The sequence below is a fragment of the Equus caballus genome, chromosome 5 (assembly GCF_041296265.1).
Source record: "Equus caballus isolate H_3958 breed thoroughbred chromosome 5, TB-T2T, whole genome shotgun sequence".
Classification (NCBI taxonomy): Eukaryota; Metazoa; Chordata; class Mammalia; order Perissodactyla; family Equidae; genus Equus; species Equus caballus.
Window position 1 is genome coordinate 93,639,762 of NC_091688.1, and position 72,089 is coordinate 93,711,850.

Sequence of the window (72,089 nt, forward strand, 5' to 3'; positions counted from 1 at the left end):
AATTGAGAAATGGACAGAGGAGAGGCCAGCCGAGTGGTGTAGTGGTTAAGTTTGTGCACTCTACTTTGGCGGCCCAGAGTTCTCAGGTTTGGCTCCTGGGAGTGGGCCTAGCACCGCTTGTCAAGCCACACTGTGGCAAGCATCCCACACATAAAATAGAGGAAGATTCGTACAGATGTTAGCTCAGCAACAATCTTCCTCAAGCAAAAAGAGGAAGATTGGAACAGATGTTTGCTCAGGGCCAATCTTCCTCACCAAAAAAAGAAAAAAAAAAGGACAGAGGATCTGAGTAGATTTTTTTTCAAAAAAAGACATACATATGGTCAACAGGTACATGAAAAAGTGCTCAACAGGTACATGAAAAACTGCTCAACATCACTAATCATCAGGGAACTGCACATCAAAACCACAATAAGATATCATTGCACACATATTAGAATAGCTATTATCAAAAAGATGAGATAAGTGCTGACAAGAATGTGGAGAAAAGGTGACTCTTGTACAATGTCAGTAAGAATGTAAATTGGTGCATCCACTATGGAAAACAGTATGGAGGTTTCTCAAAGAATTAAAAATAGTACTACCATAAGATCCAGCAATTCCATTTCTGGGTATTTATCTGAAGAAAACAAAAGCACTGACTCAAAAAGATATGTGCACCTCCATGTTCACTGCAGCATCATTTACAATAGCCAACCATAGGGCAACAAATGTTCATTGATGGATAAAAGGACAAAGAAGATGTGGTGTATATATTTATATACAATAGAATATTATTCAGCCATACAAAGAAGGAAATCCTGCCATTTGTGACAACATGGATGGAGCTTGAAAGCATTATGTGAAGTGAAATGTCAGACAGAGAAAGACAAATACCCTATGATCTCATTTATATGTGGGATCTAAAGAAAAAAAAACAGAACAGATTGGTGGTTGCTAGAGGTAAGGAATCGGTTCTGGGGGCAAAATGGTACAAACTTCTAGCTACAAAATAAATAAGTCGTGGGGATGTAATGTATAGTATGGTGACTGTAGTTAACAATACTGTGTTGTATATTTGAAAGTTGCTAAGACAGAAGATCTTAAAAGTTCTAATCACAAGAACAAAAATTTCTAACTGTATATGGTGATGGATGTTAACTAGACATTGTGGTGATCATTTTGTGATATATACAGATATCAAATCATTATATTGTATACGTGAAACTAATATAATGTTATATGTCAATTATACCTCAATTTTTTTAAAAAAGATAAAAGTTGAAGAATATTGCCATATCAGTATTAAGGTGAAGGACATTGGAGACTAGAGTTATGGGTTAAATTGTGTCCCCCCAAAATATGTTGAAATCCTAACATCCAGCACCTATGAATGTGACCTTATTTTGAAGTAGAGGCTTTGCAGGTGATCAAATTAAGATGAAGTCACTAGGGTAAGGCCTAATCCAAAATGACTGTATCCTTATAAAAAGGAGAAACGTGGACACAGAGGTAATGCACATAGGGAATGCCATCTGACTCTAACAATAATGCTACCACAAAGCTAGGAACTACAAGAAACTAGTAGGAGAAAGATCTGGAACTGATCCTTCCCCAGCAGCTTGATGGGGAGCATAACCCTGCTGACACCTTCATTTTGGATTTCCAGCCTCCTCAACTGTGAGACAAAACATTTTTGCTATTTAAGGCACCTCGTTTATTGTGCTTTGTCATGGCAGCCTGAGAAAACTCATCCAGCTAGAAAAAGGAGGTATCCTACTGGACAAAGAAGAGAATTTGCTAGATGTGGAAGCAGTTCAGACGAGGAAGGTCACCCCGGTCTTCCGCAGGCAGATATTTCCTGGTATCCGTATCCTTCTACCACATGAAGTGAGTCCAAAGTTTCGGCACTGTCTTTTGGTGTTCAATGTGTCTTTCTCATGTTATTCATTGACTTATGGGAATAAAGCTTTGTTAAATGACTACTAGGCCTTGGTTCTGAAGCAGGACGTTGATTTGATAGCTCTCCTAAATCTCCTTCTCAGGACTGCTGCATTTAATATTGCCTCCTGCTTTTATGCCTTATCCCTTTTCCTATCCCCTTTTCTCAACCTAAGCACCGGGGTGTCCTTGTTAACCTACATTAACTTAAGTCGGTAATGTCAATATCCTTCCTTTTGTTTTGGGTTCGTTTTCTCCCCACCAAATGCCTTGTCTAGCAGATGTACTTCTGTCGGTGACTTGAAAGCAGCTGAAAGAAGCTTAGTAGGTGGAACTGGAAAGTGAGGCTGCCCTGGAAGCAAATATCTTTCTACATCCTTATGGTTTAATTATTATTGTTGTTTCATTGAAGTGTGACTTATATACAAAAGATGCACATATCTTAGGTGCACAGCATAATTTTTACACGTATACTCACATATATACTCCTATGTAACCACACTCAGATCCAGGTGAAGAATCCTTCTAGAAACCCAGAGCTTCCTCGTGCCCCTTCCCATTCAGGGCTTCCTTCAAGAAGAATCACTATTCTTACTTCTGACACCACAGATTTATTTTGCCTTTTGTTGAATTTTTATGTTAATTGGAATTATACAAATTCTATTCTCTTGTGTCTGACTTTATTTCTTCAGAATTATTGTATAAGATTCATCAGTGTTGTATTATTAACTTGTCTTTTCTAATTGCTGCAAAATACCCATTTCAACTCTTTATGGAAATGGGTTATTTCAAGTTATTTTTGCAATTATCAATAAAGCTACTGTGAACATTCCTGTATGTGTCTTTTGTTAAACATTTCTGTTGGACATATACCCAGAAGCAGAATTTTTTGGACATAAGGTATACATATATCTAACTTATTTATTGTCAGATGTTTTTCCAAGTTAGTTGACCAATTTATTCTTCCACCAGCAGTGTTGGCGAATTCCAGTTGTGTCATGAACAAACACTGCAGGTATCATTAGCCTTTTAAATTTTACCCACTCTGGTGGTTGTGTGGTAGTTTCTCATTCGGATTGTAATTTGTACTTATCAGATGATATGTCCATATGATTTAGATTTATCTCTTATAAGTAGCAAATACCTGAATTATTTTATTCTAATATGACAAAATGTTTACTACTGAGTTTGATCCATTTACATTTATTGTGATTATTGAATTATTTGGATATCTCTACCAGTTTACTTACGCATTCTAGGCAAGTTACAACCAAAAGAAAGTTAGGGTAGCAATATTAGAATTTGTGTGGTGAACTTTACCCAAAGAGAAGTCTGGCCTTTGTCCCAGCTCCTGGGAAGCAGCCTCCTTGGAATTTCCCAAGTAACTGGAGTGTATTTAACATTCATGACGAGTCCATTAGACCATATCATGATTTATCATACCATACTATAGTTTATGCTAATGAGGTGCCTCAGGATGCTGCTGGCTGTGCCAGAACAGCTCAACCACATGACTAAAGGATTGGGGCTTTGAGTTACACGATATCAGCCTGAACCTGGGGAGGAGAGGAGTGGCTGGAGATTGCATCATGTGGGCAATGATTCAATTGTTCCTACAAGGTTAAGCACCAATGAAAACACTGGACACTGAGTCTCAGTGAGCTTCCCTGGTTGGCAGTACTCTGAGTATTGTCATACTTTGATGCTGAGAGAATGACGGAAGCTTTGAGTTTGGAACCTTTCTAGATTTCATCCTATGCATCTCTTCTAATTTGCATCCTCTTGCTATAATAAAACTATAATTGTAAGTATAGCACTTTGAATGAGTCCTGTGAGTCTATGAAATTATAGAACCTGAGAGTAATGTGGAAACACTTGAAATTATAGCCAGCTGGTTGGAAGTGAAGGTGGCCCTCAGGATCCCGAATTTGTAGCTAGTGTCTGAAGTGAAGTCTTGTGGAAGGCTGCACCCTTAACCTGGGAAGTTTGGCCTGCTTTGGGTAGTATTAAATTATAGAGAGTTTAAGATGAAAAGCATTATTAAGAATGAAGAAGGTCTCAAAATGATTATAAAATAATACATTTCTCAGGAAAATATAAATAGTCTTACAAAATAGCCTTAAAATATAGGAAGCAAAAACTGCTAGAACAAGATAGAATTTTTTAATTCATCATCATTGTGAGAGATATTAACGTACTTGTACTAATTAATGGGTCAGGCAGAGGAAAAAATTGGTAACGATTTAGAAAATACGTAATTAGCAATTTTGATTTATCTATCTACTTAGTACCCAATAACTAGAAAATGCACATTTTCAAACGTACATGAAACACTAAAAACTGACCATGTTCTAGATGATTTCAAAGAAAATGTATTATATATAACTCATGAAAAACTGGAGCTATGCTCTTTATTCTGTAGAATGTACACTTTATCTCTGTTCCTTTTTCAAGTAAGAGGCATCTGGTACACTAAATGAAATTTCTCCAGGCAATGGCACCCCCTTCTAATACACGTAATTGCGGGATCAGTGGAGAGCCAGGGAGCTGTTAGAGTCTGGCTCCTGTGGCCTGTCAACTGCACATTGGGGCCTCATTGTCAGTGTGTGTGTATGTGTGCACATGACTGACGCCCAAACTGACCTTACTCTCAACTTCAACTCTTTCACTGTCTATCTCTTGAACTTCTTGGGAGGCTGCTGGCAGAGCTGTCTCAGTAATTAATCTTATGGAAATTCTCATCAATGATGCTGAACAGAATAATGAACCTCAATATGCACAAATGTGTAATATTAATGTATAGCTTGAGGGTATTGTTCTTTAATTGTCTTTCTTTAACAGAGGTATAATTTGTTTCAAAACTGCTTCAGTTGATCTTACAGTGATTCAAAAATTTTAATTGCAAGATGAAATTTGTTTGAAGACTGAAAAATGAGAAATGATTCTGGGACCATGACAGAAATCTTGAAAGCTTCCCTTATTTAAAAAAATGTCTTCTGACTAGTGTTTTTCTTTTTCTATCTATACAACGATATACAGTACTTTGTACCAATGCTTCTCTAGCTTTAATGTGCATGCATATAACTAATGATCTTCTCAAAATGCAGATTCTGTTGAAGTGGACCTGGGGAGAAGCCTAGGTTTCTGCATTTCTGACAAGTTCCCAGATGATACGGGTATTGCTGGTCTGCACACCACACCTTGTGCATCAAAGCTCTGTTTTATACTGAACTGTCCTATCCTACTCAACTTATCCAATGATTAGATTTGTTCAGATATTTAACCCTGAATCATTTAAAAATACTTTAGCAAATAAAAAATGTTTCTGAGAAAATCTTAAACAAAAGAGTACCTAAACACGATGGTTCAATAAATAATGCATATAGAACATCAATATTTGCTGTTAGGTCTGTTGTGTGTTTGAGAAGACTATCCTTTCCACAAAGCTGTTCACATACTTCTGTAGGAGAAAGCAGGGCTATTTGTTTTAACTTGATTTTGCAGTACTCACCAGTAGATGGCAGTACATATTCAATCTTATGGAAAGAGAGTTTGCGTAATAAAAACAGAGAAGCCCCTAACGTACAGGTAGTCTTTTTGTAAGTGCTCCTCAAACCCCAAGACAGAGCCCAGAACTACTATTTGCAAAATTACATTTATTTGATATTGTTTCTAAATATTTGCCTTTATTCAACTTGAATGTTAATAAATATTTTCTTATCAGGGAATCAGAAAACCACACCCTATGAGATTAGATGAAAAAAAATGAAGTTAGGAGTCTAGTAGATAGAGATTTAGTTCACATTTGTGTATTGAGTGTGTAAGGGGGAGTAATTCTCTTTTAAAGTAAGTATAAAATAAAGAACAAATCTGAAAGTAAGTAATAAAAGGCTTTCTGGAAAGGATTATTGCAAGAGTGAAAGGGGAGGAGGACTATTGCAAAGAACCATGAGATCTGTAAGCATTTAAAGATCAGACAAAAAGAGTTTTTCCTTTATAGGGAGGCATAATCAAGACTGGAAGGAACAGAATTTGCGAAAGTGGTATGAAAGGGTGGGATTAGAGAGTAGATCAGAGTGTGCTACCCTGAGGCTGCCTGTTCTCAGGGGTGAAGGTTAAGAGGAGTTCTGCGCTGGCTCAGGTTGAGGGTGGGTCAAAGTTCAGGAACCTTGGGGAAGGAGAGAGGCTAAACCAAACTTTGATTAATAGGCATTCTGTTCTGATTGACCAGTGGGGACAAGCAGTTCAGCTAATCATTAATAAGGCAAAAAGTGGGAATTCAGTTGGTTTTTGTCTGGCCTTGTGATAACAAGGTAAACAAGGGGAGCATCCGTCAGTCTTAGCTAACTCAGTGAAGAAGACTGCTTCTTTGCAGTAAGCCGCTGCCTGGAACACAAAAAAATGTTTTTTCTTTGTTTTTAAACATTGCTGTTTTCCAGGATCACTGGATTCTGGTAAAGTTCAACATTGTCATAGAACAAAGTCTTGATAAGAGATTGAGAAAAACCAGAAAGAGGATTTATTTCAGAAGAAATTTATTCTATAAGCATATATTGGGAATTTGAGCAATGGGTATATGTGGGCTTTTGTCCCTGAAGAGCCACATGTTATAATTAAAAATGCTCCCCAAGGACCTTGCTGCATATCCAGTGCTGGGCATTCCATAATTATCCAGGTAATTTGAAAAGTGGTTTGATGTTTTCCTAAATAACCTACTATAGTAAGTCAAAGTAGGTGCTTACTAAATGCTTGTTGAATAACTGAATGGATTCTGCATTAGACATATCATTACATATTTACATATTTGGTCTGGACAAAATAAGACCTGACCTAAGAGGTAATTTTCCCAAAATGTTTCGTTGTTGCTAATGGACAAAATCTTCTCAGGTGTTTTCTATAAAATCTAAGTGTTCTTTTTCAGAGAGCAAATACACTTTTCTTTTTTTTTTTTGTTAAAGTTTACACACTCTAATTATTCTGTCTTTTAGAGGTCCTATGATGACTCACAGCCTTTCCCCTTAAAAAAACCCAAGGTTTACGGACATAAATTGAAAGAATGAAGGAATATTTCAAGCCCTGTCCCTAAAATCATGATATCAGAAACAACCTTCCCTCTATCTACTTACGAAGGGGCTGTGATTTCCAGTGGAGAAGGAAGATCTGGGAATCATCATTTGTGTCTAGACACTTAATAAGAGGTTTTTCATATAATACCATCAACAACTTTGCAGGGTTGCCAGGTTGTGGTAAAGTTCTATAACAAAATTATTATAGATTTAAGTTATTTGCCCAAGTACATATAACTGCATAAAACACAAGGGTGGCAGAGAGGCTTTTGAGTAAATTTATTTAGTCAAAATTGTTATTGAATAGTTGCTCTGTTCTAAGAAGAAGGCCATGTGTTGAGAATTACAAGGCTGAATAAAAAGTGATCCCTGCCGTCAAATATGTACCATCTAAAGGGACCAAAGTGACGTAGGTCCTATGACAGCATTCTCTTTGAGTGCAGGGGGAATGACTGAGAGGAGTGGTTAGTTCTTTAAAGGAGGGAGGTGTCTGTGAAGAAAGACAGTGTAGCAGAGAGGGCTAGATGTTCTCCGGAAATTTGATTTCCTACTTTCACAGTAGGAAGTGGGTGCTGGGAGAGGAGTCTCCAGCCAGGGACTGCGTTTTCCAGTCCCCCCTGCATCCAGATGAAACCGTGTGTTCTCACCATTTGAGAACTTTGCCCAACAGAAGGGGGCAGAAGTGATGTGGGCCCCCTCTGGACTCGGCTTCTCCACTATTCTTCCTGCTTCTTCTGATTAAAAGCAGAGCACTCTGAGGCTCCAGAGGATGATGGAGTCACTAGATGGAAGAAACCTGGGTCCCTGAATCACAGTGTGGAAAAACGCCTCCTGCCAGATAGAAATATTGTTATGTGGGTGAAAAATGAAATATTATTTTAAGCCATTGAAATTTTGGGGTGTACTTGCGACAGGAATTACTATCACCTTAACAACTATAGTAGTTACTTCTAAGTTGAGTTATGACAACATGATTTACATGGCTCAAATAATTTTAAATTGCAAGGAACCTTATACATCTCTTCCAGTTTTCATTTTACATAGCAAGATATATGTCTGTAGAGGCCCAGGGACACATAGCTAATTAGTGATGAATTTAGGTCTAGAATCTTGGGCTTTCCTACCACAGTGTTCCCCTTTTTTTTGTATGCCATGATATTCTTGTATAACTCTTCTGAAAATCACCCAATTTAACTTTTTTAAACTGACTTTACGCCTATTTCTCTATATTGAATGATCTGAGAACTAGTCATGGTTTTTCCTATAATCACCTTCTCTGTGATTGAAGACAGCTATTTTTCTTCCAAATATCTTGGTTTTATGCCAAGATGCATAATTCCTTGAACAGTTTCACATTTATTTTTTCTTGTCTGAATCATCTTAAAATATATCCTACATCTATTATGTCTTTTCGGAAATGAGGAGATCCCAGAACTGCTTGGTAGAAAGAATCTTAGGCTAGAAATAAGAATCACACTGAACTTAAACATCTGTGCTATACTTATTATATGTAAGTCTCTGTAATAGCCCTGACCAACTTGCATTTTTATGAAAAATGGTTGCTAACCAAATATCTCCAGTTCTTTCCCCTTTAGGGAACATGGTAGAATTGTACTTCATGATTGCCTTATTGGTGGGTGGGGACTATGTGACTAGTTTTATCCAATGAGCTGTGAGTGGAAGCAACATGTGGTACTTCCAGGACATAGCTATCACTGTTCTAGAACACTCTTTTTCTTCTGGCACAAAGATAAGCAACGTTCAAGACTATGGCTGCTTTCATCAGCTTTTGTCTTTGAATGAAGGTGTCAATTCCCCCTCCTAACTCATGGTGGACTTGTAGCAGGAGCAACAAATAAACCTTTCTTGTTTCAGGCCTTTGGAATTTTGAGGTTATTACTGCAGCATAACCTAGCCTATCCTGACTGAAATACAGTCATGCACAGTGTAATGTTTTGGTTGATGGACCACAAATACAATGGTGGTCCCATAAGATTAGTACCATGTAGCCTGGGTGTGTAGTAGGCTATACCATCTAGGTTTGTCTAATACACTCTGTGATGTTCACACAATGACAAAATCACCTAATGATGCCTTTCTTAGAATGTGACCTCATCGTCAAGCGCTGCATGCCTGTAATGACACTTCTGACATTATCAATGTGACCTTGAAAAATTCATTCAAGCTACAATTTGGAAATTAACTGTTGCTTGGAGACTAAACTATATAATGATTATAGAAAATATTTGACTACAGTCAGAAAGTCTAAATTTTACTCTGCTTTACTCTGCTATCTACCCTGACACTAACTTGTACAACTTTGGGAATTTATTCTGCCTCTCAGTTATTCACAAAACATTCATTAAGCACCTACTGTGACTAAGTACTAGAAGACAAAGATGAATAAAACATAGTTCTTGTCCTCACAGGAGCTCACAGGCTACACGGGACGGACAGATGTAAATAAATATAGAAATGTGTTAAGAGCTACAGTGGAGGTAAGTGCAGTTCATTATGAAAAGCCCAGGGGAGACTATTGGCTAACTCTACAGGGGAGCAAGGAAGGGCATCACAGAGAAGCCATTGCAATTTGAATCTTTGCATTAGACAAGACGAAGTGGCATTTTTATCAGGAGAAATAATAATATATGAAAATATTTTAAATAAAAAGGCAATCCGTTTTCTTTCTTCTCTCTCTAACCCCTGGGTTTTTTTTTTCTGTACAGGAGCATGCAATGGATGATTTCAATGCTTGTCAAAGTATCTTAATGTCCCACTTTTAAAAAATCCAATAATACTTTGGGCATCATCTGGGGCTTAGAAAAAGAACGTAAAAAGAAGGTAAATTTGCTCTTTATTAAAATATTCAGCTCGACATACACTGTGACCAGGGAAAACAGTGCAGACTTTTTGCATATAGAACACCTCTAGTGTTCTTATAAAGGGCTTCTGTGTGTGTGTCTGTGTGTGTTTCTATAGTTACCCATCCCAAAACTACAGGAACAATTAGGAGGCATATTGGTACCTCACACCATGATGGAGATGTTAAAGAAGAATATGGATGATGTGGCAAAGCAATCCTTGGAGTTTTCTAATGCACTCCCTGGACTCTACTGCTGAAGCCTCACGGTTCTAAAGCTAGAGCAACTTCAATGGTTAGGGATGGACCAGAGTCTCCTGTGGAGGAGGGGAGGATGGGGCAAATAGTCACCCTTAAATGCATTGAAAAATGGAGCTCCTTCAGAGGGAGGGAGGAGAAAAGTCTTGCAGGATGGGAAAGCAAGGCTAGGAAGAAAAGCATTGAAGATTCTTTTTCCTTGAATACAAGGAACAATCACATAGCATCTAGATTTGTTTTACCTTCATTTCAATTCTTCCAGCTGTCAACACTGCAATAAAGTCTGTTACATACATAGGACCTTTTGTAGAGATTCTTGTGGAGAATTAGGGATGGTCCATAAAGGAAGGAGTTGCTGTCCCCTATCATTTTCCTCTGTAGCTAGCACCGCAGTGGCCAAACTACATATAGGAACAGAGCATCCCGGAGTATCAGGTGTACTCAGGCATGAAGCGAATGATGACCAGAATTGGATTTGAGAGCAGCAGGGAAAATCATATCTCATGCGGCAGCAACAGCCAAGGGGATGGCTCAGGCTCAGACATGTGACATACTCACTTTCCCCGAAATGTACTAGAGAAAGGGACACTGACATTCTATGTTTACAATATGGAAGTGCCTGTCATATCTGGCTAAAAGTTAATATTTCTGTGTGACCATAGCACAGGATCTGTGATATTGTAGACCAAAAACACATACACAAATAGGAAAGGGGGCTAAACGTAAGTAAGGATCACGCTGAGAGAAGCTCGTGGGTTTGTGTTTAATCCCACAGGCTAGTGGAAAGCTACTGAAAATTTTAAGCCAGGGAAATCATAATGAGATTTGTGTTTTGTAAAACAATCTCCAGTAAATGTGTTGAAGATGGATCAAAATAGGGAGTAAGTGGGAACCTAATGCAGACACAAACAGAATTTTGCTATTGTATTGGCAGCATCTGGTGCAGTGTCTGTCTGGCACAAGTTGCGCAGAAATATCTGCAGTAATGAAAGAACAGAGGCCACGATGAGGATCTGAAATACCTCCATGGCTGGAAGTTAGTAACGTGTTTAGAATGAAAAAATAAATAGCACCTGGATCGCTGATTAGATATGGGATGAAAAGAAGAATAGGAATTTTAAGATGACCCAGATTTCTAACTTGGATGAATTCTGATGCATTTAACTGAAAAAGGGAAATCATAGGGAAAATAATTTCAACTATTTGGAACTTAGCTTTCTTACTTTTTAAATAAGGAAGACAAACTAGGAAGTCTCTAAGTTATCAAGTAGCTCCAGTCGTCTATGATTTGATTATTCTAAAACATTTAGTAGAAGAAAAACTACTGTGAAAGAAGACGTTATTGGTAGAAATGTCGGCTTCCATCAATGCAGTATTTTTACAAGGGCCCAGTTAGTGCTGGGTAAAGAACAATGATTATTTCCAGGCCCTTGCTTCACCTTCCCTTTTTTAACACAGTCTAGTGTCTTGCTCATGGTTTGTTTTCAGACAACATTATACATCTTATGTTTCTGCTTAACTTAGGGACTACTATGATCTCAGTCCATTTTGTCTTCTTTTGTTTTATCTCATAATGTTTTTTTTTTTTCCCTGCAGGGAAAGATTCACTCTGAGTTAACATATGTGGCCAATTTTCCTCTTTTGTTTCTTCCCCCTCCCCAAAACCCCAGTGCACAGTTGTATATCCCAGTTGTAAGTCATTCTATTTCTTCTATGGGGGCCGCCACCACTGTATGGCTACTGACCAATGAATGGTATAACTCTGTGACAGAGAAATGGACCCAGGCCGCTGAAACCTTGAAAGTGCTGAACTTTAACCATAGGCCATCAGGGCTGGCCCTCATAAGGTCCTTTCTCATACTCATCTTTTTAATAAACCATTAAGTGCACACCTCTGTTTTGATCCTTATTTTATTTTCATGTACTTTTTGTTAACTTTGAATTCTTTACCTATTCTTTTTTTTCATAAATCAAAACCAAAATTCTTTATTTAATTTTCAAGGATTTCCATAATTTTTCAGGACATAAACATTTCAATCTCATAATTTCATCTCAATCTCTCTTTCAATTTCGTCACTTATATATATTATTTTTTATTGAAGTAACATTGGTTTATAACGTTATATAATTTTCAGGCATACATCATTATATTTTGATTTCTGTGTAGACTACATCATGTTCACCACTGAAAGATTTATTACCATTTGTTGTCACCATACAAATGTACCCTATCACCCTTTTACCCTTCTCCCTGCCCCCTTCCCCTCTGGTAACCACCAATCTAATCTCTGTTTCTATGTGTTTGTTGTTATTTTTAACTTCTGCTTATGAGTGAAGTATTTAACTTTTTCCATCTGACTTATTTTGCTTAGCATAAGACCTCCAAGGTCCATCCATATTGTCACAGATGGCAAGATGTCATCTGTTTTTATGGCTGAGTAGCATTCCATTGTGTGTGTGTGTGTGAGTGTGTGTATACGTATATATATATATATATATATATTTCATCTTCTTTATCCATTCATCCATTGATGGGCACTTAGGTTGTAGTCAAGTCTTGGCTAGTATGAATAATGCCACAATGAACATAAGGGTGCAAACATCTTTTCAACTTAATGTTTTCGTTTTATTTGGATGAATTCCCAGAAGTGGAATAGCTGGATTATATGGTAGTTCTGTTCTTAGTTTTTTGAGGAATCTCCATATTGTTTTCCATAGCGGCTGCACCAGTTTGCAATCCCACCAGCAGTGTATGAGAGTTCCCTTTTCTCCACATTCTTCCAAGACTTGTTATTTCCTGTCTTGTCAATTATAGCCATTATGATGGGTGTGAGGTGATATCTCATTAAGTTTTGATTTACATTTCTCTACTAATTAGCGATATTGAACATTTGTTTCATGTGCCTGTTGGCCATCTCTATATCTTCTTTGGAAAAATGTCTGTTTAGATCCTTTGCCCATTTTTTAATTGGATTGTTTTGTTGTGGTTGAGTTGTATGAGTTTTTTATATATTTTGGATATTAACCCCTTGTCAGATATAGGATTTGCAAATATCTTCTCCCAGTTGTTAGATTGTCTTTTCATTTTTTGATAGTTTCCTTTGCTATGCAGAAGCTTTATAGTTTGATGTAGTCCATTTATTTACTTTTTCTTTTGTTCCCCTTGCTTGAGGAAGACATGGTATTCAAAAAGATCCTGCTAAGACCGATGTCAAACAGCATACTGCCTATGTTTTCTTCTAGGAGTTTTATGGTTTCAGGCATTACATTCGAGTCTTTAATCCATTTTGAGTTAATTTTTGTGTATGGTGTAAGATAATGGTCTGCTTTCATTCTTTTTCATCTGGCTGTCCAGTTTTCCCAGCACCAATTATTGAAAAAACTTTCTTTTCTCCGTTGTATGTTCTTGGCTCCTTTGTTGAAAATTAGCTGTCCATAGATGTGTGTGTTTATTTCTGGGTACTTGATTCTGTTCTGTTGATCTGTGTGTCTGTTTTTATGCCAGTACCGTGCTGTTTTGATTACTATAGCTTTGCAGTATATTTTGAAATCAAGGAGTGTGATACCTCCAGCTTAGTTCTTTTTCTGCAGGATTCCTTTGGCTATTCAGGGTCTTTTGTTGTTCCATATAAATTTTAGGATTCTTTGTTTTATTTCCATGTAAAGTGTTGTTAGAATTTTGATAGAGACTGCATTGAATCTATAGATTACATTGGGAATTAGCTACATGTTAACTATATTAATTATTCCAATCCATGACAATGGAATATCTTTCCATTTACTTGTGTATTCTTCAATTTCTTTCAACAATGTCTTATAGTTTTCATTGTATAGGTCTTTTGCCACTTTGGTTAAATTTATTCCTAGGTATTTTATTCTTTTTGTTGTGATTTTAAATGGGATTGTATTCTTAATTTCTCTTTCTTCTATTTCATTGTTAGCATTTAGAAAAACAGCCTATTTTTGTATGTTGATTTTGTACCCTGCAAGTTTACTGTATTTGTGTATTATTTCTAATAGTTTTTGGTGGATTCTTTGGGGTTTTCTATATATAAAATTATGCCATCTGCAAATACTGATGGTTTACTTCTTCCTTTCCAATTTGAATCCTTTTTATTTCTTTTTCTCGCCTGCTTGCTCTGGCTAGGACTTCTAATACTATATTAAATAAGAGTGGTGAAAGTGGGCATCCTTGTCTGGTTCTTGTTCTTAAAGGAATAACTTTCAGTTTTTCATTATTGAGTATGATGTTAGCTGCAGGTTGGTCATATATGGTCTTTGTTATGTTGAGCTACTTTCTTTGTACACCCATTTTATTGAGAGTTTTAATCATAAATGGATGTTATATCTTGTCAAATGCTCTTTCTACATCTATTAAGATGATCATGTGATTTTTATTCTTCATTTTGCTAATGTGATGTATCACACTGATTGATTTGCAGATGTTGAACCATCCCTGCATCCCTGAATAAATCCCACTTGATCATGGTGTATGATCTTTTTAATGTATTATTTTATTTGAAGTGCTAGTATTTTGCTGAGGATTTTTGCAATATCTTCATCACTGATATTGGTCGGTAATTTTCTTTTTCATGTATTGTCCTTGTCTGGTTTTGGTATCGAGGTAATGCAGGCCTCTCAGAACGAGTTAGGAAGTGTCCCTACCTCTTTAATTTTTTGGAAGAGTTTGAGAATGATAGGCATTAAGTCTTCTTTGAATATTTGGCAGAATTCACTAGGGAAGCCATCTGGTCCTGAACTTTTGTTTGTTTGGTTTTTGGTGAGGAAGATTGTCCCAGAGCTAACATCTGTTGCCAATCTTCTTCTTGTTGCTTGATGAAGATTGTTGCTGAGCTAACATCTGTGCCAATCTTCCTGTTTTGTATGTGGGTCACCACCACAACATGGCTTGATGTGCAATTTATAGATCTGTTCCTGGGATCTGAACTCAAGAATCCTGGGATGCAGCAGAGCATGAGAATTTAACCACTACACCCCCAGGCTGGCCCCAGCTGGACATTTTTTTGGGGGTAGGTTTCCCCTTACTGGTGATCAGTGTATTCAGATTCTTTGTTTCTTCTTGGTTCAGTTTTGGAAGGTTGTATGATTCTAAGATTTTATCCATTTCTTTTAGATTATCCAATTTGTTGGCTTATAGCTTTTCTTTACCTTTTCTTAAGATGTTAGCAATTCTACTTGGCTTGATATCATCTGAAAATGCAAGTGGTTTTACTCTTAAATATATCTTTGAAACCACTTATAAAGATAAGTGCTTATCTCTTCCATAATAACATTAAACAGACAGAAAGTAAGATAATAATAATTTAAAAATTCCATTCACAATAACAAATGTAAAACATAAGAATAACTTTGATAAGATGTGTGTGATATTTTACTGAGGGGCATGAAAGAATGCTTGAATAAATGAAGCAATATACTATATTTCTAGATGATGTCTGAATATTGTTAAAATGTCAACGTGTCTAAATTATATTGTAGGTTTAATGTAATTAAAGTCAAGTTCCAATTAGAATTTTTTTCTTTGACAAAATTATTTTAAAATTTTTGCTGAACAATGCTCAACAATAAAGAACAAAAGAAAAAAGTAGAACTTATATTACAATGATTAAAAAGTATGTAACTAGACAAGAATGTAAGGTATCTTAGTTGGAGTCTCTAGAGACAGAGCGTGTGGTAAGTATTCACGTACAAGTAATTTATAAAGGGGATACTCTCAAGAGAAGCCTGAAAGAGAGGAAGGAAGCCAGATAGGGGAGGGAAAGAAATTAAGGAAGGAAGTAGTTTATATTATATATTTTCAGTGGGACAATATCACCCTAAAGGGAGTGAAGATTGGTTTTTGGGGTGGGGGTGAAAGATATTACATTGGTTTGTAGGTCTCCAAAGGACCATGGTACATAAACAGATAGATGATGGATTATCTATGGTATCAAAATTTCACGGGGGTGGGAGGAAAAAAAATTGTCTATAAAAGCTCTTTAAGGGGATGATAAAGTCAAAAAGAATAGCTGACAAACACTGTTTTAGATGAAGTTTACTCTCAAACCGATCCTGAGAAGAGCTCTGAAGTGTAAATTTCACCAAAGTTTATTCTGTCTTAAGGCAAGGGAGCCTCAGCGCATCAGTCATTGGATATGGGTCACCCTTGGAGGGAAGGGGCATAATTCTCAGCACCAAAGAGCCATCCAATGAAGGAGGTGGGCTGTGTGATGCTTTAGCAGTAGCATCCATAGCAGCTGGGGATGGGCATACTCAACAGTGCCCACTACAGAAGGAAGAGATTAAGTAATCATTATTTTCACATAATATAATACTTTGCATAGAAAGCCATAAAATTCAAAAAAAAAAAAAACCTACTAGAACTAAGAGGATAGTCCTCAAGGATGATAGATATAAAATTAAAATATAGTAATAAGTGGTCCTCTATAGAGCCGGAAACACCTAGAAAAACTAATAGAAGGTAAGATTCTATTTTCAACAAGCAGCAATAATTCTGAAGTATCTAAAAATGTATCTAGCAAATTATGCACAAAATTTGGGAGAAAATTTTAAACTCTATTAGAGGACATAAAAGAAGACCTAGATAAAAGATATACATCAGTGGTGTTGTCACCAAATAAATTATTATCCCCAAATAAATCAATGCATTTAGTGTGATTCTAATCAAAATCTTGGCAGAGTGTTTGGGAAAATAACTTAAAATTGATTTTTTAAGTTTATATATATGAATACTTGTACATGTACTCAAAGAGTTTCCAAATGTCAATTGTAGCACTATGCAGAAGAATAAAAAGCTAAAACACCTGAGTGTCCGTCAGTGGGGACTTAGAAATAAGTGAGGACACAGCCACATAATGGAATAGATTATACAGCTATGAAGAATAATTAGGTAGATCTATATTACTGCTATAATGAGATGTCTAATATATATTTAGTGGAAAAAAGCCAAATGTAGATTGCAGTTGTGTGTGGAAGTGGTTTTAGAATTGAGTAATCGATAGAGAGAGGCTCAAAGAATTTTGAGGAGCAAGACAGAAAAGGCTTAGATTGCCTTGAACAGACTGTTAGTAGAAATATGGATGTTAAAGACTACTAGTCAGAGCCCAGAAGGAAGCGAGGAGCACAGGGAGAAAATCTATAACATCTTAGAGAATGCCTAAATCGTCATACACAACCTATTGGTAGAAATTTGGATGTTAAAAGTTCTGCTGTTGAGGGCTCAGAAGGACGTGAAGAACATGTGAAGCATAGGCTTTTTGTCTTTTCTTCTTTTCTCTCTTCACTCAGTTTTGAGGCCCTGGCTAGAAGCTGGTAAGTTCCTCTTCTATAGAGCTGATTAAGCCCACACCCCAACCACTTCCCTTATCAGGCACTCATATATGGGTCACTATACACCAGCCCTGATCACCCCAGGGCCAGGTACCAGACAAATTGGGCCAGCCCACATGCCCCAGAGGCTGAGAAATTATTCAAATTAGCCAATCCACAGGAAATTTGCAAAATCTAGCAAGTCTCATCCCACTTATTATACTTAAACATCCACCTACAGCTTCAGCTTGCTGTCACCCTTTCCTTGGTTGCAACTTTCTGTGTGGCTGCCTTCTCTCATTTACAGCTGTGAGTAGCAAAGTGTTAATCTATCCAAGTGTCGGTATATTGTGTCTTGCCATCAGAATAACCTTTAAATCTTATAAAACAACGTATTATTGGAAACTGGAGGAAAGGGGGTCCTTTTCATATATGGCAGAAAGCTTACCTGAATTGTGTCCTGTACTGGTAAGTGATGAACTTGGATATTTAGCTGAGATTTCCAAGCAAAATGTTGAAGGTGAGGCTTGGTTTCCTCTTGTTGCTTCTAGTAAAATGTGAGAGTGAGAGAGAAATTGAGGGAACAACTGTTAAGCAAAAGTGAATCAGAATTTGATGGTTTTGAAAATTTTCAGCCTATCCAGACTGTGAAAAATGCTAAAATTAGGAGATTCATTGTCAAGAAAGTGTGTTCTGAAGAAAAACCAAAGATCTGGCTGGACAATCTTTTGCTAGTACCTTGAAAAGAACAAAAAGTCACAGTATTCAGTCATACATAGGGCTCTTTGAGGAGAGTAGATGTCTGACTCATGGATTCCCTCTGCCATCTCAGGAGAAACCAAAAATAAAGATGGAATGGTCTAGAAAAAACTTGTCAAGAAGCTTCTTGTTTAATGGAATTAATCCCTATGACATACACAGAAGACCCACAAGGTTTCTGAGGATATTATACCAGCAGAAATACTACCCAGCTTTACCCTAAAGGGACAGAGAGGAGATGAAATCTAAGAGAGTTGGACTCTCCAAAACATATAAGCAAGAAAGAGGCTGATAAAACTGCTCAGCTGCAAACACATGCTACCCTTCATGAAAAAGGAAAGATGACTCAGAGTGGAGCTGCTGGCTCAGAGGGATGAGCCTCAGGTCAGAGAAGATTATTCCTAGACTTTAAAGTGTAAGAAATTGACCTTGCTGAATTTTAAAATTACTAGAGAGCAGTGATTCCTTTTTCTTTTTTTTAATTTTTCATTTTCCCTCATTTGGAATGGGGGTTGTATATAACTTTTATGCTATGCCTATCCTACCATTATATTTTGGAAGCAGAAGACCTGTTTTTTAGGAATTTGTATGAGATGAACTTGTATATTTAGCTGGGTACCTTTCCAAGAAAAGTGTTGAAGGTGTGCCCTGGTTTCTTCTTGCTGCTTAAAGTAAAACACAGGAGGAGAAGGAGATATGATGATAGAAAAGAGACTTCAAGATGCTACACTTTGATGATGGAGGAAGTGGCCACAAGCCAAGGAATAAGAAAAGCATCTAGAAGCTGAAAAGTGCAAGGAAATAGATTTTCTCCTCAGAACCTCCAGAAGGAACCAGTCCTGCCAACATCTTGACTTTAGCCCAATCAGATTGAGTTTGGACTTCTGACTTCCAGGACTGAAAGAGAATAATTTGTATTCTTTAAGCCAGTAAGTTTGTGGTAATTTGTTATAGTAGCAATAGGAAATATACAGATGCATATATACGGAATAACACTATTTATGTGAAAGTAAATTTCAATGAAGTTAATATATCCCAGGCACTATACTAAGTATTTTGTATGAATGTTCTTACTTGATCTAACAAGAACCTTATTTAGTTTTTCTTTCTTTCTTTCCCTTTCTTTGTTTATTTCTTTCTACATATTTCATAAATAAGAAATCTAAACCTTAAGTTAAATAGCTGGCCAAAGGTCAAATAGCCAGGATGAGACTCAGAGCAAATCCTTCTCGGAAGACTGTACTTTTAGCCATAAGGTAAATATGTGATCTGGATAATTTTTTAAAATATAGAAGAAAATAGAAGCCTGGAAATAAGTATAACAAGATGTTAAGCAGTGTTATTTTGAGAGTTGCAATAGATGGATTTTTTTTTTTTTTTTTTGCTTTTTATCTTTCCGTATTTCCTTCTGTATCAGGCAAATCTACTTTCATTATGTGAAAATAAAATGAACATTAATACAAAATTTTGATTCTGTGTAGGATTAGATTTTATAGATGTTAATAATTTTCAGTTGTTCCTTACATGGTAGCTTTATAGTAGTTCTTGAAAGTCATTTTTAATGCAAATAAAGGATATGGCTAGTGATTTTTTTCAGAATGACAAAGGATTTGAAGCTGATATCTAAGATTCTTTGAATCAGATTGTGAAGGATGATACACCTAGCAGGATATGGCAACACCTGGGTCCACAAAGTGATTTTGGTGGAGAAAAAATATCATTTCTTCTTAACTCTGAGAATCAGATCATTTTGTTTCAAAATGAGTTAATAGAGTATGGTAGGCAGAATTCTGTGATGGCCCCTGAGATTACCACCAACTGGTATGAATTCCCTATGTAGTTGTCTTCATTTAAGTTTGGGTGGGACCTGAGAATATGATGGAACAGTTATTCTCTTGGGTAAGTTGTGTTACATAAGACTCTGCTTGCTTTGAAGAAGTAAGGAACAGTGTTGTGGCATCTTGACTAGGACCTGACAGAGGCTTCTGATAGCTGAGAGTGACCCACAGCCAACACTTTCAAGAAATGGAAGTCTCAGTTATAAAACTGCAGGAAACTGAATTCTTCTAACAACCTGGAAGAGGATCACAAACTAAAGATGAGAACACAGCCCCAGCTGGCACCTTTGTTATAGCCTGGTGAGACCTGGAACAGGGGACCCAGTCCAGCCATACTCTGACCTCTGACACATGGAAACTGGGATAATAAATTTGTGTTGTTTTAAACCACTAAATTTGTGGCTATTTGTTATGCAGCAAGAGAAAACTAATACATGAGGTAAACTTAGGTATGATATCTTCCTTTAAAAAAGAGGACTATTCCCTGGAGTGGCTTGGCTGGGGTCACAGGTCCTATCTACCCTCTGCCATTTCAGGTAGCGGAGGCTGGTAAAGAACTTATACCCAGGGGATAGCCCTCTCTGTAAATCTTTTCCTTTCCAGAATCTCCCCTACAAATGCTGGAGGGAGTAATAGGAAACCACGATTGAGTGTCAACTAGGTTTCAAGAACTATGGATATATATTTTCTACATTTTCCTCATTTTATTCTTGAAAATCCAAGGAGATGTAGGTACTAGCATTCCCATGTCTCAGATGAGGAAACAGACTCAAAAATATTTAGTAACTTTTGCAAAAGGCAATGTAGGTAACAAAAGGCCCCCCTCCCAGGGCCCTGCTGACTTTGTCTCCTCTCTGATGATTACTGTTACTTCCGCTTTCCAGAGGCATCCTCCTTTAATTCCTCAGCCATCACTAGAACAAATAACAAATATCTATCAGTGGCTGGTAAACTGGCAACCCAGTTTGTCCATAATTATTTTATATTTTCTGAAAATAGAGTGAAAAATAGTACCTTTATTACTATATAGGAATAAATTTTATAATTATGTAGTTTAATACCTGAGAGAAATTTTTTGCAAGGTGGGAATTATAGAATTAGTCATGCTGTTGGTTGGTTCAAAAGTGCTTCCAAGTGTCAAGGTGAAACCTAGTATGAAACTATTCAGCACCATACAAGGTAAGTTCCCAGACAACATCTGCATTCCCAGCTGCCTTGGGATATTGTACTCTTCACTTTGTCTTAGATTGTACTCTGTGCTCTTATGTGTTTTCTGAGGATTAATTTTTTAAAAATATAAATAACGCCTAAAATCATCAGTAACATTTCAGGGAGGCTCAGAGCTGCAGAAGCAATTGGAGTCAAGATGAAAGTCATCAGCCAGAATGAAAAGGGCTGAGAGATCGTAGACACTGACTGCATTCTCTCCTCAGCGGGTGCTTCATTAGAACAATACCTACACTGTTGCCAAGATTAATGAAATTGCTAAATCTGGAACTTGACGAAGACTTTGAATACTGTTTATTGAAGAAGATGCAGAAAAATATAGCTATTGGATATAGACAAATGCTATCTATTGCTTGATTGGGCATTGTCAGTAACTTTTTATTTTATGAATGCATAATTTCAGATGCTCACTTTTTTCTATAAATTGTTTAGTTTCTTTTCATATTGGTGTTGTACGTAAAATGGACTTGCCTCAATTATTTTTTTAATTTACTAGAACACGGTTTTGTTTTTTCTTTACTGTGATTCATTTTGTTTTGTGCTAGAATTATCCATCACTTTTCAGGAATTTGTATAAATAACGAAACTCAGTTTTTACCCTCAGACTCTCTTATAAAGAGACTTGGTGTTACATAAGCCAGCTTCACCCAGCTGAGATCCTCACCCTCGTTATTACCAACGCTCACCATTCTTTTCAAACTCCAACCAGGCCTGCCATCTCTTCCCAGTCTCAGACTCCTACAGAACTTTGGGGGACACGGGAGGAGGATAATGGACTAGAGACCAGAGCACGTTAGACCTACCAAGTGGGAAGGAACCGAAACAATAAGCTACATGGGCAGTGGCAGTGTTCAGAATTGAACACATACGTGACTAAGGAGAGACAATATGGCAATAAAAAGTCCTGGATTGGCAATCAAGGGACCTGGGTTTTAATCTTGATTTGGCAACACCATTAGCAAGCTAAACTTCAAAGAAACCATAAAATGCAGTGGCTTAAACAAGATAGAATCACTTTCCTTTTTTACTTAATAGGTCATAGAAGAATTGTTCAGGGATGACAAGACGGCTTTGCCATTTTCAAGATATGACTTCTTAGATTGCTCTCATTATTGCCATTTTCAAGTTAGCAGAAAAGTAGAAGGAAAAAGAACAGGGCAAGAGACTTTGTGTTTAAAATAATGCGAAGTCATTCACATTATTTCCATTTCCATCCCATTGGCTAAAACTTATATAATACACTTCCCCCATGTTATATACCTCCAGAGGGTATCATTTGCATTGTATTGTGTGTGTGTGATGCCTCCTGGCATTGTGCAAAATAGTGGCCCTGGCGTGGTTGCTTCTACTGCAAAAGAAATGTAGTAGACAGAATTTTCCTACCCATGACCTTTGCCCTCTAATGTTACTTCAATGAACACGTTGCATTATATGCCAAAAAGAATGTAATTAAGATAGGTAGATTATCTAGTTGAGCCTAATATAACCACAGGAGCCCTTAAGAGCAGAGACCTTTTTCTGGTGGTAGCAGAAGGTGAAGTCAGAGACTCAAAGCATGAGAACAATTCGGCATGCCATTGTTGACTTGAAGATGAGAGGCTATGTATTAAGAAAACAGAGACTTCAATTTTAAAAATGGCAAGGAAATGAGTTCTGTCAACAATCTGAGACCAGAAGCAGATTCTTCCTCAGAGTTTCCAGGTAAAAGCCTAGCCCAGCCACCATCTTGATTTTGGCCTTGTGTGGCCCTGAGTCGATAATTCAGCTGAATCCACTGGGATTTCTTGTCTACAGAATTGTGAGACAATAAACGAATATCATTTAAGCTGACAAATTTTGATAATTTGTTATGACAGTAATAGAAAACTAATTCAGGAAGTTTTGGAATATAGTCCCTAGCTCTGAAGCCAAATGCCGAGCTAAAATTCACTGCTAAAAGGAAGGAGGAGACGATGTGTATGGGGGTGATCAGTGGACTCTACAATAGCCACTCTTTGCAAGGTTGTGGCCTCAGGTTACTCATCGGTGGATGTTTGACCTCACCACAGGCTCTCCATAGTTCTTTTGCTGTGACATGATATGCTGGTTACACTAAGGCTATCGTGGGGATGTAATGTAGTAAGGTCCATCTTCATGTGCAGACTTCCCTGCGCAGACTACCTTGAGAAGGCATCTCACCTTCTGTTTGTCCATCAAGAAGCCCGCTCTCTCTGGTCAGCTTGATTGTCCTCCTTTTGCTTCAACAATCTACAACCTGCTTCAGTGAAAAGGAAAAAAAATTAAACAAAGATAAAAATAATAACATTAATATCGACAATAATAATTCAAACAATAGAATGACTTTTCTGAGCTGAGTTGGCTAAATTTTTATAGACTTAAGGGTGTTCTATTTCCAAAGATGAAAGTACAATTCGGGGTGATATTTTAAATATAGAGGTGATTCCAATAAGCTTAGCCTTCCTTGCTGATCACTCGCTCTTGTGTCAAGATCACAGTAGTGGAAGGGGGAGGCAAAGCCAGAGGGGGAAGCAGGAGAGGAAGGGGAAAGAGAAGAAGCTGCTTTAGGCTTTCAGCCAATTGTTCTTTCACAAATAGAAGGGAAAATTGAACATGTTTTGCATGCATAGAAGAGAAGAATAGAATTACATTTACCAAGAGGAAAAATGAAATTTGGATTAATCTCATTCCTTCTTTCTACTCCTCCCCTCAAGCCTAGACTACCATGTTCACCACTATCAAAGCACATACACACACACACACACACACAAGGCGATTAAATGAAGAGTGACAAAGTATAGTAAATTTCTCATTAGATCTGATCCTGATTAATATTTGACTCCAAGGCATATGAGTCATTGCTTATTTTCAGACCCAGTAAGTATGCTCTCTAAAGCTGCAAGAGGAAGTATAATGGATTTCAGCATATGGTAACAAATGATTAAGCAATTGCGTCTGAGGTTATGACCTTCCCCACCACTAGCTTTGATTCAGCACTTGTTCCACTCAAGATCTTGTAAGATCTTAATTTCCTCCAATAAAGGTTTACTTAAGAAATAAAACTCATTAAACTCTGAAAGGACTCATAAAAATTCAAGTCTACCTTCCCTCTGAAATGCTAACTAAATTTCAAGTAAGGCAATAAAGTAAAATAAAGCTTTTTTATTTTCAAATATCTTGTTAGTTGACAGGTTTTATGTTTAGTTTGTTTGTTTGATTTTTCTCCCCAAGAATCAGATGAGTCAGAATATTCTTTAAGAAAACATAGTCCTCTATAGTTTTAAGCTGAACTCATCATTTAAGAATTGTGGAGAGTCTCAGGCTTAGGGAAGTTTAACTTTTTATTATTTTTACTATCTTTCCTTAAGAAAAACCACGTGAGACTTGGTTATAAGGTAGTAGAACTTAGACAAGATTTTTAAAAAGTCACTCTCCATATTTTCCTTAGAGTTGGGACTGGATATCTGTGTAAAAACCACCTAGGAGGCCTGCTGTGGGTTGAGTGGTGCCCCCCAAAAGACGCTGAAGTCCTGACTCCCAGTACGTGTGAATGTGACCCTATTGGGAAGAAAGATCTTTGCAGATGATCAAATTAAGATGAGATTAGGATGGGTCCTATCCAAGATGGCTGTGTCCTTATAAAAAGGGGAAATTTGGACCCAGAGACAGACACGCTTACAGAGTAGAGAAGGTGAAGACAGGGAGAATGCCATCTATAAACTGAGGAGTACCTGAGGCTACCAGAAGCTAGGAGAGAGGCATGGAACAGATTTACCCTCACAGCTCTCAGAAGAAACCAAGCCTGCTGACACCTTGATTTTGGACTTCTAACCTCCAGAACTGTGAGACAATAGATGTCCCTTTTTAAGCCACCCAGTTTGTGGAACTTTGTTATGGAAGCCCTGGGAGACCACAATAAACCCAAGCTTAACTGTTTTCTGGGAGGAAATCTATGCTAAATAATAAGGAATCCAACTTACCTCTATGGATACTTTTCTCTGTTCAAAACAAGTAGACATAATAAATGGAAAGAATATATTCTTGACATAGAAATGCTTAAAATAAAATATCTATTGTCCCTAAGTTAATTCAAAAATATACCATACGTTTTATTTTTCTATTAGTATAAAAAGTCACTATAAAAAATTTATATGAAAAAAAATTAAGCAAGTAAGAATAGCCAGGGAAACTCTGATAAAGAGGAGACACGTGACAAGTTACCACAAACTTAAAAGCTTAGAACAACAAAAGTTATTGTCTCACGGTTTCTATAGGTCAGAAGTCCAGCCATGACATAACGGGGTTCTCTGCACCGTGTCACATGTTGAAATCAAAGGGTTGGCTGGGCTGTTTTATCATCTGGAGCTTGGAGTCTTCTCCCAAGTTCCTTCAAGTTGTTGGCAGAATTCACTTTCTTGCAGTTGTAGCACTGGTCTCCATTTTCTTGCTGGCTGTGGGCTGGGGGTTGCTCTCAACTAAAAGTTACTCACATCCCTTGTCATGTCTCTCCCTCCATCTTAAAACCAGCCACAGAGAATTTTCTCTTGCTTTGAATTCCTTTCTTCAAGGGACCAGGCTCTTGTAAGGGTTTACCTGATTAGATCAGGTCAACCTAGGATAATCCCTTTCTTAAGGTCAACTGTGCCATATAACGTAACCTAATCACAGCAGTGATATTCCATCATATACACAGGACCCTTCCACACTCAAGGGCTGGGGGATTATACAAGGTGTGGGTCATCACTGGTCATCTTAGAATTCTGCCTTCCACAAAGCGCAACATGCAGTTTAGGACAGTGGAAATACAGCCACACAATGAAGTACTATGCAAGTACAACAAAAAGTATACAGGTGTTCTGATATAGAAAGACATATTATTTCAAAAAAAAGTCAGAAGCAAAACAATATAGAACTGGAAAAAATAAGGGTTTAAGGTTATTTATTTATAGTTGTATACATTTACATAAAGAAACACTGAAAGAATATCCAAGAAAGTGGTTAACTGCAGGGCATAGTGGGGGGTGGCAACAGGTGGATGGGGACAGGAGTGGGAGTAAAAGCTCTCAATGAGTACTTTTTATGCCATTTGGATTGTTGAACAATTCAAGTACATTATCAATTAAAACTAGAATTTAAGATTAAATGAAGCAAACATTTATTTATATCTTCTAAGGTATGCTCTTGCTAGATGAAGGGTAAAATTATGATGAAAGCACAGTTCCTGTTCTAAAGTAGCAGACAAGTGTTGTTGTGGTGAAAAGTCAAATCCAGAATTGACTATAATTCAAATAAGGGAAATGTCATAACAGAAAAATTAGCAAACCATTTTGTGGCTTTTAAAGGAGAAGGTGACCGCATCATGGGCTGGCATAACCTAGATTTTTAGTTGGATATACCCTTCTGCCTGCCTAAAAGGGCAGGCTAGATCATTGTCTATTGATCCGTGTAATTCAGACTTTCACATTTAAAGAGCTAGAAGAAAACACATCACATCCCTCAAATCTCATTACCTATCATTGGATCATTGATTTCCACATATTGATTAGAAGACAATATACAGTTTACATAATTTAAAAAATAACTTCTTGTAAAGCGTTAGTGTGTGTGAAAGTCAGAAAATTGGGTATGAGTTTCCTTCATTTTTGTTAAGATTGCCACACAAAGAAAAGTTATTGGTAACATCTAAACAAGACATGCTTATCAGATCACTAGACTCTCAAAACTCTCCTTTTCTACTTTAGACCATCAGTACTATAACCTGAACTTCTTCTTTAGCTATTTTAAAGTCCCTATATTAATTCCTATTTCAAGAAATAGCAAAATAAGTCCTCTGGGTTTTCAGGTGGCTTGCTTCACTTTTCCTTCAAATCTCCACTCAGCTATCAGCTCCACAATGAGGGCTTCTCTATAACAACCCCCCACTTTCCCCAGCTCCCTGTAGCCCTACCCCACTTTTTTCTCTACAGTGCGTACCTTTGAAACTATTACACATGCGTGCTTCCTTCTTTACTGTCTGTCTCCTCCAACACAACATCCATTCTGTGAACAGAGCAGGGGCTTTTTTTTCTGTTTTCAGTTGTGTCCAGCAAAACTGGAACAGTGTTTGGCTAAATGGCAAGCAAAAATATACATATTGAATGAATAAATAACCAATTTATTGAAGAATAAACTTAGTCAGTGTCCTCAAATGAGCTATGTTAATTCTCGCTTTCCCTTCCCTTAAGGAAGTCTGTGGCAAATATTAAAGGAACAAAAACTCAGTGTATCCTCTCTGCTTTCCCAGAGCTGCCCCTTTCAAGAGGTGGCATGAGGACAGTTATCAGGCCACCGCCTAGCAAGCATCCAAGAAGAATAAGGCACCGAGTTGCCTTTCTTGCAGTGTGTTATAATAAAAACAACTATTTGGTCTTTGTCCCCAGTTCCTGGCATGGAGCTCCTAAAACTCTTGCAGTGTACTGTATTTGTATGCTAATAAAGTAATGCTTAGTGGGTTTCTAGATAGCTTGAAGATGGGGTGTGGTCCCCTGAAAAACCAACCACATGATCAGAAAGTTAGAACTTTCGGCCCCACCCCCCAACTTCCAGGGATCAGAAAGGGGCTGGAGATTGAGTTCAGTCATCAATTGCCAATGATATAATAAACCATGCCTACATAATGAAACCTCAATTTCCTATTAATAATGGGGTCTAGGGAGCTATCCGGGTTGGTGAACATAGTGTGCTGTGAAGGTGGTGTGCCCAGAGAGGGCATGGAAGTCCTGCACCTCCTCTCCCAATACTTTGCCACATGCATCTCTTCTATTTGGCTATTCCTGAGTTACATCCTTTTATAATAAACTGATAATTGTAAGTAAAATGCTTTCCAGAGTTCCATGTGTCATTCTACTGAATTTTTGAACCTGAGAATGGAGTAGTGAGAACCCTTGAAGTTGTAGTCAGCTGGGCGGAAGTGTGGGTAGCCTGAACACCCCATTTTCTGCTGGCATCTGAAGTGAGGGCAGTCTTGTGGGACCGAGCCCTTAATCTGTGAAGTCTGGGCTAACTCTAGGTATTTAGGGTCAGAATTGAATTGAATCATTGAACACCCACTTGGTTTTGGGAAAGATACCCTATTTGGTGTTAGAAAAAGAAACACATGCAGGCAACCCCAGCCTCTGTGAGAAGTTTCTCTTGGAGGATCCCCTCATTTGCCTATGGAAGCACCCCCTTCTCAGTGCATTCTTTGTCTTAGTGGGTAACTACTACTTGGCAACCTTTCTGAAACTCTCCCTAGGCTTCTTTCTACTTGAATAGGTAGAGAGGGGATTGTGTAGGGATAATGGTTGGGTAGGTCTTGGGGCATGTTTTTGGTGACTTTTTTTTTTGGTAAGGAAGATTGGCCCTGACCTAACATCTGTGCCAATCTTGCTCCACTTTGCACGTGGGATGCTGCCACATGGTGGCTTGATGAGTGGTGAATAGGTCCACACCCAGGATCCTAACTCGAGAACCCAGGCTACCGAGGCAGAGCATGTGAACTTAACAGTTACACCACTTTTGAGTGAGCTTTGAGATTGTTGCTGCAATTCCAAGGTAAAATAAAATGTCCCAATCTCCATCCCAAACTGAACAAATTAGTATTTTAATTTCTTATTGTATATATTTGGTTGACTTGAACTTTGTGAGGACTTTTTGAAAGACTTTTACTCAAGGGAATGTCAAAATCCATCCTAGGATCAACTAGACTTCTGACTGATGGCTGAAAGATCAGCTGTTAGTTTCTCTAATTATTATCTTCGAAATTCTTGGAACTGACCATAAATTATAATTAACTCACAAGAAATGAGAAATACACACAATTTTATTTTAAAAAATAATTACAAAAATAAAATGTATGGACAAAGTAGGGATATAACACAAATTTAGGATTATCTAGTAATTCTAATTGAATATTAGATTGAGCTCTTATCATTTTGGAAACAAATATAAAATGAGTATCATATTATGTTACTTAAGTCTCTAATAATAACAGACCTGCCCTCTAACCAGAATTAATAAATACCTTAATGGAATTTTTAGTTCGATTCCTTTTATAAGTGACACTGAAGACCAGGAGGAAAGATTCTTTAGTAGCAGTTTCACAGAAAGTGAAGAGGAAAATAATAATAACAATAATTACCATAAAAGCATGCTCAATACAATTCAGGCATTATACAAGCCACTGTACACGTGTGATCAAATTTGATATGCATAGAAACTGTGAGGTAGCGGTTATTATTACAGAAGAGATATCTCATTTTGCAGAGGTTCAAGAAAATTATGTAGTTTTCCCAAAACCGCATGGTTGATCATATTCAGAGCCAGGATTCAGGATGAGGTCTTTTTTTCTCTATGTCCGTGCTATACACCAGTGATTACCAAATACTGGCCAGTGACGCTGTGCTGGTGCTTGAACCAATTTTCACTCATCAGTAATAAAACAAGAAAATGGGAACATTGTGAAGTTTCTAGAAAAATAATTTAATTTAATTTGAAGGGTAGTCCTTTATTTAAGGTTGTATCCTTCCTACACTTTGGTCTTTGTTTTGAGGTATAAAATGATAGTGATAATAAATGGAGATTTTTGTATATTTCTTTAAGTGTCTTTACTTGGAAAGAGAAAAGATAGAACCTTGTGTGAGTGTCTAATATGAAAAAAAAAAAGGTTTGACAAATCCAAATGTCTGAAAATTAAAGCTCTACATCCTCCGTTATTAAGGGAAATTCTTTATATCTTATAGCGACCCTTCCAAAATGACACTCCCTTATAAACATCTTTAACGTCCCTACTTGGCCTGCTCACACCTTCCCAGTAGAAACCCAACCCTAATCAAACTGATCATCTGTCTGCTGGTGCCTGCTCAGAAGAGCTGAACTTTGCTGAAAAAAGCAAACAACACACAAGCATTTGACTTTATTTTTTTAATTTATTTTTTGACATACAAAAAGCTGTACATAATTCATGTATACAACTTGATGAGTTTGGAGTTCAGTATATGCTGTGAAACCATCACCACAATCTAGGCCATAAACCTATCCATCACCTCCAAAACTTTCCTTCTGCCCTCTTATTTATTACTATTATTATTATTTTTTGCCATATCATTTAACATAAGATCTACCCTTTTAACATATTTTTAAGTATGCAGTACAGTATTGTTAATCGAGGAACTATGCTATGATCTCTAGGACTCACTTTGTGTAACTGAAACTTTGTGCCTCTTGAGTAATGCCTCCCCATTTCCTCCTGCCCATCCAAGCCATTGGCAACCACCATTCCACTCTCTGCTTCTATGACTTTTGACTATTTTAGATTATTCAGATAAGTGGTATCATGTAGTATTTGTCCTTCTGTGCCTGGCTTATTCCACTTAATATAACATCCCCAAGTTCATCCATGGTGTCACAAATGGCAGGATTACCTTTTGTATGGCTGAATAATATTTCATTATATATATATATACACCATGTTTTCTTTATCAGTTCATTCATAGATGGCCACTTAGGTTACTTCCGTGTCTTAGCCTGCATGTCTTGTGAATAATTCTGCAGTGGACATGCAAGTGCAGATATCTCTTGGAGATCATGGTTTCAGTTCCTTTGGAAATGTACCCAGAAGTGGAATTGCTGGATCCTATGGTAGTTCTGGTTTTAATTTTTTGAGGACCACCTGTTCTGTTTTCATAGTGGCTGCACCAATTTATATTCCCACAAAGAGTACGCAAGGGAGCCCTTACTCCACATCTTTGCCAAAAGTTATTATCTTTTGGGTGTTTTTTGACAAAAGCCATTTTAACGTGTATAAGGTGATATCTCATTGTGGTTTTGATATGCATTTATCTAATGATTAGTGATGTTGAACAGCTTTTCATATATCTGTTGACTATTTGTATCTCTTCTTTGGAGAAATAGCTTTTCAGTTCCTTTGCCCATTTTTTAATTGACCTATTTGTGTTGTTTTGGGATTGTTTTGTGGGAGTTCCTTATCTGTTTGGATATTAACCCTTTATCAGATATATGGTTTACAAATATTTCTCCCATTCTGTAGGTTGTCTTTTTACTCTGTTGATTATTTCCTTCGCTGTGCAAAAGGTTTTTAGTTTGACATAATCCCACATTTCTATTTTTGCTTTTATTCTCTGTGCTTTCAGTGTCATGTACAAGAAAACACTGCAACTTTGCTGAATTCGTTTATTAGTTCCAATAGTTTTTTGGTAGAGTCTTTAGGGCTTTCAACATATAAAATGATGTGCTATGCAGAGGTAATTTTACTTCTTCCTTTCTTATTTGAATGCCTTTTCCTGCCTAATTACTCTGTGTAGGACTTCCAGTATGATGTTGTATAGATGTGGCAAGAGTAGGTGTCTTTGTCTTGTTCCAGATCTTAGAGGCACAGCTTTTGGTTTTTCACCATTGAGTATGATGATAGCTGTGGGCTTTTCATAGATGTCTTTTATTTTGTTGCAGTAAGTTCTTTCTATACCTAATTTTTTAAGAGATTTGATCATGGAAAAGTGTTGAGTTTTGTCAAATGTGTTTTCTGCATCTATCACGATGATCATGTGATTTTTATCTTTTATTCTGTTAACTTGATGTAGCACATTGGTTGCTTTATGTCTGTTGAAGCATCCTTGCATCCCTGGGATAAATCCCCCTTGGTCATGATGTATGATCCTTTTAATGTGCTGTTGAATTTGGTTTGCTTGTATTTTGTTGAATTTTTGCATCTATACTCATCAGGGTTATTGCCTGTAGTTTTCTTTTCTTGTGGTATCTTTGTCTAGTTTTGGTGTCAAGGTAATGCTGGCCTCATAAACTGAGTTTGGAAGTGTTCTTTCTATTTTTTGGAAAATTTTGAGGATTGGTATTCTTTAAATGTTTGGTAGAGTTCACCTGTGATGTCATCTGACCCTGTGTTTTTTTTTTTTAAGGATTTGGATTACTGATTCAGCTTCTTGATTGTTACTGATCTGTTCAGGCTTTCTGTTTCTTCTTGATACAGTCTTGTTAGGTTGCATATTTCTAGGAATTAATCCATTTAATCTAGGTTTTCCAATTTGTTGTCATATAATTGTTTGTAACAGTCCCCTATGATCTTTTTCATTTCTGTCGTGTTGGTTGTAACCATTTCACTTTAAATTTGTGTTCACAAAAGTCAAATAAACTCCCCAAATTGCTTGGCAGCCCTAATACCTTCCCTTTTTATTTATCCAGGTGACCATTTTATAGCTTCTGTTCTTTCCTCAAACATCCCACATCCTTCCTCCATTCTCAGTCTTAAGAAATGACTCTACCTCATATTTCATGACACAACAATAGAAGCCATCAAGAGTGAACTCTTTCTTAGGCTTAGTACCAATTGTACCAACTTAACTGCATGTGGAACTACGTTCTCTCCCTCGTCTCTTTAAAAATCTCCAGTGACGCACAATTACCCTTATAATAAAATCCAAACTCTTAGCTTATGAAGCGCTATGGTAATCTCTTTGACCTTATTTCATTTTATGCTCCCCTCTACTCACTACCCAGGATCTTACGATGGTTATTTTTTCTACCTAGAATGCTTTTCCTAAATTTTTGAATGACTGGCTCCTCCTTACTAGGCAGTCTTGGTTTAAGTATCTTCTCCTCAGAAAAATGTTTTCTGATTATTCTATTTGAAATAACTTTTATGTCACATCATGCTCCTTTATTTTCATCATATAGAGCACTTGTCATTTCTTCATTTAGCCATGTTTATTTATTTTCTGTGTCTCCAGGGGGATATAAGCTCCATGAGAAGATGGATCATATCTGTTTGTCCTTTGCTATATTCCCAGTGCTTAGAGAAGGACTTGGAAAATAGTAGTTAGTTAATAAATAAATACATTAATTAATTAATGCTCATTGAATGAATAAATGAATGACTAGATAAATGATTATCCTTTATGTGTGTTATAGATAAAAGATTGAGAACTGCTTGAAATAGGTAGAAGAATAGTTTGAATTGGTTAAAAGTTAAAATGATACTTTTTTAAAATGAACTTCGTTACTTTCAGGTAACCTAATCTAGGTTAAAAAAGAATTTCATAGAAAACCTGCTAAGTTTAAAGAATAGAAGACAATGAATTGCAATTATACTATTGATTACTTTTATGCAGATGAATGCTTCTAATGAGCTTTAAGTAATTCTTTTAAACCAGATAAATATTTCTCCTGCAGTCCTTTTTCATACTCTTATTTGGCTTTGAAAACTTGATATTTTTATTTTTGAAATTTACAAGGTAAATTTCACTCTACTCTATGAATAATTATAGATTTTTAATGAGTAGACTCTGAAACAATGTGTTTCATGTAATGAAACTGAAATCTTAAAATACATAGTATATAAAAGTTGTTCTCCAAATGTCTTAGCTCATTTTTCAGCATGTTCCTTTTAAAATTTTAAGTGTTGGGCCGGCCTGGTGGCACAGTGGTTAAGTTTGCACGTTCTGCTTCGGCGGCCCGGGGTTCACCAGTTCGGATCCGGGTGCAGACATGGCACTGCTTGGCAAGCCATGCTGCAGTAGGCGTCCCACATACAAAGTAGAGGAAGATGGGCATGGATGTTCGCTCAGGGACAGTCTTCCACAGCAAAAAGAGGAGGATAGGTATCAGTTAGCTTGGGTTAATCTTCCTCAAAAAAATTTTTTTTAAATGTATTAATCATGTAACGATAAAAATAGATTTTAAAAAGATGAATATCAATTGATCTTGAAAGACAGCAAGTCTTTAAGATCAGGTCATTGATATCTAGCACTATGTTTTGCTACCAGAATGACATTCATTTAGTTCTTAATCTGTTGGTGACACTATAATTCTCCAATATTTTAAAAAGATTAATTAAAAATCCTCACAGAGAATCTTCCTTCCTGATTTCCTTCCACAAATGTGCATTGATCACCAATTATGTGCCAGGCACTAGCTTTGGTACTATATATGCAATGATGAGCTATACAGAGACCTTGAGCTTAAAAAATGCATGCTCTAGTTGGGACAAGAGGATAGTAACAGGCAAAAAGTAGTATGATGGAAGGCATAAAAGCTTAAATAAAAGTGCTACATGAAAAGGAGCTTCTAATCCTGAGTGAGGGAAGTCATAGACATCATCCTGGAAGAGATGACCCAATTTCGAGATTTTAAGGCTGTTGAATAAATGTTTGCCAAGCAATATGGATAAGGAAGAATATTTTTGACAGATGGTTTAAAGTTCAAAGGCTTATAAGTCAGACACAATGATAGAACGCTTGGGATAGAGCACTTGGGAAACTCAAGAGAGTTTATCAAGGCTACAATTTAGAATGTGAGTGGGGAGCTGGCAATAGATGAGGCTGCGGATCTGAGCAGGGGTCAAATCCTGAAGACTGGAAGATGAATGTTGGAGCGGGATATAGACTGGGTATAAGTGGGGACTAGGTTTCCAATCCTGTCTCTTTCATCTCTTGCCTCTGTTTTTTTGCAACATATATAACAAGCAGATTCATTTCCATCATCTCTGTAATGTTAATAATACAGTAGAGGCTGTCTTATAAAGTTAAAGTGATCAATCATAAACAGTGATGTACATAATAATCTTAAGTATTTGATTATAACTTAAACACAAACTCATTTCCCAATAATTTGATGAAGAGTAAAAACCATTTCTTTTAGTGTAGGTCTGCTCATTATGCACTTATGCAAGACCACATCCATGTGGTCTTGTATAAACCACACCTATTATGTATCTTGTATCATTTTCAGTCTTAGTTTCTCTAAAGTGAGAGAGAGCTTAGACATTTGTGAAGCAACCTGTCTGCACAGTCTTTCTTGATTTTCATTGTTGCCGGCACTTTACAGTAGCTACACAAACATCTAATTCAACAGCACTTCTTTTTATTGACCCATCTTTATTCAACTCCCAAAATACTCTACTTAATGTTTATAGAAAACAATTTTCTATTTTTAGGAACTTCTATCTTTTTGATTTACAAGTTATTTAAATAACATGATTTCAAAATGATGACAACAACTTTAAAAGGTTCAAGACTCAACTCAACCATTTCTTGGTAGCATAAAATTCAAACTTTGGATGGAGAAATGAACACTCTTCAGTACTCTTCATATTAAAGAGTAGCCTAGTGGCTTTAAGTGTTCAGTGTGTGATGAGCATTGCTCAGTATGTTTCATTGAGTGAGTGGGTAGTGTCAATTGATCTAGGGAGTCCTTTAGGTGAAAGATGTTTAAGAAGGTTCTGTGTAATAGCATCTACCTTATAAGGTTTATGGAAGGGTTTAATGAGATTGCAGGAAAACAACGGAGTGCCAGGTACTTAGTAAATGTTTAAGACATTACATTATTTTCACTTCATATTTAGTATCATTTATCCCTTAGTAGGAGAGATTAAATAACTTTACTTTGGTATTTGATTCTAGATAATACTAGCCCATACCATGCCTCACTGGAAATTAAGAAAAGCACTCCATCAGAGCATGTCAAGTCCTTCAGGCCCATGGTTTATGAGAGGAGAATTTTTTTGTGAATTAGAAAAACATGTTACTTATTTCAGAAGCATATCCTGGCACCTGGCCTGTGGGCTGGATGTCAGTCCCCTCTTGTCCTCTTATCTGGATGCCTTTGTGTGGGTAACAATGGCAAAATCTTACACTCCAGGTCTGGATCACAGCCTCTGTCTTGCTGAAATGAAGGTATTCATGTCTTAGGGTATCTCAGGGTTTGGGAACTGATCTGCCAAGGTCAGCGTGATCTGGCCTCTCCTAGTGGCAGAAAAAAAAAAATCCTCGCTCCCTTCAGTTGACCAAATCTGTTCTTCTCGTTTCATATCTGTGCAACTAGTTTATATATTTCCATCGATATATTCACTGGAAGTTCATATTAGCAAAGGAGGCTCTTTTATACTTCTGCCTGAGATGGAAAGGATAGGGATTGAGTGTTGATGAGGGAAGACTCTCCAACTAACAAAAAAGTGCGTCCATAATACATGATGTTTCTCCTTCAAAGAGGATGATAGAAGAAAAGAAAAATGTGGACTAAATATCAGTCTCCCATATTTCTCTTACTAGGATAGAGAATTGAATAGCTTAATTCCACACTGTCTATTGCATGAGTTTACATATAAACCAAGGCAGAATTTGCTTCAACTTGGAGGGAATTACTTATCCTTTTGGTCCCACAAATGTTGAAGATTTTGTGATGCAAAAGACATTTTATTTCACGTCACTTAAACTTAGGGATTCAGCCATCCTCCTTCTTGGATTTCCTACTAGTGTTCAATTCAGACTTACAAAATACCAAATGGGATATTTTTCTCCCTTGCAAACAAAAGAAACATGAGACGACAGGTTAGTTGAATTCCTACTTGAGCTTAAATGATTTTTCCCCCAGTACTTTGGGTATAAGCAGAAGTCCTTCAATGGAAAACATATCTTTCTTCCTTGAACCCTTCTTTTGCTGAATACATTTTGATTCATGATGGGGTTCTATCCACTGGGGTTTGTTCATGACTAAGACATATGAAGGACAGACAGCTGTTTGCTTTGCAAAATTTTCAAGGAATTGGAAGGCTTGTCAACAGGTCCTACAAACCCTGGTAAAGGGATGAGACACGTTGTCTCTGATGGGGCTGCCTTACTTGTGACTATGGGAAGACTGTTCATTACATTAGGGAAGGCCATGAGCAAAGGTGAAAATAACAGCGAATTTGCTGATTAATGCAGGATTGCTAAAAGAACTGAAGAAATCACTAAAAACAAAAGGAACATACATTTAAGCTGTATTTAAAAGAAATATTTAATTTAAAAAATGCCAAGAAAATAAATACTTTGCACACCACTTTTCAGTTTTTACCTTTATCTTGTTTCCAATATTATCTTTTCTCAATTTCTCATATTTCCAATTTTATTTTTTCACAAAATATTTTCTAATCTGCTTATCCAGAAGTAATGCTATCTTGGTCTCTGAATGCTCTCTCTTAAGGTACTTATGTTTTCTAGCTTAAATTAGATCGATTTCTAATTAATTTCTAATTAAGTACATAACTTAGCTTTTCTAATAAGTTGTAAGATTCTTGAAGGCAGGACCAGTGCCTCACAAAGACAGTGCCTTTGGAGAATGTTCCACAAAATTTGGAATATAAGGGAATGAATGGATATCTCTGTTGTGGAACGTGATCCTAGCATTTTAGATGCCAGCTCCTGAGCGCTAGGAAGGTAAAATGCTCCCTGGCAAGTGTGTCATATCTGACATAAAATTTTAGGAAACCTTAAAATTTTCATTGAAAAACAAAGCAATGATAAATAGAATATAAGATTTGTATTTTGACAAAACATGATGACAACTGAAACTCATTAAGCTCAATGTCAGTGTGAAATGACAGAATTTGGGCTGGAACTATTAGAGCGGTCCTTTGTTGAGATTTTTCAGGGAGCCCAGCCTCTGGTAAGAGTAGAAACAAGTTGGTAGACTGCAGGAAAGACCGTAGAAATATATCACAGGCACATAGGAATCAATTTTACCTGCAGTGTACTAAAGAGAAGGGTTGACCCTCAATTGATTAATGCTGTTTTGCATGAAGTGTATTTCTCATTAAAAATGGGTAGGAGATGAAGTCCCTACATCAGTTTGATCATTTACGTTCAAGAATAATCTTATTTTTCATGTAATTAAACTATTGCAGTTCACTCATTTATGTGTCACTGTTGCTGGTCAGATAACTTTGATGGGAGGTTGAAGATATTCTCTCCTGCAAGCCTCATGTTAGTAGCTCAACTGTCTTGTACAGGAGACTGACAAATAGTGGAAAGGTCTAACTGAGTTTCATTTTAATGAAACCTACTTAGTTGCAAAAGTGGAAATAAATCAAACTAGTATAAAAAAGGAAGAAGAAATGTTTGTTGTCTGGACACATGTTTGTCCCATGGAACACAATGGCAGAAAGCACACTGAGACTCCAATAGGATGGAATGTGACCTGTCTTGATCTTCCTTTTTGTGGAGTTCATGATCTCTCCCCTTGGCTTCTCCTTTCAAGTTTGTGTGGTTTTTCTCTCTCTGCTTCTCTGGACATACAATGGAAGATCATTTCCTTATAGCTGCCAAGTTTAGCTGCTCTCAATTCAATTATCTGGCAGAAACCGGCATCTATCTTGCATTAAAGCAAACTTCTGGGAGAAATAATGTTAATTTTCCAGGTTGGTGCACACCTTGTCCAATCAGATATGGTCAGAGATTGTTGGGTACTGCAAATTTAGCTGCCCAGGCTCGTCTCTTGGAGAGAAGTGGAATTCTTAGTAAGGAGGGGAGGTCATGTGTTCAAGAGAGACATGAACAAATATTTTCCACTCCTAGTCACCTTCCGGTAAGGGCACCATCAAGAAGGGAAACAATTTTCAAGTGGGACAACAGAGCAGAAAGTTAGCTCTCACTGTAGACAATTCCCAAATGTGTAGTACTTAAGTGTACAGGTGGTGTATAATGCCTCCTGACTGCCTATACCAAAACATCTCAGAACTTTGCTAGACTATTTCTTAGCTTGTAAAATCAACCAGTCTGACTGGTCTGCCTTCACTCAGGTGAAAACTACTCCGAAGGAAAGTTATCACAGATGCAGAGACATACATGTGGCGAGAATGCCACTTGATGATGGAGATGGAGTTTGGTGAGCTGACACTGAAAGCTAAGGAATGACAAGAATTTCTGGAAAACCACCAGAAGCTAGAAAGATGCAAGCAAGGATACTCCCCTACAAGTTTCAGAGGGAGCCTGGCTCTGCCAACACCTTGATTTTGGACTTCTAGCCTCTAGACTGTAGGACAATGACTTATGTTGTTCTGAGTCACATGGTTTATGGTACATTGTTATGGCGGCACTACAAAATTGATACTGTATGTTATAGGAAAGACTATAGTCTCAGAGTCATTGCTGGCTATGTGTACTCATTTGCTGGGTGTATATCTTGAAGAATGGCTTTGGATATAATACTTCTCATAGTAGAATGATGAGAAATTTAGATCAGAAGTGGTAGTCTGGGAGAACTGGATGAGAAATTAAGATGGGAAATTGAAGGGAATGAAATAAACCAGCAAGATGGTAAGAGGTTGAGGCAGTTAGGGATGGAGGTTAGGGAGAAAGCCAGCAATAAAGTGTTGGTGGCAATTTTAGCAAAGGAGTGTCCATTACAGTTGATACTCATGATTTCTGGATTCTATATTTGCCTACTTGATAAAATTTATTTGTAATCCCAAAATCAATACTTGCAGTGCTTTGAGGTCATTCCCAGACATGCCAGAGTAGCAAAACCTTTGAATCATTAGATAAGCTCATTCTCAGCTGAGATTAATGAACAAGGAGATACTCTGCTGCCTTGTTTCTGCTCTCATACTATAAAAAAAGTGTTCTTTTTATAGTATATTTAGTGCTACATTCTTTGCACATTTGTTGTTACTTCACTGTTTAAAAATGGGCCCCAAGTATAGTGCTGAAGTGCTGTCTGGTGTTCCTAGGTTCAAAAAGGCTGTGATATGCCTTACAGAGAAAATTCATGTGCTAGATAAACTTCATTCAGGTGGGAATTATAGCGCTCTTGGCTGTGAGTTCAAAGTTAATGAATCAACAATATATATTAAATAAAGTGCCTTTAAACAAAAATACACATAAAGCAACAGAAAGTCTTAATTGGTTAATGAAAATGTTGTAACCAGAGACCCACAGGACCACAACCCTTTTTTCCCCTAGGAGCAATGGTTCAGTTTTGCTAATTCAGTGTTTGTGGAGATTTTATAGAAGATAACTGCTGCAAATAATGAGAATCAACTGTATATGATTTAAATTTGTTTGCTCTGTGACATGATGGTGTTACCTCTTCACCATGATTCACAAAATCTCAGTAAAAATTCTGCTGCCAACTTGTATTGATGGTTTATTTTGTGCTGATGAATGGAGGAGGAGGGTGAGGACAAGGCAGAGTCCTAGGGTGTGGCAGGTGTCAGAGCTAAGATAAGGGAAGAGATTCAAGAAAGAAGGCAGAGAATTAAGGGGAGTATGAATTCTGAGCTGGAGATTGACCAGGTAAGGCCCTCGGAAGTTCACAGATATTTTGAAGATCATATGATCTTCTGTGAGATGTCAAATGGAGATTGTTATTAAATGTTAAGTGGCTGCCATTTGGAATAACGCACATCTATCTTATTCCCTGTGGCTTGGCTCTTAACCACTGTGAAAATGATCAAAATTTAAGATACATTCACCTTGAAAACATAGCATAGGCATTAATTATGCCAGAAAACTTTTTAATCTAGATTACTATAATTTGAGTGGTAGGCATCTCAACACTATCATGACATGACATTTACCACACCGTAAAATACTTCTTGTGTATAAGTCTGATGATTTATTTAAACAGTGAATAAATTGAGTCAAGAACTATGACAATTCATCTTTTTATCTTCATCACCTAGCCCACTGGTGGACACAAAGAAGGAACTCAACTAAATAAAAACTTATTTTTTTCTTTTCCGCACCAAGTTCTTAGTTAAATGATGCTTTAAGAATGTATTTGTTGTTGTGAAAGGAATGAGTGTAGCAATTAAGAGCTCAGGTTCTAGAGTCAAGGAGACCTGGATTTGTGTCCTAAGTTACATGATCTCAGAGAATTATTTAAGTCTCAGAGTCTCAGTTTCCTCACCTGTAAAAGATAGACATCATTAGTACAGACATACCTCGGACACATTGTGGTTTGGTTTTACCCACCACAAGAAAACAAATATCACAATAAAGCAAGTCATACAAATCTTTTGGCTTCCTGGTGCATATAAAAGTTAGGTTTAGAGCCAGTCCTGATGGCCTAGTGATTAAAAGCTCAGTGCACTCTGCTTCAGTGTCCCAGGTTCAGTTCCCAGGTGTGGAACCATACCACCTGTCAGTCAGTAGCCAAGCTGTGGCAGTGGCTCACATAGAAGGACTAAAACTAGAATATACAGCTATGTGCTGAGGCTTTGGGGAGAAAAAAAGAGAGAGAGAGGAAGATTTAAAACAGATGTTAGCTCAGGGTAAATCTTTTCCATTAAAAAAAAAAGAGAAAAGAAAAAAGAAAAGGAAAAAGAAGTCATACTTCTCATGTGTAGTAGTTTAAAAAAAAAACTTAGGTTTACATTAAACTGCAGTCTATTAAGTATGCAATAGCATTTTGTCTAAAAAAGCAATGTACAGACCTTAATTAAAAAATACTTTGTTACTAAAACATGCTAACTATCATCTGAGCCTTCAGCGAGTCATAATCATTTGTTGATGGAGAGTCTTACCTTAATGTTGATGGCTGCTGACTGACCAAGGTGGAGGTTGCTGAAGGCTGGGGTGGCTGTGACAATTTCTTAAAATAAGACAACATGGAAGTTTGCTGCATCAATTGACTCTTCTTCTCATGAATGATTTCTCTGTAGCATGCGGTGCTATATGATAACATTTCACCCACAGCAGAACTTCTTTCATAATTGGAGTCAGTCCTCTCAAACCCTGCCACTGCTTTATCAACTATGTTTACGCAATATTCTGAAGCCTTTGTGGGCACTTCAACAGTATTCACAGCATCTTCACCAGTCGATTCCACTTCAAGAAACCACTTTCTTTGCCTCAATTTATAAAAAATTCAATATCTGGGAAGCACAATAAAGTGAAGCATAATAAAATGAGGTATGCCAGTACCTATATTATAGGGTTGTGAGTATTAAATAAAACTTGTACATGATGCCCTTTGCATAGTGACCAGCACATAATATCATATTACTAAATAATTGGCGATAGAAGTAGTCCTCTTTGCACAAACATGCAGTGAAAAAGGATTAGTTGGGGTTGCGATGAACTATGCCATCTGCAGTATAGGGAGTGGAACAGCATACAGCACAATAAAGCAGGCCATATAGAGACTACAAATCCAGATATAACCTAAAGTATGCTTGGGAGCCTTCAGTAACTACTCCTTTGTCCCCAGATACAGCCCCTTCACCTTGCTCCACAAGATCGCATTATTGGCATACAGGCTGCCATGGAGTCTTCAATGCTGCTGGGAACCCTATCAATCACCTACAAGGAGGGAACAAGGAGAGAGACTGCAACAACAGTTCCATTAGAAGGTCATGGCTAGTTTAGAACCAAAGGGAGCTTCAGTGAAGTGGTATTTTTTTACTCATCCATTTAACTAAGGAACGTTTTTAGGTGCCTATTTTATGTCACTCACTGTTGTAGATGCTGAACACATCAGTAAACAAGGTGACAAGGTTCCTGCACTCATGGAACTTGCATTCCAATCGAATAGTCTGACAATAAACATAGAAACAAGATAAATAAGGCAAGAGTGATGGATAGGAATGGATGTGATGATCATCAGAGAAAGACATTCTGAGGAAATGAGTTTTGAATTAGGACCTGAAAGATGAGAAGAAGGCAGTCAGAAGGAGACTTGCACACAAGAGTCATCCAGGTGGAGGGATAAAGAAGGGCAAATGACTTGGAGGAGAATCAACTTGGTGTACTCCAGGGACAAGGTGAAGACCAGTGTGGCTAGAGTGTAGTGAACAAAGGGGACAGTGTAGGAGTTTAATTCAAACATTAGGAGAAGCTAGGATCTTCTAGGCTATGAAAATGAGCTTTTATACTCTAATTGCAATGAAAGCCATTAAAAGAAAGTGAAGAGATAGGACTTGATATAAAAACTCCATTTTGTTTATTTTGTGGAGATTGGTGTTGGAGGAGCTCATCAAGAGGATGTGACCACTGGTTGACCTGGGAGCTGGACTTGGGCAATCAGAGGCTCTTTAAGCCCTACCCTGCCCTTGGAGTGTAGGCTCTGCCGACAGCTTCCCACAGCTAGAGCCATTTTCAAGGATGCAGCCTTGAGAGAGCAATGTGTTATTGAGAGTATCTGGGCAGTATCCATCGCTGAACCCAATTAAAGCTTCTATATAAACTTTTAAGATTCTGGCAAGTTGCTACAGAAGATCTACTCATCTTGTAGCTGCCTGAGACTAGCTTTGTAAGGAAGCTCCCTTGCTTGTTAAACCTGCCACCTCCCAATCTGGAGTGGCCTGCCTCTTTCCTCAGTCTCTCCCTGCCCTCCGTGTGGCAGCCATTTTGAGAACCAACAAATGCACTGTGGGGATAAGGGTAGTGAGAAAAGAGAGAAAGAGAGAAATCACCGAAAGTTATTGCAGATGTCCTGGAGACACACGATGGCAACTTGGACTAAAGTTATAGCAGTAGGGATGGTAGGAGGCGGTTAAATGCACAATATATTTTAAAGATACAGCTAATAGAAATCACTGATGGATTGGATCAGGAATGGCGGGAACTTATAGGTATACTAAAGGGTATGGTTATGAAAATGACATTTTTGTAGGTGCTGCTAGAGTGAGCACGCAGGAATTTAAGCCCCAATGGTCTTGCATCTGGGAACATCCTACAGAATCAGCCCTAAGTGCCTAAAGTCAAGGCCCAGAGCCCCAAATGAAAGGAGCACATTGTAGTCACAAAGGAAATCATTTCTCAGATTGTAGCCTCCAAAAATATCCTTTTTTACTGATGAACACATAGAACATGGGCTGTGGGAGTGGGCAGGACTCTTTTTGGCTTGAAGCAATTTGGAATAGTTGTGTAATGTTTTGGTGTTGCTCGGTTGTATATGGGACATGTAACACTGTAGATGAGCAATGCACAAAAGTCTGTACAGAGATCGTGAGAAATGTATGACTCTGACTAAAATGCTTCTTCAAGCCATCCTTGTTTGTCTGATCCCTCCTGTAAATTCACCTCCTTACTGCATAACTATCACTACAGGGTGGAAGTGCTTCCTTTAGCCTCCCAGTGTTCCAAAGCCCCCATAGTGTTAATGAACTTCAGGACTGAGCTCTCCCAGGGTGAAAGGACCCCTAACTCTCTCAATCCCGGGGAACGAAACCTCTCTCTTTTTGTCATGTTCCAAATGCTCAATAGCCAAAACATCTACCCTTCTAAGTTCAAGCTGACAAAATTTTTCTTAGTGGGCTTCCTTGGTGTGATCTTTTTCTTTTCTTCTCGACTTCTTTTTTTATCTTCTCCTCATTCCTTTTCTTCCTTCTCCTCCTCTTTGTTCTTTTTCTATATTGCTCTCTGCTAATGTGCTAGATGAGTCCCAACGGTGGGCCCCAGTTGTGGGGTATGGTACTTAAATTGATCACACATCCTGTTGATTTATTTTACTTTCCCAAGGAGCAAATCATACATTTCTGCTCTCAAATGAAGTTGCAGTTTTTATGAGCATTTTACTTTTCTCAGGGTCTGAGACATGCTGTTGAAGCTGTTTAGCTTCACTGGTAACGACACCTGGTCAATTGAGATTTTGCAGATCTCAGAATTATGATGTGCTAGCAGGCCTGGTTGGGTGCGAGCAGAAGGAGTCATATTCAAGACATCAGCTCTAAAAGGTAACTCACTCATTATCAGACACCACCTATATGCTTTCCAGTACGCACTTCCAAAGCATGCAACATGTTCCTCAAGATATCTTCTATAAGAAACAATTCCATGTTCAATGCCTTTGGAAAATGCTAGGTCAAATTGAGTTTCTTTACTGTATGAATTATCAAAGCTTTCAATAGCTAAAGCACTTCTTCAGTTTCCAAATTTTTAGAATTCTCATATTATAACAAAGATGACCATAAAATCCCTTTAAGAAATATCTCATGGGGAAAGTATTCTATTCTCTGTTCTTCCACAATTATCGAGTCACCTATGCTTTTTGGGAGAGCTAACTTTGAGGACACTCAAAAGAGCAGTAGTGCGGACAATGGCAGCAACTTAGCCAATTGATTACTGTCTTCCATGTTGGTAGGCACCATGGGTTCAAAATGAGAGTGTCTCTCCCTTGAGGTACCTTATTTTACTTAACTCAATTTTTGAAATTTTGAAATACTTAATTCAAATTTTGAAACAAGAAGGGGTTCCCCAAATGGAAAACTTTGAGCTTGAGTGAGAAGAAGGTTTATGGGCAGTAGGTATTTGCCCAAGCTTTGAGCTCTGACTATGCCCCCTTTGACTTTGTGCTGTTATTGTCTTAGAGCAGGGGAAATGGCTTATTTCTTTAGACTCTTTGTATCCCTAACAAATTTGCTATAAGGATAGTAAGAACTGTTCTCTTTTTAGGATATGTTAAGAATTAAACTGTGGCATTGCAAGAGGTTGTCCAGAAACAAAAAGTCGATGTTTATTAAGTTTGTACTGGTTGTGCCCTATAGCCCCTGACTTACTCTGGTCATTATTTATCATGTTATGCTCCAAAACTTCCTATGCCCTTGGGCCAGCTGTTGATAAAGTACAGGAATAAAGCCAAATATGTACTACAGTCATGTACAGGCAGTGAATAGAACTAAAAATCTTATTGGATTTTCAAAAAGAAAGCTTCTAGAATAAAGCCCTAGGCAATGGGAAATATAATAATAGGGGATAAAACTGCCACGCAATTGACTTTACAATGATTGCTCGCTCTACAGAGAAGTATCTTAGCCTATGACTCAGGGGTTCTACTGGATCTTGGAAGATACCCTGCTTCCCCTTAGTTGATAAGATTTCTCATCCAGGAACACTTAGAACCCTGCAGACAACCATGAGCTTCATTTGATTTTGTGCCAGCCATTGTAAGATTGTCTTGAGACGGTTGAATTCACTTCCTATAATGTCCAGTCAAAAGGCTGTTGTATTCTGGAAATCTCTGGAAGTTGTAAGTTACCAGAGAAAGCATTTCTTCATTTTTTTTAAAGTTATTCAACAAATATTAAGTGCCTTTGTGAACAAGCACTGTTCTAGGCACTTGGAATCCAGAAAAACAAACTATCTCTCAACACCATTTTCTGACCTCGTAATGCTACTGCACAAATGGTTTAAACTTACGCCATAGACTCACTTTCTTTAGAGAGTCATTAAAGTAAACAGTGACGTCAAAAGGGCAGAGGGATAAGGGATATCTACTGATTTAACTTCAAGAAACTTCAATGCTCTGTGCTATGCAATAGTTATCTCATTTGCTTGGTTTTGAGCTGGGATGCGGCTTCTTTCTACAATAAAATATTACTTTCACATCTGTGTTCAACCACTAACTATGAGAAAATATAGTAGCCACCTCTTGGGATGATTTAGCGCACTGTGATTCTCCTTATGGATTACATGACTGACCTACTGGCCATAGTTTATTGGCTCAAGAGAAGACGCTTGACCCATGGAGTTGTCTCAAGGCAATGGTAGTACTCTAGAGTCTAGAATAAAGGTCCATGACTCCTTGCTATCATGGTGTCTGGACCTGCCTGCTGCCTCTTTATTCTGAGTCTTAGTTATTCAGCTCTTCTTTTGATTGTGGTGTTACTACAATATTATATTATTAATTTTAGCTACTTTAGTATCCTTTTAATAAATTCTACCTTTGTGTGCTCTATATACCAGAGATATTTTTTTCTTGAAACAAGAAGCCTCACTAGATCAATAAATGTTATGGAAAGCTGTCCAACCAAATTCTCTAATCTTAAACCAGTTCACTACAACACTAACAATAAGCACAATGCTGATGACATTTCATTTCCATTCAAGACAGTTCAGAACATTCCTTATGTTGCTTCTAACCTCTCCTATTTCTCATTACAACTGGCAACTAATCATTCTCTTAGTATACTGTTTTTGACTTTGAGCCTGTCCTTTGGACTTGTTAACTGATCCTGGCATTCTGGCTTGGACTTCATGCTGTGTGTGTACTTTACTTCAGACTCTCTACTATGACTCTCCCCTCTCTTGGTTATCTCCTATAGGATCAATTACTTTTGCTTTAACCCTTTAGAATCGAAACTTTGGCATTGGTGTCTTTGGTCAGCGCAATGAATGGACCCACCCTGGTTCTCCACAAGTAGGATCTGGGGGAATATTTCAGTTGGTATTAAAGGGTCAATAACGGAATATTATGGTTTATGTGTTGAAATCTTGTTATCACTTTTCCAGTTTCTTCCAATATACTAAAATCGGTTTAAATTATGAATCAATATGTTCAAACTTATAACTGTCTTTGTGAACACACCAAAATAATTGAACTTGAAATGTGGGACAGTGAACTATTCAAGAACACATATCTTTATTATATTCCATTTTAATTATACAAGCCAAAATGTACACAATTAACTTTATGGAAGAAGGCAGTTAGTAGTTAGTCATATTTCTCCAAAAGTTTGAAGTTTTTTCAAAGTATGAACACCTATTCGTCTTTGAAGACTGTTTTTGTGTTGCCTTTCTATGAAGCTTTTTCTGACTGCTCGGGTAGCATTGATCATTCCATCTCTGGCCCCACCATAGTTGGAGCATTCTTCCACCTCATCACCTCTGATACTTTATGAAAATGTTTATGAATAAGCCTGCCACTCATCCACTTCAGGGAATATATTCCTCGAAGCAGTAGCCACCACAGATGTTTTTCTCTATCCCAAGAGTGTAATACAAAAGAAGGCATTTAATAAATTTTGAAAGATAAATAATCGACAGTGTTGGAAGACCAGTCAGAAAAATATTTTCAGATTAAATTGACCTTTTACCAGCTATCAGTCACATCTAAGTTGACCTTAACTCAGCTCAAAATTATAAAGTTTCTGATTTTACTATTGTTCTTCCATTTCTATCTGTTCTATAACTATGCTCCTTTGGTCTGATAAGATGTAGAATGTATATATTATATAAATTTAATCTATAAAGAAAAATTCAAGTTTGAGATGTATATACTTTGTATTTTTGGAAAATCCTAGCATTTTGAGACTTATCATGAGGAAGATGGTTCCACAGCTTAGAACTGAGGTTAAGAATGGTTGAAATATAGCCTTTGAGGCTTTGAAGAAATTTCAATAGATTTGATTCAGAAGAACTGTTTCTTTTCTAGGAAGTTTTAAAAATATAATCCTTGTATACAAATGAGCACACCTAAGAACACGGCCCAAAGCTGGAAATATTAGTTCATATGATAGATGACATGTTTGTTAGGTTAAAACTACTGGTGCAAAAAGAGCAAGAAACCACTTTTCAAGAATCAACATAGTTTTATAGTTTTTACAAGTACAGTTTGGGGAAGAACTGATTTAGTATCAGTCTATTAAAAAATCTGAAAATTTTTATCAATATAAAATGGTAACAAGACCAATAAAATATCTGATTATGACCCTAAGCTGAACTTTGATAATGAAAGTGTTTTCAATCAGGGCAAAGCATTTAATTGCCAAGTGAGATTCTCCATATCTCTCTTTCTGCCTTCTACGACGACCAGTCATCTTCCAAATAGTGGCTGCTCTGTTAGCCTGTCACAGAATGGGGACAATATGTACATGTAGTGTTAGTGTTTGTGTGTTACTGCAGCATAGCCTATCCTGATTGATTCTGGAAGAATGTGGTAGAGGCAAGTTTTGGGGTGGAAATGAGGAGTTTTGTTTTGAATAAGTTAAGTCCAAATTATTTATGTATGGCGGTCTGATCAAATCATAATTCTTTAGTAAAAGTGACACCAATTGTAAATGTAGTGGGATTCACCCAGTTTTAGTTTTAGAGACTTGGACTAGATCAAGTTTGCTAGGAAGGATCTGAAGTTGCTTGTCCATGTAAATGTAAGTTGGGGAGACTCTCAGAAGCTATTTGCTATTGATGTTGAGCCTCTCAATTTACATTTCAGCTGCCTGTCTCTACTGTATAATTTTAGCAGGCACATGAATTCTACCACATGTGTATGGACACACTGCCTACTCAGAAAATTTCCAAGGAATCCTTCAATGCTTTTAGGCAATAGGCTTTTGGAAATTGTTTTCAAGTTCAGTTCTTTAATATTCTCTTCACAAGTAATTTTTTGGTTGATGCTTATTTGTTTTGTTGGATGACAGAGCATGAAGGGAACCTTTTATTGAGCTCAATGGCAGTTTGATCAAAGTAATATCAAATTTGAATGCATTGGCTCTGAACATTTTCTAGGAAGTGGAGAGGTGCCAGACATCCCCAGAGCTGCTCAGATGTAAAGTTTGATCAACAGGATCTGATGTGGAGACTGGACTCTAGAATTCAAATATTTGGACCAAAATATTGCTATTTTGCTGGGCTGATTAACAAGTACACACAACAAAGTATTTAAATACTAATCTCACCTCGATGTACTGAATTCCGCACTGCATTTCCCCCTTGCAACCAAGGTCTCAGGATTCCTCCTCTTCAGCCTTCCAGTGTACTATGCGCTGGCATCTCTGTCCATATGCAGATGCTGTTACTTTACCTAGTAGTATCATTTCCTCTGTTCTTTCTCCACTTCTCAAACCCTTATTCATCTTTCTGACTATGCTCAAAATTCCCCTACTCCATGCTTGTGCTAATGTCTCGGAGAATTCACTTGCTCCCTTCCAGTTCCACAGTGTTCCTTTCATTTGACTTTTGAGCTTGTTTGAATACAAGCAGTCCACCTAATCACCTTAGTATTCTCTGTTCTTTGTAAGAGCCATCAGAATGTTCTATATATACATACATATATATTAAATTAATGTTAATTAAATTTAAATGGAGCCACAGCAAAATTTTAAATCTCTTCTCCCTCAAAAAATCTTTTATCTAAAGAACCAGGAGCTCAGCTACTCTTGTACATCCTGTGTCCTCAAAGTCATTGACTAGTTCATGTAGGGAGACAGAAGCAGAAAATTGTGTTTTTCATATCTGTATAGTATTTTATACTTTTCAACACACTCTCATGTTTATGGCTGCTTTTGGGGCTCAGAGCAGTCCTTGAGATGAGAAGGGCAAATGTTTTTACTCGTAGGTATGAGATGAGAAAACTGAGAAAAATGGCCTGCTCATGTTCTCACCACTGGTCAACAGCCACGTCAGGACTGAAATTTTGGTCTCCTGACTGGTGTAGGACTGTCTTTTGCTCTTTCTTTTATTACATTTCATTCCCCTACAAGAATTCGTTGTAGTTCCAGTGTGTCCCCAGTCTAGGAAGTGCCTCGCGAGCCCACATAGATCTAGTGGGCAGAGTGAATTGTCTGGTATCTGATCTGTGGCTGCAGGAGGAGGCTTTTTGACTGCTTTGCTTGGGGAGCATGTTTCTCTCTTTAAAAAGTATGGACGTGTTGCTTGGTTTTGCATGCTAATGCACAGGGCTTCCAGGTAGATGGTTTAACTTGATCAACAGCTCACTTTGGTGAAACTACTTCATTTCATCCCAGGGTCACTTGAATCTTTTCAAGTTAACGAGCACTTGTTTGGCTGAGTCAACTTGTCCAAATGAATGAAGAATTTGTTGAAGAACCTGCTAAGCTTGGAGTACTATATATAATAGTATCTGAGAAGAGCAGCATAGCTAACTGATCACTAAGTAAATTCAAATATGAGTGCTATATTTTTAAAAGAAGAAGTTAGTAGAAATAGGTTGAAAGCAGAAATTTAGCTGACAAAATACCAACCTCCTGGAGTAGCCTGAGAAGGGTACACATTAGTAAAATCTACAATAAATTTATACTCATAAAGATAAATGAGAAAAGAAGATCTTTAACCCAAAAACATTAAAATTGTCTTCAGCATAATTAATAAACTATTATGTTATGTTTACTCCATTATCTGTATTAAACAAATGCAGACTAGAAAGAACCATAAGAGGATCCTATCCATTTAGCCAACATTTTCGTTAATTACATATATATGGTGGTATTACAGAATCTTTAATCAGAGCTAGTTAGGCCAGGATAGCTTCTTTGAATTTCTTCAATGAAGACTTCAATTTTACTGCTGTAAAACATAAGTGCTGAATTATCCAAATTTTTTTCTAGCCTTTGGAATATTGTTTAGGCAGACCCTTCCTATTAATTGGTCTAGACTGGGTGAGCTAAGAAGAGTTATAGATTTACTGTATGAATTAAATTATTGTGCATAATAGAATATCAGATTTGATGTGGGATAAATTATGTGTGCATCAGTGTATTTATGTGTGGATTATCTTCAACATATGACTAATCTGTTGAAAATCTAAAGAAGCAATAAAAGTTCAGGAAAGGACTGACACACAATTGCACAGCAAACTGCAGAAAGGAACACACAACCAAATAGGGGAGAAACTACTCTGCTATTAAAAAAGAAAGCATCAACGATATACCTAAGAAACATTTAAAACTATCGTTAACTTGTAAAGTCCACAATGATTTATAATGCACTTACACATACATTGCTTTGTTAGATTCTCAGAACTGAGTAGCAGAATTAATATATTTTTCCCACTTACAAATCTGGAAATTTAAGTTTTGAAAAGTTGACTAATACCTAAACTCATACACGTAGTGAGTCTGAGCCCAGAACATAGGTTTTATGGTTCCCTGTCCAAGGCTCTTTGCACCATATTATATATTCTTAAGTGGGTGCATGTTATTTAATATATACCAGGCATACCAAGAATGTTATTGTTTATATGACTGAAGAATTTATAATCTAATTCGATTGACAGGAAAAGGAAGAGAAAATACATTCATTTACAAAATCTTTGACACATAGGAAACACTCAATAAATGTGTGTCCACATGAAAGAGCTAAGTGCCCAATTAACAGCAGGCAATAAATACTATGCAGATTCAGGGAAAAGAATAATCACTAAGGCAAGGCTATCAGACAAATCTTGGAGGATAGGAATTAGAAAGTCGGATATGAACAACTGGAGTGTGTGAAGAGGAGGGAAGCAGATTTCTCCAGGCAGAGTCTGACACGAACTAAAGGCCAGGGGCCTCCTTTAGATTCGAAAGGTGACTAGAGGAATAGCTTGGCTGTAGCAGAAAGTTTGTGTAGGAAAGTGATGGGGGTATAAATAGGAGTGGAGATGGATGGAAGCGTTAGAGTTAGACTGAAAAGTAACATGGGACTGGATGTGAAGAACATTTAATATTAAATATAATGCTGTAGAAAATGCAGAACTTTGAAAGTGTTTTAAAATTTTGTTTCATTTTTGGTAAAGTCCAAAATAGGATAGATTCTAGCTCTGCCACTCATGAGCTGTATGATCTTGGGACAGTTACTTAACTTTGCTACACCTCAGTTTCTTCATATGTAGAAGGGAATAGGACTTACCTCACAGAATTTTTGTTAGGATTTAAGTAATTAACAGAGGTAAAACACTGAGAAGAATGCCCAACTCATAGCATTCAATAGGTGAAAGATGTAACCTATCATTATCAGTATTGTAATTTATTATAACAGGAATAAAAATATTAATGTCCAAAAGATCACAACCTCTCTCCCCTGCCACTCCCCCCACTCCACGTTCAGAGAAATGAGTCTTCTGCATATTGTTTAAACTCCAGAGCTCATTCGGGCTGTGCAGGATCTGGGTAATGGACGAATTCCCCTCAAAAGAGCAGAGTGAGGGATAAAACCTCATTTCGCAGGGCTCAGCTTGTTATCTCAGTGAGAAAAAGGGGTCCTCCACAAGAGCTGTGGAATCATGAGGTCCTGCAGTGCTCTTGGGGTCTGGATCAGCAGACAGGGGACGGCAGGAGTTCAGGTGGTTACCTTCAGCCTGTGTCCAGAATGACACAGGGAGATAGGAGAAGGAGGGAAGGACAACATGGTATTGAGACAGCAGAGAGAGAGAGAATGAAGAGAATTTTAGAAGCTTCCTAGTTTTGGAAACTTTGTGGAGCAAGAGAACCATCTAAAAGGATTCATAGGTCTACGCAAATGTTTCATGCCTCTCCTTTAAAAGAAAGATTTAAAGAAAGGAAAAATCTGTATCATTCTTTAAAACTTCTGGAACAAGACTATTATTTCTTACAATGGGATGTGGTAGAGTCTAGACCATGTTGAATTGTTGAAAAGAGTTTAATACAATTCCGGGCATGAATTAGCCACTTGATAAATGGTAGTAATCACTATTGTTGATGTATTGAACTATGTGCAGTTTCCTGAAATTTGATGGTGTTGCCTATATACCTTTGCACATTTTATGCCTTTTGCCTACGGCGCCCTCCTCCACTTATCTATATTCATAAAGTTTCAACTTATCCTTCAAGAACTAGCTAAAGCACCTTCACCTCATTGGAATTGATTGGTTCCTTCTTTACCCACATACTACAATTCACTGCAGCAATGAAATACCGGTCTTGGCTCAACTACATGCAATGCTTGTGTCCATTATGGGAAAAACAGCTTCCTATTAGTTGACCCTTTCGACTACTCATGTTCCTTTCTGCACTGGGTACCAAGATTTTCACAGGTTGGTTTTTCTATATTTATGGATGTCTTTCCCCCGGCAGCCTTGGATCTATAAGAGCTGAGCCCTGGGAGGAATTACCCTAGCCATTCAAAGTTTTCTAGGGCTCCCTCCCGGGACCCACGGCCAATGTCTGGCTTGCAGAGGGTACATAAGAGTAACAGAATTTCACAACATTGTTTGTGAATAGTTCTTGGGTAGAGAGTAGCAAAGTCAAAGACAATAGAGAATCTGTCAGCAATGCTTGGCCAAATAACCAAAGAGACCTGAGCCTTAGAGGCAACAGATTAGCCTTGACTCCTTAGCCAGCATAATTTTAGATAATTAAATTGCTTTTTGATTTTTTTTTTTTTGGCCAGTCAAGGAGTGTTTTGCTTCTTGACCAGACACGTATATAGCCAGAGTGACAATGCATTCTTCTTTGCTAGTTGAATAGTCTGGTTTACACCTGTTGAAGAGGAGTGTAATTCTGAATGAGCACCTTATTTGACTCTTAAATGTGACATGATTTGGGCAGTAAATTATATAGTCATCCTATATATAGATCAATACTAGTAATAAGGAAGATCAATTGATCTTCTATATATGGTGGAATGGTGGTCTAGGTGCCCCAATAAGCACCTGGGATCTCTTCTATTGTCTTGGTCTTGGCACCCTTGGCTTCTGGATTAGTAGAGAGCCACAGGTGTTATTCACATGCTTCCTTTTCCTGTTCATTGGCATGATTGTCCTCAAAGGTCAGTGATTAGCATCACAGGTCTAGTGGCAAAAATTATGTGATTGACTGAGAGAGTGAGGTATAATACAGTCATGCATCACTTAATGATGGTGATATATTCAGAAAAATGCATGATTAGGTGATTTCATTGTTGTGCAAACATCATAGAGTGCACTTACACAAACCTAGATGGTATAACCTACTACACAACGAGGCTATATGGTACTACTCTTATGGGACCACCATCATATATGTGGTTCATGGTTGATCAAAACATCATTATGTGGTGCATGATTGTACACAAGTGTGGCCTGAGCGGTAAGGGTAGTTATGTATAAGACTGATCCTCCTTAATCTGGCCTTCCATAGAGGAAGATGGTCTTCCAAACCAAAAGATAAAGTAATCAAGCCCCTCCTCATTCGGAAGTGGCCGAGTAGAACTGGAAGTTACTGGCGTGCCATACAGTTTCTCTGTTACTGAAGAGGAATCCTCTCAAATCCCTTGGTGATGTTAGGGGACGGGCTGATATTCACCCAACAATTAATTTAGGTAGCACGATAGAGTGGAAAGTCAAGATTCTGCCCTGTCATATACTGCTGTAACTATAAGGCTTAGATCCCTGCTTCTGATCATGACAAAAGAGGAACTGGTTTATCCCTAATTATGAAGCTAAAAGCCCCACAGCCCAAAGGCCAGGTTCCCTTTCTCAGAGTCTGATGACTGGACTGTTGGATCCCTGTTCTTCAAGAATACGTGTGATAGACATCTAATTTAGATGGCCTTTTTATTTTAGTTAGCACAAGAAGGTCGTCTGTCCTCCCCCATCTTCCTCTAGATCCCAATCTCCAAACAAAAGTACATTCCCATTTCTGACATCACTCTTTTCCAAGTCTTGAAACCATCATGATTTGCCCTCTGCATCTCACAGTGATCTTAAGAGAAATCTCTTCTGTCCTCACCCTCTTGCTCTATCAGAAGTCTACCTCTCACCTGAGGTCACTACTTCACTTGAAACCATTTCAAGTCATGGCTGTTTTCTTTTCCTTCTCCTTGTTCTGCTTGGGCTGCAGGAGGGCAAATAGTATGGTTGTCCTTTTTCTCTTAGCTGCTTTCAGTTTATTCTTCTTCCCTCTTACCTAAGTCCTCCAGCCTTGAATCCATACAATAAAACTATGCCAACAAAAACACCTTCTTGTTGTAGGCATCTTCTATTCCTCTTCCTTGAAGATGTCATCTACAGACTCACAGTTACTTGAACAGCACAATTACCATAATTTTGCAGGATAGCATCATCCATGTAGATTATCTTTTCAGTACTTTAGACTTTCATTTCTTTCAACTTTTCTCCTCTAATTATTTTAATTTCCACCTGCCTTAGCTACTCATTCCCATGGGCAGAACCTAGACCTTGTCATAACGTGACCTCAATTTCAAGCATTCGATTCTCTGTTCAACATCTCTTATCCTTTCAACTAATTCTTTCTAGTACCCCAACTCTAGCAATAATTTTATATCACAAGGACATACAATTCATTGATTTTTATCGTCTTTTCTCTGCCCCTTATCCTTTCATGTCTTGACTACCTTCTGCTTTGAGTTTAAATACCACAAACAATTACTATAATCATTCTCTTATATATATATATACTCCTAAATTTCTTTTGCCTTTCTTGCTCATCATATTCATATATTAAAATTATAACCTTCCTTAATTGCAAATTGCTATCTTATAACTTGTTCCTGGAGAAAGACACGTAACCATACTGAAAGGTTTCACTTTAAATTCAGGATCACTAACCTAAAGCAAACTCTTAATGCTGTCTAACAATTATACTGGATTTTTCCTGTTCATTCACCCTTCAACTCTCTTATATAATTATTTAATATAATTTGCTCTTTTATCAAACTGTTAACACACACTTATTCATCCTCAATCTCAGTTTAAGACCTTGCTTCCTATTTCGTTGAGAAACTATAATCAACCAGAAGAGAATTTCAACAAACTCCTACCACCACACATGCTCATCTATCTGTATCAACCTTCTATTACTGTGGTTGAAATGCTTGTGCTCTGAGAAAAGGTCAGCCCTTCCACCTATAGGATAGATTTCCTCTTATCCTTGTTGGTCTAATTAAGGCTGTTGCTCCACAATTTTTCCTCTTTCCTGTGTATTCATACCTCTTCACCTTCCCCATGCCCCCCGAACTTTCCTGCATCTTTCTTACATGCACAAATAGTCTGTTATCTCTCCAAACTTTCTCTTTTAACCAATTTTAATCTCCAGGTACTTCCCCATTTCACTATTTCTAAAAGTTGTGTGTACTCATTCTCTCCAAATACTTTCCAGCCATTATCATTTGAACCCACTTCAATAAGGCTTTTACTTCTGTCCCTCCATTGATATATCTCTTGTCAGGGTCACCAACGGCATCCGCATTGCTAAATCCAGGGGTCAGTTCTCAGTCTTCATTCAACTCAACTCATTAGCAGTATTTTGCACAGCTGATCACTCCCTCTTCCATTAAATGCTGTATTCCCTTGGCTTCTAAGACCACTTATGCTATTTTCCTTCTACTTCATTGGTTGTTTCTTCTTAGTCTTCTTTGCTGTCTAGTTTCCATCTCTTTATTTTATTTACATTAGAATGCTAGGTCCTTCAATCTTTTTCCTAACTATACTCGGTCTTCAGTGATATCAAGGTCTAAATGTCATATACTTGCTGATGATATGCCCTATTGGTATTAAAGGGCATTATAATTTAGGGCGTTATAAGTTCTTGTCACAGTTCATCCTATTCAGAGCAGCCATGGAAGTCCTATTGAACTGTGAATTTGTGTTATCTCTCTACTCAAAACACTCCAGTTGCTTTCCCATCTCATTTGGAGTAAATGTCCTTACAAAGGGCTTTACACTCTCATTACCTATCTAATCTTCATCTCCTCCTCCTCTATCCCTCCTGCGTTCTTATTTGTATTTATTCTCCCTCTCCCTGGAAAGCTATTCTACCAGGCACCCATATGGTTCCCCATTTACCTCCTTCAGCTCTTTACTGAAATATTACCTCTGCACTGAAATAACTTCTTCAATACCTCTTATTCCACGTCCTATATAATACATTACATAATTTAGAAATTTATATTATTTATTGTAATACTTTTTTTCCACTAGAACATAAGGATCAGGAGGACAGGGTTATTTGTTTTCTCAAAGATGTATCATCAGCACCTCTATAAATGTTTAATGATCAACTGAACAAATGGGCTATATTCATGCCTAAATAAGATTACTCTTGAGGTTCCTTTTATTCTTAACTGTGTTGGTTCAAGGTAGACTGGAGAATATTTACAGCTTTTCTATATGGAGATAAACTTGTTTTAGGTTTAGAGAGTAGCTTGTGATTCTTTAGGGTGATGGAAATGGTACAGTTGTTAAGGCATTAACATTACTAAATATTGCTGATTGTTTTACCTAGGGACTTCAGGTGGAAAGATCTGGGAAAAAAGTTGGAAGTTTCTGTGGAAGTCAATAGGACAAGAAGCATTTAAAGACTCGTTATAACTGGAAGCATGAATGGCTATAGGACACATTTGGAGGAAGTTCCTGGGTCTGTTCTCATCACAATCTTTCCAAGATTGTCCTGAGAAACTTTGGCAAGTAATTTAACTTTGATTTGCATGTATATTCTCTATGATTATAAAACCTGTATAAAAATATAAAATACACTTTGATCACACAAATTTACATTTTAATTAAAAATTAGTATAACTAATTTTAACTTTATTGTCTCATTCTCGTGCATGTATATGTATTTATGGGTGTGGCAAGAATGAAAGGAGGGGAGTCATTGACTGTAAATGTATGCTTTTTTTAGAAGTAAGAGTGATAGTTGAAGGCTAAACTTCAAGTGTCAGAATAGTGATTTCTAATAGAAAATATACTACCCAGACTGGATCCAAATGACTGGTAAGAAAACGGATATATTTCATAAAACAAGTGATGAATTTCTTCAATATTATCTAAGCTACTATAAAAGTTGAATAGAGAATAAACTAATAATAAAGCTTTTGTCATTGATGGAAAGAAGAGATATAAAGCACACTTAGACATCACAGCAAAATTAACACATTCCAAAACCACCCAAAAGCTCACCTAAAAGATGAATGGGTCATTGGAACCGAGGAGTTAATGGATTGATTAAAGTAAAGCCTCTTAACAGGACAATGGGCATCACAATGACTTCATGGTGATGACTCATATTTAGGACACTATGAATGTTTAAGGATATAAGGATATTTTTTGTGGCTGCAACCTAATAGTATTGTTAATATATTTGTATTTTATCATTGTTGTGTTATGCAAGGATAATAAAGTAGCTACTCCTTCCCCCATCTGATGCTCTTTAAAGTGAGAGAGGAAATTTGGTGAGGCTTGGATCAGAAGCACAAAAGCATAACTTGTATGGTTTCCAAGGAATTTTTGTGCTTGGTTCAGGAGGGAAGGCAAGGTCTGCCCTCTCTTCCTGGAGGGAGAGGTGTGCAGTGATGACCGCTAATGCCCAGGCCCAAGCTCCTCAGGGACTTATGACAAAATCCTCCCTGCGTTTCAGGCATCTACTTAGATCTTCTGTCATCCTCCTCTTCCCCCTTTCTGGACTGGAGTTTTCCCCCTTGTCTGTGCTCCCACAGCAACCTGCATGTTCCCCGTCACTTTTCATCTCATTAATGGTATGTTTTCTTGTCTGTTTCTCACCAGACTGTGAACTTTTTGAAGCACCATCTTGTTCACCTTTGGATTCCTAGAGAGAAGTATAGTACCTGAATCATTGTGGAGTGATTACTTACCCTCGTCTCACTGTGTGTCTAGCACAGGGCTAAACATTTTACACACAGTATTTCATTTGATTCTCACAATAAACTTGGGAAGAAATTACTATATCATGTCCATTTTAAAATAAGAAAACTGAGGTTTAAAGACTTTAAGTGGTTTGCCCAACATCACACAGAGAGTGACAAACACTAGATTTCGTGTCTTTCAGAGAGTTGTTGAGACTATCCTATATATTATATAGATATCATATATATATATACATCCTATATATATTCTATTATATATATCATATATATGATATTATATATATCATATATATGATATATATATATAGGATATTCTTAACCACTTTGCTATAATCAAATGATTATTGAATGAATGGTTCAACTCTGAGGGTCAGAGTGAGTTGGGACCCATAGACTGTAGACCTCATTCCCATGTATCCTTAAACCTAAAGTTACCACTTCCCAAGAGTGTATTAAAGTTGTGCATTTAATTGGGAAGGTTGAGAGGTTCTTAGTAATGAAAGAGTCTCTTCTCACTCTACAACCTGAGCCCTAAAGTGGGGAAGACAGGACTCCTGGTAAAGTTACCTAACCCTAAGTATTCAGAAGAAAAATCTCTGTTCTCTTTTGGAATGAACTTATCAGTTCCAAAGCAAAAAGGAAGAAGAAATTATATCTACAAGAGTTTGAACTTCAACTTCCAAACTCTACTTTCTTGATGGATAAAAAAGAATGAAAGATAAAGCTGTATCTCATGTTTTCAAGTCTTATGTTTAATAAAAATGAAATGAGACTCTGCCAAATGGGTGAGTGGGAGTCAGATGTATAATTAATTCTCCTTCTGGAATATGTGCCACTCAGAGATCAAATGGCTAGCATCAAATTGTTCTTTCCAAATGTGATCTATTGCTTCATGGAAAGCCGTCAATAGTTTTTCACCAGAAAAATGTAAAAGGAATAGATTTTTTTAAAGTAAATGTTCTAACTCATTTAAGAATCTAAGCACTAATTTAGAGAAAGAGGAAAATGAATAACGTATTGTAAATTATGCTTATTTCAAGTCGTGGCTCTGCCTTTATTCACATTGCATGTTGGCTTTCTTTTAGACTTAATGTCACATATAAGTTATTCCCAAGGTTTTTCTTCTTAGACCGCTCTCAATAATGATTTACAAAAGTGGATGGATATAGCCATGTGATGAATGACATTTTATATGAAAACACTGGATATTTGAGTTTGCCCTTTCATGACATCTAAGAAAAAAAGAGGGGGGCATCAGGAGATATTCACAGCCAGAATAGAGCAGATGAAAATCCAGCATTACCTTTAAATACCATTCCACATAGATAGCTCACTCTGTTAGGAAGAGGTATATAACATTTCAATTACAGAAAAAAAAAATGTTTGTACAAACACTGTCTTTTCCTCCAATGCCAAAAACAGATGCTATTTTATAAGATTATATCTATAGTAATGATTACGATTCATTAGATATCATTAAATAGCTATTCTCAAAATCAATGTACTAAAAATAAATACAGTATTTTAAAGGCCATATATGTTTGTGGCATTTTCTATTCAGAATTTTTAAGAAAGAAGAAGACTCGCTTGAGTGCAACGAACAGCTATTTCTTCTATCGAAGCGACAGGTTGCAATTGATCTTTTCCAGTGTGGTTAATGAGCAAAAGCAGTTCTCATGGGCACCATGAGGGGAGAAGCAGTTCTGTTGTTTGAAATCATATCTGGATGCTTGGAATTTTCACTTTTTCTTCATACTTAAAAAGTACTTAAACACTATTTGGTTATGAATCTAGTGTTGTTCACACTTTATTAGGTGAAATCTACCTGTGGTCTTGTACCCTGGATACATTTAGCCTGCCTCAATGGGTGGTACTAGTCTAAAGAAATGGTAAATGAATCCCCCTCTGCTAAATGGAACAACTCGTAACAAGTTTATTGTCATGGGAGTGAGATGAATCTAGCTCTATGTTTCTGGAAACCTTATTGCCCCTTTTTCAGGGAGTGGTGCTGCCCCATAGTAGTGCTCTCGCTCTACTAGTGTCACACAAACTCACCTCCCAGTTTTCAGCTAGGAGAAGGGTTATTTCTCCTGCTTCATGACCAGCGCAGGATTACTGCATGCTGAGCACATTGCTGTAGTTCTCTCCCTTGAGATCAATAGTGGTTGAAGGGATTTGAGGACAGAACTTAAAGCTCAGTTTGGGCATGGAAGTCTTTGGACGGCTTCACGTTGATGGGTTTTGTATAAGGCAAAAGTTGTCCCCTCTGCTAAGCAACGGTTATTATTGGCATCACGTTCCTCTGCTCCCTGCATAAAGGATAAAGGAAAGATCTAGAGTGCAGTTAAGTGGTTGGAATGTGGGGTCTGGAGTTCTATTATACTTCATTTCTATCATTAACGTGCTTAGGCCAGCCACTGAACTTTGCTTAATTAGACTGAAAATATTCAGAGTTTCTTACGAAAGAAAACTGCATTGTTTAAAACAATTTTTTTGTGATTATGTCTGTTTAGTCATAACCTTCATATTTTCTTCAGTAATGTTAATATTTGCATGGAAATAGTGTAAGATAGCACTAAAGAAATTATTGTTGCAACACTAGTTTTATGTAAAGCCACAAGAGTAATTTTGAAGTGTAGATTATCTTATGTAGTCAAAGGGGCATATATTTGGTTCACATTTAACAATAATAAGAAGGAAACAACTGCAATCATAAAAACAACAGCAGTGATTAGTTGGGAGTTCAATACAAGTATTAACTACAAATGAACGATCCTATCCAGTCAATTTTGAAAAACTGGGGATGTTTGGCACAGTGTTTGGAGTTGTGACACAGTTGCAAAAAAGTTAATTCCTTTTGACTTCTGCCAGTTAGTATTAAACTTATGAGGCATGAAATCATCTAATTCTCGATAATAGGCTTTCTATAGAGTTCCCAGTAGAAAACATTTATGCTTGAAACGTATGTGCCGAGATCTCACAAACCACAGGAACATTTATTTACAAAAATGCAGACGGCCTTCCCCTTTCAGTGCTCAGAAACGAAATAATTTTTAGAAAGACGAGGGAAAATGGGCCATAAATTTGCCCATATCTTTTGTGAAGGCTCAACAAATCAACTGAGTTAAAGCCTGGGATGCATTACATTTGCATATTTATATATCCAAACTTTTGCCAATTGCTACTTTTCCCTCATCTCCATTTTATTCCAGTTTTCTTCGTTATTTTTTCTATTGGAGTGGCATGTTTTATTTTTGTCGTCAAGTGGAGAGGTACAGGATGCCTGATAAGATCAAACTGAGATGAAAAATTATCCCATTTCATAGCATGAAAAGATCAATTTTAACGTATCAAGTTTCATGAAAGGCAGGGGAGATAAATGCGTATTGGACACCGAACTGTCACTAACTTATTCTCAATCTTATTTTCACCTGATATTTCAGAGCATAGCCAGACCCTTATGACAAAATTCTGGGTTGAAATCTTCAGATCTTTTAGATTCAAAGGAAAGTATATTATTACAATCTAGCTCACCTCATGGTATTTCAGAACATGCTGATCACTTAGAGAAATAATTGGCCCTCAGTTTCTTCTTTTTCTTCAGGTTTTCAAAACACATCATTTTTACCTTCTTTCCACAACATTATTCTTCATTTTCATGAATCTCTAATATATTGTGGTTTCCACTCTGGATGTCTACTTTAGTCTGAATTTCTATTTAGCAATGTTTATTTATTGTTTCAGATTTTAGAAGTAGTATGTTTCACTGCAGAAAATACAAAGAAGTACAAAGAATAAAATAAAAAGCGTTTACAATCTGCAAATCCAGAGATCACCATGATGTCTCTGTCCTTCTATCTCCATTTCAGTGCACACACACACACACACACACACTCCCAAACACACATGCATATGCATAAAATTGGAACTATATTATAAAGTGATATTGGAGTCATTCGTATTTTTCTTTGACATTCCCTACAAAGTGGGGATTATTTACTGTAAACCCTTCCTGTACATTAGAATCACCTAAGAAGATGTTAAAAAGTAAAATATGTCTGCATTTCAGCCTCAGAAATTTTGATTTAACTGATCTAATTTCATACATAGGTACATATCTAAGAATCTCGCAGACATTTCTATTTCTCCACAAAATAAAGAATCAATGCTATAGGGAATTCTTATTTTCTCCAAATCTTTGTACTTGGAAATGAATCCATAGTATGTATTACAGTAAACTCTTCTCAGTCTAACTCTTCTATTGATCTCTGACAGTTGTTCACATTTTTCAGTTGTAGATAGGATTGGATTATAGTTTCAATTCTTCACTTTGTTAATGATTTTTTAGTGCCGTCGAGTCAATTCACACTTCTAGAGAACGTGTGTACAGCAGAGCGGAACCAGGCCAATTCTTTTTGTGCCATCCTCTCACCTTCCGGTGCTCTATCAGACAATGCTCTGCTGTTATTCACAAGGTTTTCATGGCCAATTTTTTCAGAAGTAGGTGGCCAAATCCTTCTTCCTAGTCTGTCTTACTTGAGAAGCTCCACTGAAACCTGTGCACCATGGGTGATCCTGCTGGTATTTGAAATAACAGTGACATAACTCTCAGCATCACAGCAACATGCAGCTGCCACAGTACAACAACCAACAGATGAGTCGCATGGTACTCTGACAGGAAAACAAACCTGGGCTGTGGCAGTGAGAGCACCACATCTTAACCACTAGATTGGCTTTGTTCATACTATAGAGTTATATATCCATGATGCCCTTTTCTGGATGACTTTGCACAACCTCTATTACTAGAGTAGGTGGAGTATATGTCTCTGATTCTTTGATATGTGTCTTGCTAGGGCCAACTGAATGTTAGCGGACATGAGATTAGCAAGGTCTTAAAAATATGCTTGGCTTCTCATGCTTTTTCCATATGCTGTGAGGAGAACATGACCACTTAGTGGTGGTCTGGTCAGCAAAATGTACCTCTTAGTTCAGATGGAGAACATCTGAACTCAACCTGTAGCTGGAGCCAAGCCCTCCTTGCTCAAAGCATGAAACAGAACTGCTCCTGCTGACTATAGATCAATACGCTAGAAAAACAAATATTTTGCTGTAAGGACTAATATTTTGTGAATTTTGTTATACAGAGTCAATGCAGGAAAAAAACCTGACTGATTCACCCTTCTGATTTTTCACTTGTTTGTTTTTATGACACTATATTCTGCTTCTCTTTGTACTTCTGCAATTCCTACGTAAGATACTTTGCTGGTCTCTCTCCTCATCATTTAAATATAAATGTCCCCGAACTCCATTCTCAGCCCTTGTCTATTCTTACTCAAAAATTCTTCCTGGCTAGCATTTTTTTATTCCTGTTATTTAAACTTTATTGTGTCTTGATCAAAAGCTCCAGAAATTAAACAAAATGTTCTTGGGTTTTATACATGAAAGTGCCATCAAGCCTCAAATTCAGTCATGTAGAAATTGAACTCATTACTTTCTCTCCCTAATCTGCTACTCCTCATGAATTGCCCATATTGGTTAAGGCTACCATTTACATTGTCAATTCAATAAAAAAGCAAGGAAAGAAGAAAAGAAAGAAAGAACATTCTAGGCTTCTATTTTCCTAAACCTTCATAGCCAATTGGCCACCTGTCAAACTTCTTGAAACACATCCTCATGACCCATTTTTTGAAGAGTTTTCTGGCTCCAATCTCCAGAAAACTTGGTTATTCTGAACTGCGTGTTATCACTTTACTTTAAAACTTGCGTTTATAATATTTTTTTCTCACTTCTTTCTCTAAACTCATGTCAGGGCTTATGTTGTCTTCCTGTTTGATTTTCTATGGGTCAGTACAGTGTTGACACGTGGTAGGTCTCCAGGAAAGATTTGTTGAGTGAATTGTGTCAGAAGATATTAGAGGCTGAATTAATAACATGGCTTTCTTAGAAATTGGCAGTATGACCAGGGATAAATTACTTCACATTTATTTTCTGTTTCCATGTCTATCAATTGGGAATGTGCTGTATTATTTATCTTCAGCAAAGAGATGTTGAATGATTAACAAATAGAGTCATTTAAAACAAAAATGAAGTGTTGGAGAAATGATAATGAATTATATTAGATTATAGAACTTGGCTCATTGTGTTATTAGTATTCTGTCTGTCTATTGAAATCACATTGCCAAATGATGACCTAATTATATCCCATTTGCCAGATGGTTAATTGTGGCAAGCAAAGAAGACTTGCAGTTATTGTAAATATTGTCTTTTGATAGTAAAACATTTTCCAGAATTACTAATTTACCTTTTAAACCGATAATTTTCACCTTGCAACTTTGGAAACCTGACTACTTCTGACTTTAATAAAGTTACCCTGAAAATATGGGGAGAGAATAATGATTCAAAAAGGCCTAGGCTCTAAAATAACCAGTGTGATATAATTTTAGACATCTTGGCTTTTTTTACAATGTTGGGCCAAATTTTGTTTCAAGGAGCAGGATGATATCCAACTATGTGTCCAGTTCTTTATTCCTTATGAAGCCTCGGGCTGTGTGATGAAGGCAGCATGTGTCCAAACCCCAATAAACACTTCCATCAACCTCGTGAAATTAGAATTCATATTCAGAATGTATAATTCAGGTACCATTTCATTGTTTTAACATGTGAGGTTTTATCTTATTCTTCAGAGTCCAAGACAGCTCTTTATCTTTACCAAAATGAGGGGCCTCACTGAGACTCGTAAAGCACCAAATAATTTATGTTACCTCCCTACACCCACAGTCTCGTGTAATTCCACACAAAAACAATAAAAAATCATCAAATAAGTTTAGGACCGTCTAACACAGTTTTGATATTTCTTGCCGTAAATAATTCTGTGCCTTTTGTAAGATGTAAGATTATTTTGGTGCTCTGCTTTGCTCATCCGCTTAGATTTCTGGCCTGCCTATTGGGCAATCCAGATGTAAGCCAAAAATGATCTGATTTGTCATTGTCCGTTTGCTTCAGTCTTATATTTGCTATTGATTGTCACTTTGCCACTCTTGAGTCAAATGTGAAAATAAAAGCAGAACTTAGAGTTTAAAATATCTGACAATTTATTTTAAATGGAGTATTCGTCTATCAAACTATTGCTACAAAGAAAGTCAAGAACAAACAAAAATACCTTAATAAAGTTAACATATATTCCCTGAGTCCACACAGTGCGCAGTGTATTGAGCCTTATATAATTTTACTTTCTGAAAAGCTTGGCTGTACATCATGTTGTTATTTATTGGTTGGTTGCAGGAAAATGTATTGGCAATCAAGTCAAGGCTTACAAGTACTAATGCTCTATGACATTCATTTCTTATTCCCACCACAGTTCAATAAATTCAAAAAAATAAAAAGTATTTACTATCTTGCATTCATTATAGTCCAACAATGATCTTGTCTGCACTGTATCACGGTGTTTGCTACCAATCACCTTAATTGTAAAACGAATTGCTTAGCTACGTATTTAATAATGAATTGAATTGGCCTTCGTATCCACTTCTCTATTGTTATCAATCAGCTATTTACATAGTCACAGGGGAAACCGTATCATTATTCACTGTGAGACAGAGTAACAAACATCAAATTTAATTGCCCTACTAGGCACTGGAGTCATAATCTTTACACGACATTTAATGTTTTCATTACTTATCAATTCACTTATAATTACGCTACACTCACAAAAGTTAAGCAGCTAGCAAACAGCAGATCTTTCACTGCTGTTTGTGCAGAGATAAACATATAGATGCAAAATGTGTTAGAGCAAATACATTAACTCAAATGATTCTATAGAACGTCAGTGCTTCTAGTTCAGCTTTACTAATATCACGAAAGCAGATTGTGTCAGATGTGCTTACCTTTTATGCGTAAAGTTTTTATATCTTTTTATTGACTTTATTTTTTTAAATAGGTTTTCCTGAGACTTTTCTAGTGTTTGTTGTTGTTACCCACTGACGCCTTTTTTCTAAAGAAGTTACGCTGAGAGACATGAGATGATTATAATGTATAATCTCATTCATGAGTTCCTTCATTCATTCCTTACACTTTTTTTTCAAATTGTACTAGGCTCTGGGAATATAAAGATGATTAAGAGCAAAATTTATGCCATCTCAATGCCTCAGGTGCTGTAGAGACGTACAAGAAAACTCTGGATTAAACTGCACATGGTGCTTCTGAAATATCTCTAATGAAGAGAGAATGGTAATCTGTGAACAGCCTGAATGCTTGGGCATTTGTATTAATTTTTTTTATTTAAAAAAGAATGCATAATTTGCATTCTATTCCAGTAGCTTTCAGATTCCTTTTACACACTAAGCCATATTTTTCAAAAGAAAATTCTATCCAAAGCCAAAAGGCAAAACACGCAAAATACATGAGAATACGCACCTCCACTCCCTCCAGAGAAGGCTCTGCCGCAGACTGAGGCTTCCTGGGACCATCCTGACTCCACCTGTGTTTCTTATATATAATAATGTTTCAAATTACTTAGGTGAATAGCTTAACTTTATTTTTTAAATATCTACCTGAATGGTTCTATAAGTTGGCCCACAATTGTTCATGGCTTTGTTTATTCATGCCCTATAACTGAACGCATCCACAGATGTGGACCTTGATGAGAAGCACTATGGTTTCAATGTAATAAGGAGTAGAAAGTATTTAAGGACAGGATGCTGAGAGGCATAGAGGAGACATACTGGAATCAGAGTAGGAAGGATTAAGGAAGGACATATCAAGAAAGCTTCCCAGAAGAGTTGTTGATATATCAACACACTGATGGAACACTTTGGGTCTTAGAATATAATAGTGACTAAAAGAACAGATATAGATTCTGCTCTCATGAGGTTTATAATTTATTATGGAAAATAAAAGATAATGACTAAGAATATTTTCAAATTAATGAAAGACATCAAGTCATTCATTAAAGAAGTCCTATTAACTCCAAGAAGAAGTAGTAAAAATAAATTCTCAATTGGATAAATCCTAGTAAATCAGCTGAAAACAAGAACAAAGAGAAAATTTTAGAACAGCCAGAATGGAAAAAAAAGACACTTTCATAAAAAAGGAACAACAATTAGAATAAGAATTGACTTAGCAATAGGAACAATGGAAAGTAGAAAGCAAAGATATATCAATTATAAAGTTCTGAAGGATAATGGCTGCTAACCAAAACTCCTAAACCTAATAGAAATATCCTCGAAGAATGAGGATGAAGAAAAGACTCTTACAGAAGAACAGAAGCTAAGAAAATTTATTACAAGCAAACTTATATTTAAAGAAATAATGGAGAATATGCTTCAGACAGATCAGTCCAGATATGTATTCGTCAGCTTGGACTACCATGACAAAATGCCATAGACACGGTGGCTTAAACAATACAAGTTTATTTCTCACAGTTCTGCAGCCTAGGAAGTCTAAGTTCAACCGGAGCTGGGAAGATCAGTTCCTGGTGAGAGCTTCCGTCCTTGCTTGTAGAGGGCACCTTCTTGCTGTGTGCTCACATGGCTTTTTCTCAGTACATGCATGCGGAGACAGGGTGAGCTCTCTGGTGTTTCTTCCTATAAAGACATTAATCCCATCATGAGGGCCCCACCCTCAGGACCTCATCTAACTAACCACCTCCCGAAGGCCCAACTCCAAATGCCATCACATTGGGGGTTAGGGCTTCAAAGTATGAGTTTTGGGAGGACACAAACGTCCAGTAAATAAGATGAAAGATCGGAAATGCAAGCAAAATGAAGAATTATGAAAATTTTAAGTATCTAGGTATTGACCTTATAAAACAATAATAATGGCTTGAGTATTTTAAAATATATGAAGAATTAAAACACATGATACCAATGGCATAAAAGTCAGGTAAGAAATAAGTAGAATTAAAATGTTTACAGGTCTTTCTATTGTCTGGGAAAAAAGTAAAAGTGTCAATTAATGTTAGGCTTTGATAAATCAAAAATTTATTTTCTATTCTCTAGAGTAACCCCTAAGAAATAGGAAAGGAATAGTTTACACTAAAGGAATAGTAAAGGAAGTTATACAACTTCCAAGCAATAGAAGGAGGAAATCCAATAATAATTCATGCTAAATGAAGAAAAAAGGCAAGAAAGGAACTGGCCCTGTTGCCTAGTGGTTAGATTCAGTGTGCTCTGCTTTGGTGTCCTGGGTTCAGTTCCCAGGTGTGCACCTACACCACTAGTCAGCAGCCATGCTGTGGTGGCAACCCACATAAAAAAAAACAGGAAGGTTGGCACAGATGTTAGCTCAGGGCAAATCTTCCTTAGCAAAAACAAAAAAGAAAAGAAAAGCAATAAAGAAGAGACAAAAGAATATAGAACACATAAGGCAAAAAGAAAGCCCTTAGTAAGATGGCAGACTTAAATGCAAATATATCAGTAACTAAGTTAAATGTAAAGTGATTAAGTCCGTTGAAAATATAAAGATGACACACTAAATAAAAAAAAAAAAAACCCATATGCTGTTTTCAGGAGGTTCATCTAAGACATAATCATACAGAAAAATGAAAGTAAAATATGGAAAAAGTTCTATCATTCAGCATTCAAATATTACCCAAATGAAAATTGGTGCAGCTACATTAGTATCAGACCAAACAGACTTTGAGGCAAACAAAATGCCTTACTAGAGGTAAAGCGGAAAACTTAATCTGACAAAGGTCCAATTCAGCTAAAAAAATCTATATTTTTATATACCCTGTAACATAGCTTTAAAACATGTAATGTAAAGATTCATGGAAACACAAGGAAAATAAGGTAAATCCACTGTTGTAGGGGAATATTTTAATACTCTCTATTTGTCCAATAGAACAAACAATGAAGATATAGGAGATTTTCACAACACAATTAACTTGACTAACACATATATCACACAGTACCTAAGAACTGCAGAACATGTATTCTTTCCAAATGTATTTGGAACCTTTACAAAAATTAACCATTGAGTACGTGTCCATTAACTTCAAAGGGTCAAAATTATTCTGAATGTATTCTCTGTTCAAAATTCAGTTGAGGGCTCGCCTGGTGGCATAGGGGTTAAGTTCACCCACTCTGCCTCAGTGGCCCAGGGTTCACAGGTTTGGATCCTGGTTCAGATCTGGCATGGCCCATCAGGCCATGCTGTGGCAGCATCCCACATAAAATGGAAGACTGGCACAGATGTTAGCCCAGGGCCAATCTTCCTCAAGCAAAAACAGGAAGATTGACAACAGATGTTAGCTCAGGGCCAATCTTCCTCACACACACACACACACACACAAATTTAATTGAGCTAGGAATCAATTAAAAATTAAGAGTAGAAATATCCCTATGGTCGAAGAAGTAATAACAAAAATAAAATGTTTTTAACTGAATGGTAAAATTAACATAGATCAAAACTTGTAAAATAAAGTAATTGAGAATGTTCAAAATCAATCATCTGATAAGCAATGAAAAAAATTTTAGAGAAAGAACAGAGAATAATATTGAAAGAACATAGAAAGAAGGAAGTAATAAAGCTGAACAAAGCAATTAACAACCTAGGAAATAAACATATGATAGAGGAATCAACAAATCCCAGAATGTTTTCCCAAAAGACTAATAACACTGACAAACTGGAGAGGCTAATGAAAGGAAAAAGATACATACACACAACATACAAATAATACAAGGATTTAGAAGTGGAACATTGCAGATTCTAATGACATTAAGATGATAGATAAGCAATATAAAAAATGTATGACACATATTTGAAATTTTAGATAAAATTGAAAAACTCCCACAAAAAGACAAACTTATGACAAGTGACACAGTAAGAAATAGAAAATTTAAGAAATTGAATTTATAGTTAAAATTTTAACTCAAAATCCAGCAAACTCAAGGCCCAGATTGTTCCACTGATAAACAAAGCTAAGTACTTTCAAAAAATAAAAATAGAAAAAAAATTTCCAACTACTTTTATGAGGTCAGAATAACCACAGTACCAGTCTGATAATGACAATACAACAAAGACAAATTACAGGACAAAATTGCTAATAAACATTTAAAAATCCTTTTACTCTTAACCTTTTTTTAGGATGTTTAAAAATCCTAAATAAATTAGTGACAAACGAAATGTGTTGTTAAAAAGGATAAAAACAATGGCCAAGTGAAGAATAAAAATGCAAACTGACAACATTTGAATGTCAATCAATGTAACAAACAATATTAACAAAATAATGGATAAAATTAATATAATCAGCGAAATAGTTGAAAACTTTTTAAAAAATGTAATACCTGACTATAATTAACATACTAGATATGAAGGAAAACTTTGTTAATCAGATAAAGGGTATGACTAAAACCCTACAGTAAACATTATACCTTATTTTGAATTGTTGAAAGCTTTCCTTTTGAGATTGGAACAAAATGTCAATATTATTATTTTCTTATTTACGCAACATTGTATTGGATGCCCTAAATATCAGTATTGAAAGGAAGAAGTAACTCTGTCATTATCTACAGGCAGCATTATTGTGTTTGTAGAAAATCCAGGGGCCGGCCCAGTGGCACTGAGGTTAAGTGCGCACATTCCGCTTTGGCAGCGCTGGGTTCCCGGGTTCGGATCCCTGGTGTGGACATGGCACCGCTTGGCAAAACCCATGCTGTAGTAGGCGTCTCACGTATAAAGTAGAGGAAGATAGGCATGGATGTTAGCTCAGGGCCAGTCTTCCTCAGCAAAAAGAGGAGGATTAGCAGTAGTTAGCTCAGGGCTAATCATCCTCAAAAAGAAAGTGGTTAGCAAAAAAAAAAAAGGAAAATCCAAAAGATTCTACAGAAAAACTATGAAAATTAATAACTGAATTTATTAAGGATCCTGGATACATGTAAATGCATAAAATTAATTGTATTTCTATGTTCTAGCCACAAATGAATAGAAAATGAAATTTTAAAAGAGAAACAATTTACAATAGCATAAAAAA

The 72,089-nt window shown here is 37.0% G+C and overlaps 1 long non-coding RNA gene across 2 annotated transcripts; it reads left to right on the forward strand.

Moving 5' to 3' along the window:
- The first annotated feature begins 6,201 nt into the window (after window positions 1-6,201).
- LOC138924155 (uncharacterized) lies at window positions 6,202-20,425 on the forward strand. 2 transcript variants are annotated; one of them, XR_011438893.1, is made up of 4 exons: window positions 6,202-6,595; window positions 9,416-9,484; window positions 9,713-9,827; window positions 11,701-11,993. It is a non-coding gene; the product is annotated as an uncharacterized lncRNA (long non-coding RNA). The 2 variants fall into 2 exon arrangements; XR_011438894.1 differs by lacking the exon at window positions 11,701-11,993 and adding an exon at window positions 18,266-20,425 and having other exon boundaries at window positions 6,223-6,595.
- Window positions 20,426-72,089: the final 51,664 nt, after the last annotated feature.